Below are 71,609 nucleotides of genomic sequence, written 5' to 3'. Positions count from 1 at the left end.
GCAAATTTACTCGTGGGGTCAGGCTGAGAGGGGGTTGAAGTGCTCTGCAGTCTGTGCTGGGTGCTCCGTCCTGAGTTCCTTGCAGGGGGCTGGTGCAGAGTGGGCTGGAGCTGGAGCTGGTCGGTCCCAAATGAGCCTCTTTATAACCTTTTTCGTAGTTCCTGCAGTCCTGGCAGAGAGCGTACGAGATCAGAAGTGCCTTTTGCACACTATGTTATTCCCCACTCACACATTTTCTTTGGGTGAGTTTCCCACTAACTCAACCTACACTTTTGATTTCAGCCTCCAAAACTATTGTGAGACCATTTCAGTAAATAATTCCCTGAACATTCCCTACATTTCTCGTGTTTGATCCCTAACCTTGGAGCTTTGGTTCAGAGGCATGTCTCCAATTTCACTTGCCTGCTCTGCTTCTAATCAGAAAACAAGTAATAAGCCTGCACGGAGTTTCTGTTGCAATGTGAAGAACACAAGCACCCGGGGTGCTGGAGAGAGATGCAGCCCCAGCTTGCTCCCCCTGCTTGCTCACCTTGGAGGAGAGGTCAGGTGCATGGGCAGGTGTGCAGCAGGACGGAGAGGGCCTGGTCTGGGCACTGCCCTACAGCCTGGACCAGCTGCAGGGCTTGGGGGAGAGGCAGTGCCCAGCACACCCGCAGGGTAAACAGGAGGGGAAAGGAAAGGCAGGACTGAAATTTTTAGTCTGGACTTGGAAAATAAACACAAAATCATACTCTTCTATATCACAACGTTTCACTGCCTCAGCTGAGGGCCTGTACAGAGGCCAGCAGTCCACATCCTGGCTGAGTGAGTGGGATGTTGTTTACCCAAGTGACAGTCGCCTCACTTGCCAGGCTGGGGACACCAGAGAGCCAAAGTCTTGTGGGCCTTGTGACTTCCTCTCAAGGGACCTCATGGAGGGCCTGGCTGAGGGGGCTGCCTCCTCTTACCCTAAAACTGCTGAGGTGGGCTCTGGAAGCTGTTGTTCCTCTCCTTCAGTTCACCTGTGGCTTGCTGCTCTAATCCCACCGGGTCTTTTCTAACCTGGAAGCTCTAGGAGGAGGTGTTAGCACCACAGAAAGTCCTGCCCACCCCCTCATCAGTGTCATCCCTGTCCCATAACAGGGGGGTTCAGCAGGCCTGCAGCCACCTGAGAAGGCAAAGCTTTGCTGGGGGAGAAAAAGCACCACACTCTTTGAAATGTAAGACTGGGTGTTATTGCAAAGCTCAAAGATATTTTAAAACTGTGAAGATATTTCTTGGTAGAGTATCTGTTCTCAGTGTAACTCTGTAGAAATATGCACCTCAGTGAATAAACGGGTATTTCCTGCTGCTTCTAGAAGATACATAAGAAGGGAGCTCTTAATTGCAGTATTAATTTCTTACAAATAAAAGAGAAATAAAATGAGTTGCTGTTTCTTGTGGTAATTGATGTTTGCATGTATCTTTCAATGGTTGAAAGGAAAGAGTGGCTTATTATTATCGCATACAAGCTGTACCATTGAGACAGTTGCTGTCATCACCAGATTTCTTTTTATTTCAAAGTAAATGTTTCATGTTAAAAATCTTGGAAAAGAGGAATGATGCACCAGTTTGCCCAGACACATCTCGGAAGCCTGGTACAATCAACTCCATCCAAACCTAGCACTGGGGAGTCCAAGCCAGTGTGGCAGGAGCACTGCTGGAAGTTGTACATACCCTAACTTGCAGTATATGTGTTGTAGGGTTTTGAAGTCCAGGACTCGACAGTTAGAAATTTAGGCAAATTGACATTACAATGTGTTGTGGTTTTTTTTTTTTCTTTCTTTCTTTTTTTTTTTTTTTCCTTCTTTCTATTCTTTTTTTTTTTTTTCTCCCACAAAGTGCAAAGTGCAGGTTTCCCCCCTGCTCATTCACTCTCCAGACAGGTAGTGTTCAGCTCCCTATTTAATATTCCTCTTGTCATTATTTTTCTAAGTAAATAAGGACTATGCGGTCGCTCTGCTTACTTGTCTGCCACTTACCCTCGATCCCTCCTAACTCTTAAACCTTGTGATCAATAGCACTCAGCGGTCTGACAGGATAGCTCTGCGAGGGTCCCCAAGATGCCAAGCTCCTACGAGGTCTGCAGACTTCAGCAGCGGACTGGGGGGGACAGACCCGGGAGAGACCTCAGCTGCCACCACGCAGTTTGGCAGGAATCGTGTAAACCATAACTGGGGGGCAGTGGGATGTCCTTTGCCCAACAGCCTGCTGGGAGAGGATAACTACAGGGGGAACAAGATGGTAGTGCAGAGGTAGAGGGTACGGTCAGCAACAGGGCTGGGAACAGAAGCTATAGAGGAGGTTGGAGGGCCTGGGGGACACAGGACAGCACCCAGGTAAGAGCTTTTTCCTCTTACCATTCGGTGTGATCCCAAGCCTTATTTGTTGCACGTGCAGTGAACAAGAAACAACTGCTGCCTTCATACTTTTCTTTTGTGCTTGTCACGACGGTGTTTGAGAGCACTGGAAACATGACTGCATTTATCTTTATCGCTCTCCTGGGAGCAATAAATTCGCTTCTCTTTAGAGGTCGAGAACGAAGCCTCGGAAAGTTTCAGACCGCCGCTGCGGCACTGCCCTCACTCACATCGTGAGGCTCCATGCAACTTCCCAGCCTTATTCCCGTTTTTAGCACCGGATATGACCCAGGCACGGTCCCGACATACTCCAGCTGCGGTTACTGCTCTTACTGCGCCTTCTCCACCAGATGTGCCCCGCTCCCGGCAGGCGGGGAAAGAAGAGCATGGGGTGGCTCGCTGCAACCACCGTCGCTGGAGCCGCTTGTCTCGACACAACTCGACGGCAGAGGAGCTGCCTGTTCCCCGGCGCGGCGGTGTGTGTCCCGGGTGGCTTTCAAGGTATGGGACGGCCCCAAAGGCGGGGCCCCGGCCGCTCCCCCCGGGCCGCTGAGCCCCGCTGGGCGGCCGCCGATCTGAGCCCACCCCCGCCGCCGCCCCCGGCCCGCAGGAGCCGCGACGGGAATGTCGCGCAATTAAAGCCCGAGCATTTGCACGGGGGATGCGCGTTATATTTGTGTGAGTGACCCCGCTACCGACCTTCTGTAACCTTTCGGGGCTTGAAGGAGCAAACATAGCATTCCTCCAACGAAGCATCTCCCCTTAGATATTTATTTGCTTCCTTTAATTCGATGTAACTCTTTCCGATTAAAAAACCCGGAGGAGGAAAACATCCGTCTTGAAGAGCCTCCCTGACCTCTGCCGAGATCAGATCCGCGGCACTGACCTCTCCGGTTGTGAATCCCCCGTTTGAACCCGCTGCCACGCTTAGATGGGACCTGTTTGCCCAGGGGCAGCTCTGGCCGCGGGCTGCCGCACTTCGCGGCGCTGAAGGCACCGCTCTCTCCCGGCTGCTCTCTCCAGCCCTGCCCTGGAGTCCCCTCGGGCGCTGCTGAAACCTTTCCCCGCTGTCGGGGCTCTTGCCGCAATGCCCGTCACCGGAGTCTCGCACCTCCATACCGCCCTCGGGGCAGCGCAGCCCTTGGTGGCAGCTCCCTGCTCCCACCCGCGGTGTAGCGGGACGCGTCCTGCGCCCGTGCCTCGGGGACAGGGACCCCCAGACCGAAGGGCTCAGCGGTCACGGCCGGCTGCGGATCCGCCCTGGCGTGGACGGAGCGTGCTCGGCCCCGTCAGCCAGGGCGTGAGAACTCATGGAGAAAGGGGTTCACAGCGCAGGGACCCCCATACCCAGGCTGCGGGACTGCGGGAATTTCTCCTTCCTCAGTAGCTCCCGTTTTGGAGCTGGGAAGGAGAGGGGATGATCTATCTAATCCCTCTGCATTCATCTCTAGTTTGTCCTAATTTGCTGTTCCCGACCTCCCCCCGCTGACCCGACCCCTCTGGGACAGAGGCTCCCCGGTGCCTGGCGCTGCCCCTGCGGGCACGGCCGGCCGCAGCGGTGGCAGCGCTGCCCGGGGCTGGGCTGCTCCGCGGGCAGCGCTCCGCTCCCCTTCCCCTCTTGCACGGTTCAGCCCGACGGTTCAGACGCAGGACGAGGCCACGGCCAGAAGGATCAGGCCCACTCGGGAGTTTCTGTCGCGCCCACAGACGGCCGGGAAAGTGCGAGTCCGGTTGCCGCCGCCCCGGGAACCCCGCGAGCAACCTGCCGCCGGCCCGGAGGACGCAGGCAGGGCGGGGAGCGCTCCTCTCCTGGATTCGGGGCCTGAAGATGACCGCACACAGCCCTTCGGGAAAGAAAACTGGCCAAAACCCCCTCAGGAGTATATATATATATTAAGACCTCGCGGCTACTCGGACAGAATCCGGGATAATCGTGAAGGTTTTAAGTAGGGGCTCGGGAACCGCACCCCGCAGCCTCCGCGCACCTCCGTCGGCTGAACTGTGTTTCGGTCCCGGGGGGGTTTGCAGCCCGGGCCCGGGGGTGTCAGGCGAGATCCCGGCCCTGGGAAGGCGCCCTCGCCCCGCCGGGCCCCCCGCCGGTGGCTGGGCCGCTCCGCGGTGCGGAAAGCCGTGCTCGGGGCAGCTGCCGGGAATCGCGCTTGGCAGCGGCGTGACAAACAGCCCGAATCCGATGTGCCACTCGGGACACCTCGGAGGCCTGTGTCCGCGCTGCAGCGCGCTCGGCCCTCGCCGTGAAAGCCCCGATTTCACGCAGAATCTGCTCCGCGCACCTCTCCGCCCGCCTGCGCGCCTTCCAGCCGGCCCCGCTCCGGGCGATGCGTCGGCCCCCGGCCCCTCCGCGTCTCCCCCCGCTGCCCCGACCCCATCCAGCGTATCCGGGGGGATTTAAGCTGTTGGAAGAGAACCCAAAGAGATCGGAAGCGTGTGCTGTGTGCTCTGGAAAAATAACTAGTTTCAGATTAATGAAGGAGTGACAATTTCAAGGCTAACGTTGGCACTGCCCAAGCCAGAGCGTGGGGAGCTCGCCAGGCTTTGCTTTATATTGTCTACTTTTCTGAAGAGCAGACAAAGATGGATAGAGAGACATTGAAAAGCAGGAGGCGTATTTCAAACAGTTCAAGAAAGAAGGTTGTCACTTAAAGACAAGAACCATAGTGCTTTGATGACTTTGTATTAGCCTCACCGTTTCAAATAAGTGACTCTGCTCTCTTTGAGAAATTCACCGAGTTTTAGTAGATGACACTTCAGTGAAGCCGCTTTAGGCAGGAACAAGGGCTTGTAACTGCGGGGCCAAACTCCTCTTCGGGTGGGGTTTGCAAAGAAGATTGCCGACCCTAGGCTGTTTTTTCTTTCCGTCCTCCAACTAAGGAACCTCGGCAAAATCAAGGTTTACAATTTACGTGAAACCACTGTGCAAAAGGAGAGAAAACGCTCTGGTTCCGTAGGAATGTAAAGAAAGCGGCGGGGAGATCTCGAAATGCCGGGGAGAAACGCTGCCCCCCGGCAGACCCCGGCAACACAGGGGCGGTCCTTTCTCAGTCACTTTCTGCACCCTCGGAGAAGGCACCAACACGGGGCGCGGAAAATAAAGTTGTAGGCGATCCCCCAGGAAGATCACGCGTGTCCTCATCCCCACGGTACCCATGTCCCATAACCCGCCTGTAAGCTCGGCTCTCACAGGTCATGTCTCCCTCTGTCCCCGGCCCCAGGGCGCCTTGCTCCGGGTGGGGGGACCCCTTCTCTCTGCCCGGGGGGCAGCCGGAGTGCCGCAGCCCAGGGTGGGTGCGGCGGGGAGGAAGGGCGCAGCTCTGCCGGATGAGATTTTTGTGCCAAACCCGAGGATTTTATATACTATTTTTCTTTAAAAAAAAAACCCACTTTTTTTTTTTTTTTTTTTCCTAAGATGGGGACCCCCGACCGCTGCAGCCCCCCAGGCTTTGAAGGCACAGCGAAAGGGCTTCACTGTGGATTTGAGCGAACCATTTAGTCACTGTTTCATTAGGCACTATTTGAACCTTGCAACATGTGGTAATTTCTGGGGCAAACTGAAAAGGGGGGATTATGTAAGAGGGACACAAGGAAATTAGCTAACGGTTAATTTAACTCGTTTTCTGGTAGAATTTTCGATACATTCCTAATTGACTGAGGAGGCAGGTGAAGTCTTCAGTTCCAGGCAGACTCATTCACGGTGAGAATAAATGGCTCTTTTTCAACTCACACTGCTCACAATATATCATCAGGGAAAAGACATGCAATGAATATGTTGATTTTTTTTTATTATTATTAATGGAATTACACCCTGCTACGCAGGTGTGAGGGTAAAAACCTATACTGCGATGAAATCAGATTAACAATGAAATGAGAATTTTATTAGCTCTCTATGTCACATAGACCTGGATTTAAACTGTCAAAACAAGGAACAAGAGGGGAGGAAAAAGATACTCTGAAGGCAACAGTGCCAATCAACGGGCAGAAGTAGTAGCTGGGTATCCAAATAATAATTAGCTGTAATTCACCGTGAATATCGACACCCCACACTCTACGCTATTTATATCATATAGAGAATGTATGATTAGCCTGTAATGGCAAATCTCTTTTGAGTCCGGGCTTTGCCAATTAACCCTAATCACCCCGATTTGCTATGAAACGGGAACGCTTGTTCATAAGGTCCGAGTTTTAATAAAACGTCAGATCCTGTCGGAAGTAAACTCCGGCTGAGACTCTTGCCGTGCTCACAAGCGAAATGGGCCCAGCCAGGTCGCAGTGTCCTGGGGGCGTTTGGGAGCAGCCTCAGGAGCAGCGGGAGAGGACCCGGGACCCTGCACTGGGCAGCTCAGGGGAGCGACTGGCTGAAGGTGACCCCGCACCGGGGAGCTTGCGGGGAGAGGCGGGCAGGGGTGACCCCGCACCGGGGGGCCGGGGGGTTGGAGGTGACCCCGCACCGGGCACCGGTAGCGGCGGCGCTACCTGCGCGGCATGCGGAGAGGTGATGGGCGCAGCCGGGCAAGGCCCGCGGCCAGGGGAGGCCGCCACGTCTGCCAAGGGCCCCTTTGTAACCTGCTATAGAAAATGGAGGCATTCTGCATGACAAAGCCCAATTAAGCTCGCTATTCAGGAGCTCTGCAGCTGGTAGCCCATTGGGAGAGTGGGAGGAAACGCGAATATATTAATTATGCGAAGGGGCGGTGAAAGATACCAACAACTGCGGTTCTGGGTTGGGTGTTGGGTATGTTTGTTTGGTTTTTTATGTGTCAGCCCTGTTATTTATGTATGTATTTGGTGGCAGGGGCGGTGGGAGGAGGAGGGGCGGGGTTGGGCGCAGGCCGGGGGAGCTGCGGAGCCCCCCGGGGGGGGGGCAGGTCCCGCTCACAGCCGCGGGAGCATCCCCCGCCGGCCTCGGGGTGTTTGCAAAGAGGAGCAAGGGAGGCTGCCTGCCAGGCTGCAGGAGAGGGCTACAAGCTCTGGCAAAACTGTCGTTTAATATACTAGCAAAGCTGTCGGTTTTCTCTAAGAATTCTCTCTTTATTTTTTAATTGTCACTCAACAGGGGTCAACTGTGAGCCTGCCAAAGGGCTTTCACAGACTGATGGACACGAAACCCCAGGGTAGACTGAAGGCCAGCCAAAGAAGAGAAAATACTGGAGACTAAACATTAAGATTGACCCAGACAATCCATTTGCTTTTCAGTTTTACCTTCCCAAGCCAACAGGCCATAATATATGCATGGCTATAGTTGGTGTGTAAAATGTAATTTCAAACTCCAAAATCCAAAGTGTCTGAGAAACATCTTGCATGACATAGTTATCTTACTCTAACTAATCCAACTCTCCTAATAGCAGATGAGTTTTAGTTCAGAATTATGTAGCACTGCACACAGAACTATGAAATCTTCAACCTTGACCACAAATGAATGGATGCAACCACAGATATTTCCCTTTTCTTCTGTAGAAATACATGATCATAGAGAAAATTTGAGCTGTTTTTATGCTACGAGTGCTCCCAATCTTCTCAAAATGGCATGAAGTTCAGATAAGAACATGGTCAACCATACACGCAGAAGATGCAAATAGCATTGAGCCAAGAAGTATACTTGGCATAAGATATGTGCAATGCATTTGCATAAAACTTTAGTATTCTAATTTTCTTCAGTATGCTTAGATTTTAAGTAGCCTACCACCATTGTCCCATTCTTCTAGGAAAGTTATCACAGTAGTGATGACCTTACATTTTCAGTGTTGCTATGGAAAAACAAATAGACAGCCCCAGTTTAGGTACTATAAAAGGATACACTGCTTTTTGTTTCAGTTCCCCTGAAAGACCAGTCCTAGCTTTGATGCATACTCTGGAGTGAATAGACAGGGATCCTATGCTGACTTTTGTTAAATTAGTAATAGTAAAGACATCACAAAGTCTTTAGACACGTGACTCAGCTGAATACAGGCGAACTCCATTGGTGAGTCAATATTGCTTGTGTAGAAATTGCAATAACTCTGAGGGCGAGCTGGGACAGCAGCAGAAAAAATTGCTACTTGATGCCAACAGCATCCATTTTCATGTTGTCGTCATCATTTTCACCTGCACCCATATTTTTCTTCTAAGATTGCATTTCTTTTTATTCAGTCAAACAAAAGATGGATTTTAATGAGTTAATGAACAGCCATCAGGAGGTTTGTGTTTTGGTGTTTTGTTTTTTTTCCAGCAGGACCTGCCAATTTTTCACAGGCAGAATATACCAGATCTAAAATAATTATATTAAAATGCTGCTACCATCAAGAAAAGATCACAAGACAGAAGTTTTGGGATTTTTGATATTGACTGTGTTCTCTTGATAAAAACATTTTTCAAGATCTGATTTGTCTTTTGTAATTAATGCAAGACTAAGTGAGCTTAGGCAATGTATGGTTTAATAGATTGTGGCAGTTCAGTCTGCGGATTTTCAGCAAACCCCGACAAATTGCAGTAAAGTTTTGCAGGTTTTTTTCTCTTTCCCAGTCGCTATTAAATATGAGTAAGTGATTCCATGCACAGAAAGCAGCTCCCAAGTTTTTTGTTTTCCTTAGGTGAAGGTAAAATTCAGTGGGTCCCAAATGCATGTCCTACACTAGGCTGCCTCAGCAATGAATTGCCACTCAAGGCAATCTTCCACTTTGTGATAAAATGAGCAGATCTTTTTATCTTCAGAACTAACTTTCAGAATGAGTTTAAGCTAGAAATTTGTTCTAGGGAAACAATTCAGACCTTGTGGGATAGCTGCCATTATAGGTGAGCATGAGAAGAAAGGAAACCCCGGTTAGCTGAAGACCTTTTACAAAACATGGACCGAGTCCTTCAAACACATTCATTCCGGACTTCATGCTTTCGGAAATATTTGGGAACAAGACTGAGATCATTGCCTTGATACTTGGAGGGTTGCTTTATTACATATGCTATCAGTATGGGTGATAGGGGCAGCAAATGCACATCTCCATGGGGTGGGAGGGCATGTGTCCCCTGCCATGGTGCTGACCTCAGCAGCCACACTGGTGCTGCTGAGGTTGGAGCAGCAGTGCTGGAGCTCACCATCCTGACAGCACTGGCTGTTGTACCTGTCAGAAAAGCAAAGGAGATGACGCTACTTTTGCATTGAGAGAAACCCTGTGAAAGTAAATGAAAATGAATCCTGAGAAGCACAAGCTTCCATGATGTGTATCAGCCTTGTTTATTCTGGAGTCTCATGAAAGAAGCCAGTGTTGTTGCCGGAAAAGATGGCCTTTGCCTCCTGACAGTCCCTGCCTCTTTCTCTTGGCTGTCCCATCCTTTCCACTTGTTTCTTTCCTATGGAAACTTCTGTCCTTGCCTTCATCCCGTTTCTTGAGAAGTACACAAAACAAGAGGATATGATCGGGTCATTCTGTTTACAGCCCTGCACCTACATGGGAGGAGAGAGCAACAGTATGTCTTTAAGACTTCTACTCCTTTCTGATTGACATTAGCTAATAGATCCCAAAATTATAGGGCGGTTGAGTGGGTGGGATAAGCTTGAGAGACAGTCAGAGGGAGGGAGAGGCAGATTGCTCTCATAAATTTAATCTGTTTAGAAAATGAGGTTTACAGTATCAGCTGCTGGCAGAAACAGCACTCCCGTGGTTGCTAGGTCAAAGTTGAGATAGTTTAAAAAAATCTTCAGAGTAAATGCAGCCTTTGAAAGAGGTTTTTCTGGAGGAAGACTTCTACTGTGCTTGAGGTACAGGAATGTCAGCAGGAACATGTCGTACCTGAAGCCACAAAGCCAATGTACTTCAGGGGTCCTTTGCCCCTAAGGACTAGGGGGTTCTGAACTGCAAAGACAAGACTTTCATGAAACTGTAGGAAGAGGAGAGAATAAACATAGTGCATGTTTAGAGCAAAGGACAGCACAGATCTGTTGTTTTCATAACTGTTTCTTCCCTTGTTAGTCCTGTGTTTAGTTCTTCCCATAACTCCAAAGGGAAGTGAAAGAGATCTACTGTTTTTTTCCGCATATGCTTCTGCTCCCCCCCCCCCCGGCAAGCTCAAGGGCATTTGGAGAAATTTGACATTTGAAATTAAAGATTAATTTATGTGTAAAAAGTAAACAGGAGATATACATATATTTGAAAGCTCTTTCTCTTTTGCCTTAATTTAGAACCGCCAGCTTCAGCTTCCCCAAGCTCTGCAGCAAGCTGCAGGCCACAGCCAGCATGCTCCCCTCTGTATCTTCACCTTGGCCTTTCCATTTTGTCTTATTCAGACTTCATCTTATCTTGAGGGAATTTGGGAATCTCTTAGGTTGTATTTTGCAGAAAGAATTTTTTTTTTTTTTTTGCATAGGAAAGCAGGTTGTATTATACCCTAGTCTTTCCACTGTGTAACACTGTCGCAGTGTTCATTTTGCAGAACTAACAACACAGAAACAACTTGCTTTGCTGGATTTGTGTTATTCCCTTTTTCTGTTCTGGTGGTCATTTAGGAATGAGATAGGGAAACACTTGCTTCCCTTTCACCTTCTAACATCCTCACCCTTTGGAATCAAGCAGAATAACATTGGACACTGGTTTATAGTTAATTTGTTGGTTTTATACACCTATTTTCTATTAAACATATAAGCGCATGTGCAATTCTTCCTACACACTGAAGGAAGCTATAGAAACTCAGAGAAAATTGTGTCTTTTAGAAGATTAATTACACATGAAAGTGGTATATATTTGCAGAAGCTAAGTTTTTGTCAAGGGACTATGGCAAGCCTACAGAATTAACAGATCTGGGGATGGGCGGCATCCAGGCCTGAGACAAGCAGTGAAGGAAAAATGGTCCAGCCAACTCCAGGGGAGGCTTTGCTGGGGAGCACAGTCCTCAGAACAGTTTGCTCCAAGAGGGAATTTAAACGAGTGCCACCTAATGGAGAGTGGGAACCACTGCAGCAGAAGAGAGATTGAAGTTTGGGGTCAGTTCAGGGGAGCTGGGTGGTGGTTCCCCCCTGGGCCCTCTTTGGAAGGTATGATGAAGGAAAAAGGTGAAAGATGAAAAGAGAAAGTGGAGAACAAAAGTTTTCCCTATGAAAAGGAGTATTTTGATTCATTGGCAATTTTACTGTTCAAGCTGTCAGACCGTATAAAAGGGGAACGGGAATGACCATCAAATCAAAGAGGGGACAGGGATTTGAAAACTTCATTCTTATTGTAGGCAGAAGAGAAAATGGCACAACATGAAGCCATTCTAGTGGCAATGATTGTAAATGAGAACGGGAATGACACAAAGGTAACCCATTCCAGTCCTAACAAGGTACACTTGTGTGGTCCTAACACCATTTGGCTCGCTATTTTGTGCAATCTGCTGGTTTCTTTGCTAGAACGACTGCATGCCCGTAGCCCTCGAGCAGTGCATTAGCAAATACTTTTTCATCATTGAAGAACAGAAGTTTACACTTTAATTACATTAATGCTAACCAATAAACGTCTTTGAACTGTTCTATAGCATCGTGAAGGTGATGTTACAGTGACTAAGGCAATACTTGCTGTATCGGCCTATTGCAGCCACTTAGAGCATTCCAAAAGGCAGATTTTTTTTTTTCATCTGAGGTGAGCTGTGCTTATTCTCAGCAGAAAAGGCCAAGCGACAAATATTTCAAATCGTGTGTCTGGCTCAGATATGGGCAAACGCAACTGGACCCAAAGCAAACCTTGAAGTGTCCGTGCAGGCATGCGTTTGCACTTGCAAAGCAGGATGTATATGTAAATGGGAGTTTGCTCACACAGACTAACTAGCTGGAGCAGAAAACAGCATGAAAGTGTTGCTTTAATTGTTTTAGAAAGTGAAGCAGGATGGTAATATTTGCCTGGGCCACTTCATGCTGTTAGCCATTTCCCACTCTCCTGGGAAACCACTGGGAAGGCTTTGCTGGTTTGTAGGTACAGCGTGCTGGGTTTGTATGCTGCTAGAAGAGAAGCAGGACAGGAATATAGGAGTAAATGACAGCGAGAGTCAAACAGGTCCTTACAGAAAAACCTCCTGGGGACAGTTAGAGAGCTGCTAAGCCTTAAAGCCAAAGTTAGGGTAGGGCTGGAGCGGGACTGAGAGTAAGTACAGGCCAGGATGAATATGCAGTCTCTCCAGTTAGGTGACCCTCTAAATATCTTCATGGAATATTTTTTTGTAGAACATTCAACTTTGTTAACAGAATTTGTTAAAACCTGATTAAAAGATGTGTGTTAAAACCTGATTAAAAGGGGTGTGTGTATGTATATATATATATATATATATGTATACACACACACACACACACACACGTGGCACCTTATCAGAACACTCAAGAAATCCCAGCATTATGTGTCATTTAGCAAATAAATAACAACTTTGAGAGGTACTTATGGAGAAAAACATACCCAGGCTAAGTTGATAACATACTTTTACATCGTTTTCAAGAAAAGATTCATGGTACAGAAAAGAAGATGGGATGGGTGATGGCTTTACATTTGGGGCTTAATTAGGTTTTCCATCTAACACAAAAAACCATTTGTAGAATTCTATTTTAATTATCCATGCCAGAGGAATTAGCTGTTTTCCCCCATTTGCATTTTTCAATACTTTCTGATACTTAATAATCTAAAAATGCTGTCTTTTTTAAGACCTTATTGTCCTTCTGCTATTGTGGTATTTGGAAAGCACCCACCATGTATGTACAGTTAGTGATCTCATCTTAAATTTATTATCAGTATTCTGAGTAAAATGAATGGATTTTGAACAAAAGGAATAGACTTGAAGTGTTATGTATTGAAATAAATGCAACTGTTTATTTGAATGGATCATAATGCATTCATGCATCTCAGCAACATAAAGCAAAATAATTTTTGAGATAGGCAGATTATAAAATGGCAAGAGGTGCTAATTTGTTTTCTAAACAAAATGGATTCTCACTGAAGGTTTATATTCAAATGCATATCTGAAGAGACTGATGTTTGTATTGCTTTTAAATACCTGCAGGAAAAGGAGCTAACCCTTTTATAGAGATATTGCAGCCTATCATCACCAATGCTATGGGCAACCCAAAAGTAAAAGCAATGCAGAAGACTTTCCATCAACTTTCTTTTTCTGTTCTTCTAAGGTTTTATTAGCCCAATGTTAAGCCTTAAGGAACCAAACATGCATCTTGCTGCATTCACAGTGCAGAGCAAACCCTCAGGACAGTACTGCACCTTGATTCAAAATAGTTCTCTGCTAGAAACAAATGGAAAGCTATCACTGCCCTTATACTGCTTTAGCTGATTTATTTATTTATATAAGTTTTTCAGTTTCTTACAATAGCAGAAAGTCGTTTGTCAGAGCTTTCCCTGATGTTTCTTAGAGAACAATTATTGACGTTCTTATGCCGAATGAGGAGGATGACAATAACAGACAATTGAGTACAGATTGTTGGACAAAGACCAAATTTTGGGAATGCTGTTGGCTGTATTACTCACTGTTCAAGATCAGCCCAGTATGAAGGAGTGCTGGTGAGTGCTGGTGCATTTGTCTATACACCTGAGCCGTCTCCACTTTTGTATTCAACAGATTGCTGTTCCAGTCTTCCACATCTTCCTACAGGTTACCTAAAAGGTTTGGAAGAAGAAAGTGTCTCACTTTGAGAAATACCTACCCTAGTTTTAGAGTATGGTTTTCTGAAATCAGTGACAAGATATTCTTTGATTTCATTTACTGCAGGATCAGTTCCTAAGGTAATACTGACTGACACAAGAACTTTCAATCTAGAACTTTAAAACCCAGACTGTAGCACAACTCAAGACAGCAATTCCTATGGTACTCTCTGTGTATTTGGTCATACATTCTTCCTCAAACACCTACATTTGCAAACAGCAAAAATGAATTTATTAATTTAATTTATTAAGCATTTATTAAATGCTCAGTGAGATAATTTTTATGTTGGATTACGGTGCACACCAGGTTTTACTGTCATTTTGTGGCCATCACATCACTGCTTTTGAGACCCAGGAACACTATCAAAAAGTTAACTGCAAATTCAGAAAGGTAAACATATTTCTTGTATTCAGTGTGAAAACCTGCAGTCTTGGCTCTGAAGATGGCAAGGCACTATAACAAGGAGATATTTATTCCAAAAAAAAGGAAACACAAATACACTTTTAGATTGTAAGGCACTCTAGGCAGAAATTTCATTATTATATGGTTTTGTTTTGTTTGGGTTTTTTTTTCAAGCTGAAATGTGTACCCAGATTATTTTCTGTTAATAGTGAATGGTAATAATTAAAGCACAAGTTAGAAAACTCTTTTACTGTAAGCACGACGACCCAGGGAAATAAAACTACATGCAAAAAATACAGGCTCAGGCCACTTCAGCACACTTATTTTCCCCAGTGGTCTCTATCCTAGACTGCTTAAATGCAGACTGGATGCCTGAAGTAAGGCAAAATGAACCGTCACTGGCCAGAAGAAAAGGAAAGTACAAGAATTGGCTGCGCTATATATTTCACAGGGTGTCAGAGCTTCCTGTTATTTCACATTTACTCAGACTGCAGAAATGTGAGAACTGTCAAAGACAAGACAACCTCCCACTCTCTGCTCTAAATGATGATTATAAAAGGTTGTAAGTATGCCTTGGCATTTACATACATACATACGTTTGGGTTTTTTTTGGTACTGAAATTAAGCATGTAACATTGTCAAGGGACTATTTTTATTTTTTAAGGTGCTTAGAACACTCAACAGTGTGTTCAAATTCTTTGAGAAACATAATCATTACACTGCGCAAAGGATTTCAGCTTGAAATACTCAAACGAGCATCAGACACATACACACACTTCACTATAAGAAAACGCTTCTCTTACTTGGAGCACAAAGAGCTGTCTTGTTTATAGTGTTTCAAGTGAACCATTTTAGACATACCGTAGCGGATTTACAAGAAGAATTGACAGTGCTATTGTTAATCCCACTCATCAACGCACAGGGATTGCCCCTTGGGACCCAAGTCCAACAAGCCTTTGAATCCAGCAAGCCTTTCTTATTTGATGACTTCTTTACAGACTTGAGCCTGCCTCCTCTTCTGCAGTAGGCCAGATTAGCTAAAGGCATTGCAGGCATGTGCTCTAAAGAGAAATCTTGCAAGTAGTTTATAACAGGAGGGAACAGTAAATTGATGCTCCTAGTGTTTTATGTCTGCTGATTTATCTCTCATCACCATGACTATACCCTGGAAATGTACCCAGGCTTTTAATTAGATAATTCAATGTGGTTTAAGCACACTTCAAAGGTTAAGTATGTGATTGTTTCCTGAAACACTCTCTGGAGACACCTCTCCTTTTCCATGAGTACAGAGGCAAGAAACTCTGCCTGGGTACCTCAGGTAGATGGGTAGAGCTGGGTGCTCTATGTTCCTTCTCAGTGGACATAGCTGTAAAACGAGGTTGGACAGTTTCCCATTTCCAGATCCCATATGTCAAGCTCCATCAGTCAGTGTCTTCCTCTCCAGGTCTGACTTGCAGCATAAAAACCTCATTCAAACTGGCATTAGAGCCTCTTGGGCAAGTTCTGCTGCTCTTTATGTTAAAACTTTGAAGGTTGCAGCAGGCTTCTTCAGCAGATGTCTTCTGCTTAAAAGTTTGTCTCCCCCCCACCATGTGTTCTTACTACTAAACATTAACCCTTAACAGTTGGGAGAAAAGTAATTACGGATTTGTTCCCTGCCAGTTGAGAAAGTTTCCTGTCTTTGAGAGGGACATACAAAGGCACAGACGAAATTTTCCCTCATTTTCCTAGATTTTCCTAGAATTTTCCTGCTTTGCTTGGGCACAGGGTGGTGGTGCAGTAAGAGGTGGGAGGATTTTCAGATTTTTTTTTTATGTGAGTGGGAGGTCTAATTTCTAGTCCTGCCTTCTCCTCACTCTGTATCTTCATATTCACCTCTGCTTGTGGAATTTTTACAGTTCTTCCTGGGGAAGGTTATTCCTTAGAGTGAGTAGTAGCCTTTTAAAGGGGCTTTATTTTGAATCAGAGGATCTAACTGAGGAAATCTGAAATCCCTTTGATTTAGGAATAGCAATTACAGGCAGTTTGGGCCACTAACTCGACATTAGTCCTTTGGTAGGCAAGAAATGAAACCTACTGGCAAGCAAACATGGAATAAGTGGGGTGAAGCTGCTTGTTCCTCCCAGTTGCTCCACCCTCATCCAGCCTGTACCATGGCTGTCAGAGCATGGGGTGTGCTTCAGAGCGATCTCATAGAACAGCTCACATTGGTTGCTGTATGGCAGGTATGTGATGAAAGAATAATGGATAGGATTTTCTGCTCTCTCCATCATGGAGTTGAGAGCTATTGAGGGAACACTGCTCATGTAGCCTTGACAGAGGCAAAGACTGAGCCAAAATCAAAGAAGTCTGATTTATATCTACTATATTATTTTAACAGCTTTATAAGAAAAAAAGAGAGGATAGTACAAGAATGATAGAATATTGGTAACTACACGTTAACTTCTGTGAGGTTTTATCTAGAAACACCTTTGCACGTGATACAGAGTAGTTCCAGATGGAGATAGCACACACAGCATAAAACGTTAAATGCACTTTTATTAATGACATTACTTCTTTATATTAATGTTGACCTCAGTTTCAGGTCATCTTTATAAGTTTCCGTGTTGGGCCCCAGATTTACCATGCTGGTATATTGTCCAAACTGGGAGGATTTCTTGTCATGCTTTGCTTCCTCTTCCTAAACGCTGGTAATTCATGGAGCACTTCTGTGGTACCACAAGGTTGGGAAAATGTACACCAGGAATCAGGACAGGGATGATGAAAGTACCTTTCTTGTGATGGGTGAGAAAGCATTTTTAAATGGAAAAGAAACTATATTTTAAAATGCCAGTCACATACATATGCATATAGATCTTTTTTTTCAACTGTATATAATACAGCTGAATAAAATGAATGCGAACCAGTGTTTAGTTTGAGAAATCTCTCAGGTGAATAGAAATTGCCTGGAGTAGTTTATATTAAATGGAAGGTAACATACACCTGCTCTGCTCTCTTACCTGATTCTCCTTTCATATATCAGATATGCAATGATGTGGTGTTAGTCTAAAGGGACGACTCCTGATTTGGACCAATGTAGGCAAGAATGCTATGCTGAGCTGATGAACATTTTGTTAAACTGCTCAGGAAAATATTTTGACTGATGAGACAAAATGTCTATAATACAGCACTCAATATGTTCAGTTGGCGTTGCTGTCATTTAAAACAGTAGGCTAACTTTTGACAACATAAATTCCTCATATCTTTTCCCAGAAGAGTAAAAATCTTTCTTGATTTCAGTGGCACAGAATCTGGCCTATCAAGAAAGTACTGTCATTCCCAGGGGGCTTAGCCCATTTTCAGATTTATGGGGTTAACTCCCTTACAGTTTGATTTAAAATATTGTTATAATGGGCTGTGTGAAGGTTTCAAATGATTCATTATTAGAGTAATACTGCTTTTTGCAGTAAAACTACCAACTGTTATTTCCATTCCTCCAGAGCTCTTAAGAATTATAGTCTCTTCCTGGTATAATTTGGAAAACAGTTCTGATTCGCTCCACTTTTAAAAGCAGCTTTAAAGCATGACAGGAAAATGGTCCATACCACATCTCCTTTCAGCAAAATTGCCACTGCTGCCTTTTAATATTTAGAAAATGCGACACTAGCGAGAATCCTGCAGTCATAGTCTTTCTTCTTGCACAGAGATATAAGCAACTGTCTCAAGAGGGAATAAGACTCGACAAAACTGAAGTCTGGGAAAAATGTTATCTTACCATGTTGGTGTTTGTGATGATAGGAACATTTTTCTGCTTTGAAACCAATACCAAGTGAAGCAATACCATTCTCTTTCTACATTTGCTTTCTCTCCTGTAAGAACTGAAGTGTGATGAAAGAAATCAGTAAAGAATTTTCCTGTTTTCCTTTGTATTTGTTCTATGCACACTTGACGTCTGTTTATCAATACCACGCTGAATCCCAGGCTCCTGACCACGAGCTGAGCTGCAGCTCTGCTCAAGAACAAAACAGTTGTGTCAGTGCCTGAGAGTCTGGGTTGCAGAAGGCTGCAAGCATTGCCTAGAATAAGATGTTCAGGACTTGGTGCACAGTTTTTAAGAGAGAAAAAGGCACAGACATCTTCAGATGACAAACCATGGTAATATTTCTGTCGTAAACTCTTTGGGGTAAATTCTTTGGTGGCAGCTGGGTGGTGAAAGATGTCCCAGTCACAGTTTGTCCTTACCCTCCCACCAGCTCCCTACTGCTTGCATCTGCCCGTGGAGCAGCTCCCATAAAGCCCTTCCCTTTTTATAGCCCACAGAGATGGACCAGGTTAACTTAATTGGGTTAAAGAGGGGGCTTTTGCTATCCTGTCCCATTTTGTGAGAAACCTATCAGGAAGCAATCCCATGAGCAGCTGAGTGGATAGGAAAGAAACTGGTGGAGTTTCCATGTGGGGATGGCTGCAAGGAGCAGACATGATGAGAAGCTCTAAAAGCTAAGCTGCTATGACGCTAACAAACTCTGTTGCTTAGCAGGTCTTATTAGCCTGGGCATGGTGCCATGCAGCTGAGAAGACAACATGCAGTCAGCAGTGGCTCTGGGATCTCTATAACATGCCCTGCTGCATAGGGCAGACATCTACTTTGTGTTTTCTTCAGACCATTCATACTACAACTGTTTTTAAGAGGCTAAAAATGCCTCAGACTTGACAAGATGCACAGAGTTGAAGTCCAAAAAGAAATTGTTATCTAATGTGCGCTCCCATATATCTCAGGTTATTAAATTTCACCTATTTATTTTCTGCAGGCTGGAACTGATCCAAAGCCTACTGCAGCCTTTGGACTTATTCCAGCAAATTCAATGGGTTCTGATTCAGGCTTTGAATCAAGCCTTAACTTTATACATTTTTGATTATTGAAAGGACTCTAATCCCCTCCTGCCTCCATGTGTCCTGATACAGAGAACTCATTTTCCATTGATTAATTCTGGATTTTGTCACTCTGCAGGAAACATGCAACATTTTAAATTCATGCATTTAACCAGTCTATTTTTCCAATAGGTTTCGTAGGCATATTAGTGGAGCCATGTGGCACAGACACAGGATGCAGTTGACATATAAATTATTTCTAAAACTCAATGAGCTGTGAACATAGAGACAGAGTTATTGTCCTTTAGCTTCAAAATACAGGTCTCTGACCTCGGTCACAAACAATGTCCCCAGAGGTGGAGGGTGGGTTATACACCTACAGAGGGGAATCAGCATCCCTGTCCAGGCACACACTTCCAAAGTTTTGTGAAAAAAAATCCGGCTGATTGCTAGAGTAAAGAAAAGCACCATTTCCCTTACAGCATTCACAAAAATAGCAGTGGAAAGCAGAAAGTTTGGTCCAAGGAAAAATGTGGGGGTTTTTTGTTTTTTTTTTTTGTTTGTTTGTTTTTTCTGGAAGCAACAAAGAGGAAGGGGAGAAGGAGAGATGACAAGGTAAACTCACAAAGCAAGGGTGGCATTTACCCTGTGAGCCTGAGTAAGCAGAAGGAAGTATTTTCTTCCACCTTGGGGAAATCTCTGTTCTTTGTCTCTCAGTAACCAACATGCAACAATTATACACAAGTGAGAGGAGGTTGGCACAGTACCAGCCCCTATATACAATTATTTGGAGAAACTTAGATGTGAGTGCTGAAGAGAGAGAAACCCCCGAGAGCAAGCGATGATGGCAGCTACATACAGAGTTACTTAAGAAATACCCACAAACGTCGTTTCCTGTGTCATTTCAAAAAGAAAATAGAACCAACGTGTTGAAAGAAGAGTGCAAAGGTTAATCGTTTTACAGATATAAATAACATGAGGTCCAGATCTCTCTGCAAATACAGCTTCCAGCTATGCCTGACTCAATAGTGTTTCTTTACTTGTGGTAGTGCAATAAGACAATTCAGCACATTGCCAAGGTATTTTGCGATATGCTGTCATCTCCAGCCAACTTCTGAAGTCTTGTGTGGTGAGAAAGGAGACTTCACAAACTGATGCACTAGCAACACGCGGAGCTGCTCTCAGAGGAGCGTGCCAGGTCTCAGTGAAGTTAACAGGTTGCAGTCTTGGTTCCAGTCCCAGCCTTTTTTCTGTCTGCTCCTCTAGCATTTTAATTCAATACTGGGGAGAAACTGTAGCTACCATCTAATTACTGCAAGCTTCAGAAAAGTGTAATCTTTCTGATGACCTGCCCAGTAACCTAGGAAATCCTGAGCAAACACTGAGCTTCTAACAAGCCAATTAATGAACTATCAGTGCAATTACTGGTTTCCTTTTGTTTAGGACCTTTAAACATCATAATAAACAGATTTATTCCTCTCTGCACTGCAGTGCTCTGTGGAGTGTCATAATTCAGCACTAATTCTCAGCATGGGCAAATCTCTGCTTCTTCTACGTATCTAAAAGCTCTGGAAAATCAGATTGCAGCTACTGCAGCCACCAGAAGGGAAGAACTGGTGCATATACAGTGGTGGTTACTGGTGAGATAGATGACTCCTCCGCATAGTAGGAGCCATTGACTCATAGCCTGGTTCAGCAAGCTGGGGACTGGATACAGCAGTTTCAATGCCCATTTGCCTCTGCTGTCCCAGCCTTCTGGCAAATAAACTCTCTTCAGGATTATACAGAGCCTGGTCCTCTGACACTAGGGACGTGAAAGGTCTTTCACCTCCCAGGTGAAGCTAGCCATAGCTCTGCCTTCACTGCTCTCAGGCTACTGCTTCTGATACATCATGTTATCTGTTTGTTGTTGGGGTTTTTGTTTCTTTATTTTGGCCATCACACATCTAGGAGCTCAAAACTATCCCATCAGTATACAGTCTTTCTTATTCCACAGCAAAACCTGTTCATAGCCCTTTGGTACATGATCTCACACTTTCTCACACTGAATTTCATCTTATTTCTCTCACTTCAATCCTTAACTTCTTTATTGCCTGCTGTCCTGGTCCTCTTGCCTGCCAGTGATACATCCCTGCTTAATGTCAACAGACTTTATTGGCAGACTCTTCCTTGCTGTGCTGCTCTGGAGTGGCTGTTGTAGAGCAGCTGTGGCATTTGCAGTCCTTTGGCCTCCTGGAAGAGCTGCCATGGAGATTGTCGTTGCTGGCTGCTCAGCTCCTCCAGCCTTGAGCTCCATCATAGCCTTTAGATAGACAACATGTGGAATGGGCAACTTACTGCCCTGTAAACTCTGGTTTCTTCTGACTTTTTCATCTCCAAGATGGCCTCGTGTTTCTCAAAGGAAGTGACCAAGTTCAGGGCAGGTATCTTTCCATATTCCTGATGATAAACATAGATGAAGGGAAATCACTTAGCTTCTTAGCAATGTATTTATTTCAAGTTTTTCCTTTTACCCTTAGTGACCCAGTGACCCCCCAGGTTCTCTCCATGAGACCGTGTTTCCAACAGAGATGATGAATCCCTTGCTGTTTGTTTTAAGCTTTTTGTACATTTCTTTATGAAAGTTACAATGACCCTACTTATTAATTTTCTCCCTATTATTTGCGTGTTCTTTATTGGCATCCCTAAAATCTGATTTCCCCATTTTGACTTTGTCTTGGAGTCTCTTGGACCTTGCTGGTGTCCATACTGTTATCAATGGTACTCATCTCTCCTGAGGCTCTCCTGACACTTTTTTCCAAGGAACTCTTTGGTGCTGGATGTGAAGAGGCTAAAAATCTTCTGGGGTACAAAGTGCAACTAGAAAAGTTAATGGACGACGGGAACTACTCAACATGAAGGAACTCCTTCTGAGATGCAAATTGTTGCAGGCTAGATTGGTACTCTGAGAAGGTAACATTATGCATTTGCCTCTATTTCTGTGTTACTCACTACCGGCCACGGTCAGAGACAAGATGGGGCTGTGGTCTGACTCGCTACAGCTGTCCTTACAGCCTTATCTTGGCCACAAATCCCAGATATTTCCTTTTCTGATTTCCTTTCAACTTTAACATTTTGAGAAGCTTCTCATTTAACTGAAATCTCCCCTCATGAAACCCAGCGTGTCTGCTTGGAGCTTTCCTTGGTGCAGAACCAGCACCCTGTTGTGCGCGGGGCCCCTCTGTGCTCATGGTCCAGTGGCACTCGCTGCTCAGTAGCTCCTCCATCTCAGATGAAACCAGGGCCAGAGCAGCTTCACCTCTGCGCAGTGGCCAAGCCAGAGCTGTGCTCTGCTGACTGTCCCTGTGACCAGTCTGAGACAGGAGCTAGGGACAAGGAGTATCACACAGTTGCTGACTTAGTCTGTCACACTCATGTGACTGCAGGCTCTGGGACAGGCTGTGGATATGTTTTTATATATCCAGGTATATGTATATGTGTGTACACAAAGAATTCATCGCAGCCAAGTCCTAATCTTGACTGGTGCTTATTGCAATAAAAAATAAATGACAAAATACTAAGAGCAAACAAACAATTGTTGGAAACAAATCCAAGTGTGAAGGGAAAATATAGAGAAATTCAGAAAGTTGCCAAAAAAAGTATGCTTGCATATATAAATGCATAGAAAAGTACAACAATAAATTGATTCTGCATGTAGCTTATTCATATGGTTCCCTATGTTTTATTTTTCTGTTCATTTATTCTAGACAGTAAATTGAGCTGGTTTTGACAGTTCCTGGATTAGTTAGAGGAGGAAATAAAGGATTATGGTAATCTTTCTCTAGAAGAGGTGTCTTGTAAAGTTATCTACATTGCTCCAGAAATGCTGGAATGCCCTTCTCTTCTGAGAAGAAAGATCTGCGTTAAGGGATGAAAACACAGGAGAGGCATTGCACAACTTCGCGGGTTTATGGGAATCTGTCAGGTCATGTTAACAAAACAGTGTTCTTGAAATCAAAGTTTAAGGTGACACTGCCAACTTGAAATTATGCCCATGCCTGCAAATTAAGTAATTATCAACATGGCAAGTAATATATAATATAATAAACAAACTTGGCATATTCTTTCTCTCTTATGAGGGAGCTGTTTAGATTTTTTTTTTTTTGCTAAAAAGACTCTTGTGAAAACATAAACCACAAAGACTAGGAAAACAAACTAGTAAGAACAAATAATGTGATAAAAATATTTCAAAGGGATTTCAAAAGAAATGCTAGAGATAGCATTTCAAAACTGTGCTATCGGGACTTGATTTTTTTCAAAGTTTTTCTCCAATAGGAATCATAACAGCTTGGTAGTGATCAAAGTTTGTAATTAAGCAAATTCAATGCCGTGATATAACTTTTTGATCTATGTCATCACACCCTTTAGAAAAATGAGTGACCTTTGCACCGCAAAATCCTTTTGATATGAGTATAGGAAATGAAAAATCTTTCTGAAATGCTATTTTCTGTTCAAAGCAGTTGTCAAATAAAGCAGAAATCAGCCTAAAATATTGTGTGTAGCAACATTCTTCTTTTTCTTGTATGAATGCTATCTGCATTACTGAAAATACTGCACATCTCATTTTCTTGAGGCAGCATACCCTACACTTATAAAAATTTTCATAAAATTGTGGATTTTTTCAAACTCTCCTGTCTTTTGATGCACCATAGGAACACTTAGGATTACAGTCACTCTGCCTGTTGAACCCGTACCCAGCCACATCAGCTCTAACCAGATGATACTGGTGGCAGAAGGAGGAGGGGCTGGAAAGAACCTGTTTGCATTTCTTCTGTCCCATCCCTGTTTTTCACCACTCTTGGTTCACAACGTTGTTTCAAGAAGTCTTGGATCCCTAGGCTGACCAAACCTATCACAATCTCCTCTCTTGGGCATGTATTTCCTGACTCAGTCCAGAACTGCAGCAAGCATCTGCTCTGCCTGTGACAGCAGCACGGCTCAAGGCCTCAGCGCTGGTTTTGCCACAAAGGAGCAAGCATCAACCTGTCTTTCTCTTGACCCAATTTTTCTCTGTCCCTGGTCCAGTAAATGGGAACGTGCTTCAGCCTGAAGACAGACAGATGGAGGAAGAGTCTCAGGATGTGGCTGTCTGTTGCAAGAGCTTGAAAGCGAGCCAGCACAACTACATCGTTGCACAAAGTAGTAAACAAGCCCAACTGGAGTATTGAGTTGAGATAACTCAGGTGTTCAGTGTCAGCTCTCGAGCTGGGGAGAGTTATCATGCAGCAGGGCTGTTTGTTATTCCTCTTTCTTTGGTTTTTTTTTTTTTTTTTTTCCTATATGCTTTGGGAAAAAGAGGAAAAAGGAAATTCATAAAGAGATGTGGAATATAAGAACCTGACAGCATTTTAAATTGATTTTTCTAGTTTACAGCTTGGGTCTTCTTAATTTTTTCAAATGAAGAAGAGATTTCTTGGAGAAAATTAAAAAAAAAAACTCCCACAGGAAATTTAAAAATTTTCAGCAAAAAGCAGTGACCTGTTTCAGCAGTTGAAGCTTTTTTCTTTATGCTAGCAGCTGTCAGAAGCCCATTGGGGCAGTGGCTTTGCACTGTTAGCCATAGAGGGATTTTGGATGGAAGATGTCCTACTGAGCTACACTCACTGTTCTGAGTTTCTTCCAGAGTGATGCTGAAAGAGAACCTTTGACATGAGGTGATGTACTTACGGCTACAGCACATTGAATTTTTTTAACCACCTTATCATGAGTTTTGGGAACACTGATCTTAACCCAGACCCCAGGTAGCATGGTCAAGCAGAAACTGTTTTTATATACGATATCCAGAGGTATGGGTCTTGACCACGTGCTTACGGAGTCCCTGATTAACTCTTATGCAGCTTGGGAAAGAGCAATGCTTGCCAAAATATTCTGTTTTGTCTAATTAATTACTTTTCAAGATCAAAAGCTGGTATACTACCTCTGAGTAATGTTGCTCACTACTTAAATCTGTCAGTAACTTCAGAAAATATTTATTAAAATATTTATAGTGTCACAGCTTTTTTTGTGAGGTTTTTTTTCTGTAATTATCTTACACCAGTATAAACCAGGAGAAAACCCACACACTTCACAGTGTTTGACTATCTGTTCTGCTGCACCAGTCCTGTGCTTCTGGGATGTCACCATCAGCAGAATTTGGTGAGAGAAGGGGGAAGTAGGCAGGGTGGTAGTTTACCAGCCCACAGCAGGCATAGGCACCCTGATAAAGTTAAGATTTTTGTTGACCCAATTGTCCTCAGCATCAGGACGCCTGAGTTTTAATAGCTGTCTGGTGATTGCAGAAGCCTCTTTATCCACATCCTTCCTCTACATGATAGCAGTAAATCCAGTGTCTCCACCAGATGCAGTGTACTACCTCTTTGAAGAATGTCAGATGTTGCTAGTGTGATGCACTTCACACTCGGAGAGCATCAGCCCCGTTGCTCTGCAGGGAGCGAGGGACTGGCTTGGTAATATCCAGAAGTTTGGGAGCCAGGGCCAGAGAACTTCTGCACATTTTTTGGAGCATGTGCACTAGACAGGTAGAATGCCCGCTGCCTGTGCACAGAAAGTAGAATAATGGAAGACATTACAGAGAGGAATGAAAGAAGCAACAAATGAAAGCAACCCTTGCAGGGCTATGGAAGGACGTCACAAAGCTCTTAATCTACTTTATGAAATTGATTCCCTTGCAGGGTCGCGAGCTGGCCCAGCGAGCTGGCCCCTGTGTTAGTCCACCTTCAGATAGCAAAGAATCTCCTGGCCCCATCACTCTGCACTTTGCCACCAAGGGGTCTCTGGGCAGCCTGTGTGTCACATCAGCCCTGTCCCACCAGCTCTGTCCCATCAGTTCTGCGCACAGTAAAATCCCACTGTGTATCTTCCAGAGGTGCCTCTAAATCCCTAGGGGCAAGAGCTGATTTTGGACAGCATGCAAGAGTGCTTGAAATGCCTGGGTAGAGTCTGCTGCTCTGTTGCAAGAGGCTGAGGAATCTAAGTGAACGGTCAACTTCTTGATATTTAGGAAACAGTCTGGTATTTAGGCTAGAGTAAAAACAAATGTTCCCTGCAAGAGCAGATGAGGATGCTGTGTTTCACTTCCTGGAATTTAGGGCTGGCAAAGACAATCTTTTTAATTTGCATCATATCAAGGTCTTCTGCACATTCCTTCTGAATGGGAGATGCTGGAAGCGGAAAGTTGGCTCTGTTTTTTATGTGTTTCCAAAACAAAGTCCTTTCAGTGGTATTCTTAAATTGAATAAGTGAAACAAAAACATTAGAAACTTTTGTTAGCACCGCACCTTTAGGACACATTTTCCTGGGAGACATCTAACAAACACCTGTAGATACAGCTCGTTACATATAATGTTTCCTCACAGATTTTCTGTTTTACCATTTCAGTTTTCCAAAAGTGAAAAACATGTGGTTCAGGTTTGAGGTCTCAGCTTAATCCCTGGTTTCAGGAGACCACAGACTGCACCCAGATCTTTCCCAACAGAGCTCAGCTTTTGGTGATGTGTGTCAGTCCACAGGACACCTCTGGCATCAGGGGCACTCCAGCAGGTTTTGGGAGTGGGCAAAGCTTCAGGTGCTAATGAACACAGGAGCAAGGGAGGGTGGATTTTTACCATTTTACCATTAGTGTTCCCATTTCACTTAACCATGCAGAGAAAACACAGTCCCTCTTCCTGCAGAAGGTGTGAAGCTGGCATTGCAACCTGCTGTGGAGGCATCATACATGTGTAACACCACCCAAACTTACCCTGTCTCAGCTCTACGTTCGCTGTTAACCTAAAGAATGAAATAAAGCATAAATATGAAGTTGCTTCTTGGCTATTTTAATGCTTCTGGACAATACCTTTTCCTTCCTCCCTCCTTCCTGTGGTCCCTGAGCCCTCCTGATGCTCCAGGACTAGAGCCACAGGGATGGTCTTTTCCAGGCTCCAAAGCCACAAAGGCATGACAAGGAAAGACTGGCCTTGCAAGCAGCCCATGGCCTGTGTGGTTGGTGGCTGCATGCCTTTCGTCTGCGGTCTGCCTCAAAGACTGCCAGGTCGCTGCCAGGGCATGCTAGCAAGCATGTCCTTGAGCGTGTTACTGCCCTGCCCCTCTGGCCACACACACAGGCTCATTGGGTGGTGGGACTGGTCCTCAGGTCTCCCCAGCGAATGGTAGAGACCCAGGTCCATACAGGTTAGTCATTACATTGCCTTATCAATGTGTTACTTTCAAGCTCTGACATCAGATTTCTTAGTCCTGACTCCTTACCAAAAAAAAGCCACAGTGCTGGGATATTTTGGATTCACCACCTGCTCTCAGAATCCAAAAAGGGTCAAAACATTCATCCCCGATGTTTTAAACTCTGTAGAGGTATGAAAGTTCATCTCCCCAAAGAACTCCTCACTACAGTCTACTTTGGGTTTGACTTTTGTGGTGTCTCCTTTCTGCTGCGGCTCCTGGAGATGCTGCAGGAGCTGCAGAGCTGGCAAAACAGTGGAGCTGGGTGGAGAGAGCCTGTGGTGTCTGTGCTTACAGCCACCACTCATTTTATTTTTGCTTCTGGGTGGGAAGCCAGCAGTTGGTTTTAATCCCATTTTGAATGCATCTCTCTCAGACTCTGGCTCTCTTCTTGTGTAACTGTGACACTGAGATATTCTGGGACACTTTTACTAACCACGGCAGAGATGTATTCCTGGAGACTGGAGGGAGGGTGTTTTTCAGTGCAGGGACACATGTTTGAGTGATTCCATCTGAGAAACCCACTCTCTCTGGTGGCCTGAGGGAGGCCAAGTTTACTACAGTAAGACCCCACTCCATGCCACACACATCCCCTTTCGCGTTGTGTACCTCAGTGACCTGGGACTTCACACTTGCTTCTCCTGGGTTTGGGCAGGCAGAGCGGTTTAGAGGCAAGGATGGCAGCGAGGAGAAGGGAGGAAGCGAAGCTACTCATGAATGACTGCAGTCTTCACTCAGGCTCCAGTGGACCCTTTGAGAGTTCCAACATGTTTTTTTGAAAGCAAATTTGTTACATCCTTAATTCCAAATAATCCCCGCTGCTGAATGGCATGCAAATATCCTCTGCTGTGATCCTGTTTCTCTTCTACTCTTCAGAATAATTGAGGGGTGATACTTACACAAGGTGACTGCCTACCCTAGCTCCTCTTGTCCCCCTTACCTCCATTCAAATGGTAATCATGGTTTAAACCAATGTTTGTGATTCACAGACCTAAAGCAAAGCTAGGCAGAAGGTCTGTAAGACAGTACAGGAGCTGGCTATTTTTAGCTCTCCTTCCTTCCTAAATCAATATTGGGATAGGCAGCAATGAAAAAAGCCAACATACGGAGAAGGAATTTGAAGTCGGGAGAGCTTCAGAAGCCATCAGAGCAAGCAGCTCCACAGGGCAAAGGGCAACACAGAGGCACTGTCAGGTGCTAAGTGGGCTGGGAGACCATTTGTCTCCCAGAAAAAAAAAGACACTCGACTCTTCAGATGTTTACAATGGCTTCTGTCCACTCAAACTGTCTACCTACCTACATATTTTAACCTCTTGTAAGCAGAACTGTGTGCCTCCGACTTCCCTGTTAACAGCAGAGGCTACAGTTATACTTCCGAGCACTGTTTTGACCAGCCCCCAGCTGTACAGCTGCTGATGTTTCTGGAGTAAAGCATTTCCTCAAACCCTTCATCTTGTCAAGTTGACTAAATCCTACTATGTTTTGGAAAAGGATAATTGGAGCAGGCTTCATAGATTCATTCAGACCACCAGAGACTCTGCTTGTGGCTTTCTTAATGAGGGGTTCCCAACAAAGTTTCATAGAGGCATGGATTTAAATAATACCTTTTTCTTGTAATAGTATAAAGCACACTGGGAGAAAAATAACTGAGAAGAGAAAATACAAGTTCAGTGACAGATAGGAATTGCAAGAATTTATTTGGATTTGCTTTGGCTCTCCAAATGTTTTCTCCCATCACAAAGAGAGAGAGAGAAGGGAAATTCTGTACTCTCTTCACAATGAAGAGAGCACGTTTTGATTCCCTTTGACTATGAAAGTAGAAAATAGGGACAAAGTGGCCTGTTCCTACTCAGTTCCTTATTTGCAGTGTCCTTGGCCGGACAAAGAGAGCCAGCAAAGAGCGCTGTTCTGATTTGGGCATTTTTTGTATCCTTACTGCTATTCCTTCAGCACTTAGCCTTTTAACGTGGGACAAAGGAAGCAAAACATGGATGGGAATAGGGGCCAGGAAGGTGAGGGATTATCCCACGATTCCCTTTCTCTGAAAGAAACCTCAAATGGATAAAATCAGAATGGGCCCCATCTTGCAGAACAGGTCCTTTCAGAGCTGCAGCCTGGGCTCTCCCACGTTTGCTTCCTACATCACTCTGAGGCACCCGCGCAGGGCGGAGGAAGGATGGTGGATAAGCTCATTGCAGCAGGAGGCTGGGGCTGCTCCTTAAATCCACAAACCTGCTCAACAAACAGCTTAAAAGATTGCTTTGTGAAAGAGTCATCTTCACCATGACGTCTTTGTTCACTGATTTAGCAAGGAGTCCTCTAGCAAAAAGAAGGCAGACAAGGCTTGATATTCCTGTACTTTTGAAATAGCAAACAAGATTTGACTCCTCCTACATTCCAACCCCACTTAAAAAGAGCAAAACACATTTTCCAAGTCTGTGTTCTTCATACACCACAAGAAATCAAAGACAGCTGATTCTTTCTTTCCCCCTCTTTTCCTACAAATCCTAAAGAAAGTTCTGATTAACCTGTGGTGAAAGTCTGGGACCACTCAAGAGAATGACAAACATCCTTGTGATTTCACTGGGGCTGAATGCCAGACCTGGAAAAAATTGGCCAGCATCTTCTCACCAATTGCAATCAAGCTATGGTAAAATAATTTCTATTAGGGACACGTGCCTAACCAATGAAGTGATATTGGACACAGAAACTATTAAAGGACATCTTGTCATCTGATTCATGGGAGCTAGAAAAATGTCTAGTAATCTATGGGTCTTCAGTATTTCAACATTCCTTTAGGGACACCTTTCAGAGTTTGGATCCCAGGGAGACTAAGCAACTGCCTTCTGAAAATTGCTCCTTCTCAGTGTGTTGAGTTTAGCAGTCAGATAACAAGGTTTGCACCATGAAAAAACTGTTGACAAGTAAGGTATAAATTCAGATTCATTGCAACACCTGTGTTGTGGCTAGAACAGTGAAATCCATTACTTCACCAGCAAGAGGAAGCTTTCTACTGCCACAGCAGCAACAGTGTCATTTTAAAGGAATTTTGCTGGTTTGTTTCTTGTTTGGACAATGTCCTGCAAAATTATAAGTTTCTGTACATAGCGTATTTTAAACACAGTTGGTTATCAAGGGTTAACTTGTTTAGTGAAACCAAAGTGAAAGTTTTAAAATACTGCTGCCATGGAGAACAAATGCCTTCAAAGCGCCTATAGCATGTGTTATTTAAAAGAGCACTGAAACAATGTTCTGGTTTGAATTATTTTTCTTCACAGTACTTGTCTAACTTTACGGCTAAAGAAAAGACTTCCAGAGCCAATTTTTAATCTTAATTATACTAGATACAATCTGGAATATTTCCCTTGAAGTCAGAGTTACACCAGATTTACACAAAGCAGAATCTGGCCCAGTTTCCGCATTAGACTCTATCTCAAAAGATAATTTAAGTTAAAACACAGAGTATCTGACTAAACTAGCCAGCAGTCCAAGGATCAAAACCGACCTACGTGCTGCTGTATCCCCAGTTCTTGAGCCACTCCAGAGCTTCCCTGCCTGAGCTAAGCCTGAGCTGTAGCTTCTCAGCCATTAACCCTGGCTGCAGTGAAGGGACCTATACCTGAGGTTTCCTCTCATCTCACTTTCTTCACTTCACTGTTTTCATTTTCCCCTCTGCAACCACGTTGATGAAGTCAAGTGCATATAACTGAGTACTCTAAAGGATTGTCAACAACAGACAGGCAAATAAACATGTAACTGAAGCAGAAAGTGCTCCCTGCAGACTTAGATGAGGTAAAGACAAACCTGGTGACCTCAGACAAAAGGAAAAGCCCAGATAGTCTTTTGTAGATGTGACATAAAAAAGAGGAACAGTTTCCCCTGGCTTTTCAGTGTGTCAGTCCCTCCTGTCTCCCAACTAAAGAAAGAAAACTGCACTTGTGGGCTTCAGTTACTGGCACTCTTGGAATGTCTCTAGGTGCGATTGGCGCCTGCTTGATTTCTTCCATCACAGATTAGGGTTATAGAACTAACCTCCGTCTTGTGTTTGAGCACAGGAAACACACAGTGCTGCAAGAAGGACTGTGATTTACACCTCCTGCCAATGCACCTCCAGCACAATCTAAATGAAAGTAAAATGAACGACTGAATTCAATAACTAAGACAAATGACTAAATTCATTTCCAGGTCTGGAGCTTTTTGCTGACTGTAAGCATGGTTGGTGATTCTTGCAATTCCTAATGGTGGATTAGGGGTTGACCTGTTTTGGAAAGTATTGGGTGAGACTCGTAACCTCCACTGTCTCCGCACAAACCCTAATTCTGCAAGCTCTCAGGAGACATTGGTGGCTTTCACTCCTCTTTATCCTTGGCATGAGGGAGACCCATGCTCAGAATCTCTCCATGCCACAGAAACAGAGGGATGATGTTCTGTCTGTGAAGGTATTTTGGAGCATGAAACATCCAGGGAGGAGAGGGATCCTTCTAGAAAGACAGTTGCTATTCAGAAACCTTGGCCATAACTTCAGTTATTCTACAGCAAATCATCCCAAAGGGATGTGTTGTTAATTGCTAAGCATCAGAAGAAAACCTGTTGTGGGATGAAGCAGAAAAACTACATCCAGCGTCTGGAGCGTGGGCAATTCAGAGTAGTCTACACAAACATGTTGGGTCTCTCCTGAGACTGGCACTTTGTGTGCCTATCTTGGCTCTTCTGTGCCCATGGGAGGGGTGAATCGTGGACATGGTCAGCCCAGGCACATATGGGGACTGACACAGACCAGAGCTGGCCCATGTCCATCGTGTCAAGGGTGACTGTGACCACGACGTTGAGGGTGGCCATGACTGCTATGGCCAGGGTGGCCTCCACACCAGCCAGCTCTCCAGTGCAGAACTCCGGGCTGGGTTCTCAAGCACAGCAGCCCAAGGGGGCAAAGCTGGTACTGACAGTAAATAAACACAGAACCAAAGCAGCCTGGTCTGGCTGTAGTTTTTTCCCTCTGTAATCCACCAGTTGCTGCAGCTTGAAAGAACAAAGGTAATGGTCTCCGGAGTTACGAACTGAAATCAAACCTGGGCTGAATCAGCAAAGGAGGTCCTTTGATTTCGGAGGGAAAACTTCTCATTTGTGGCACGGGAAGAGCTGCTCTCTCGGCTTCACTTGCAGCACGCCACGTCCCCCGAGCTGCTGAGCCCTGCCCACGGCAGCCCGGGGCTGGGCACGGCTAGACCTGCAGGGATGAAGCCCTCAGGCTCCCAGGGATGGGAGGCCGGCCCCGCTCCACTGTGCTCTCCAAACCCGGCCGATCCCTCGGTCAGCAGCACTGGCACCGGAGGGAGGCTGACGGGAAGTGCGGTGCCCAGCGCGGCTGGGCTGGCGGCTCCCGCGGGCTCCGGTGCCCTCTAGTGTCGCGGGCGGCCGTGCCCGGGCACCCTCGGCCGGCGGCGGAGGGCACCTCTGCGGGCGGCCGCAGCCAGGGCGGCTCTGCATCCCCCCGCCCCGTCCGGGCGGCGGCGGGGCCCGGGGATCCCTGCCCTGGGGGGTGGATGGCCGGGGCACAGCGAAGCTCGGAGTAAGGCGGCGGTGATGGGCAGGCTGGAGGAACAACCCGGTTTCCACTTGCCTTCTGGGCTGCCTTACCTCACCTCTAAACTGGGTTCGGGCTGCTTCTGGACCAGAGCGGCCTGTTTATCCTGCCCCATTCAAAAAGACAGGGCGCGAGCAGAAAGAAAAAGCCTGTTTGTCAAGGAATAAGGCTTCCACGGCTGTTTTGGCATCTTTCAGTGTCAAGAGCCAAATGCAACAACGAAAGCAAAACAGCTCGACGTTGTGGCAGCAGCGGCCTCAGTGGGAAAACGACAGGCACTGGGAACTACCTTAACCAGCCATGTGGGGAATCAAAATAAAGGCCGGGGAGGGCAGGCTGTGCAACGTTCATTTCTTTTGTCTGGCTCCCTGTTCACCCGGTGACACGGGATCCCTGCTATTCACAGCCAAATTCTGTTGAACAAACAAAATGCGGGAATCCGGTGTTGTGGAAAGGGGGAAAGGAAAAAAAAAAACAAACCCAAAACCATACCCAACTGGCAGGACCGTAAAGGCACACAGGGCCCTCCTGAGGGCAGAGCAAGTCTCCCTGGGGGGGTGGGGGCTTGATGGTCCCCTGACTTGCTCCCCTGTCTCAGGAAGTCTTTACTGCTGTGTTCTCCTCCCTCTGCGATAGATGCGAGCGCAGATTTATAGCGACAAGCGATGAGAGGCCGCTCTGCTTTCTCCCTCTCGCAGAGGTTTGAGGGGTCTCTGCTCCAGGCTGGAGCTGCTCTTCACCACGCAGGGGTGGGTTCCTGCTCCAAAACTCAAAAAGGGTGAGCAGGCTGCAGCTGATCCCTGCACCGTCCATCGCTGCAACGTGGGTAACGATAATCAAACCCAGACCTGACTTCCCACCGAGACAAAAGGCTGCGCCCCCACAGCGGAGCTTCCCGCGGGCCCCGAGCCGGGGCACCCCCTCCTGCCCGCCCCCGGCCTGCAGGAGGCCGCTCGGACCCCACATGAGCCACCGATTAGGCTGCCTAATAGCTTCAGCCAGCTAAACGCTACCCGGCTCACCCTTGGGAGAGAGCCGCAGGAAAGGGCTCATTACTCGCAGCAAATTGGGACTCCTCCAGGGGAGGGGGATGCTTAGCGGGGAGGCTCGCAGGCTCCCAGCCCCCGGGGAAGCGTCCGAGAGCGGAGCGAAGCGCTGTGCGAAAACCCGCCCCGTCGGTGCCCGCTGCCTGGAACCTGCCGGCGCTGCGGGCCCGGGGAGGGACATCCCCCCCACCCCCCACCCCCGCCCCGGGGGGCAGGTTGGGAGCATAAACAGCCGAGAGCAGCTCTAGCCCCGGCTCCGCGGTGTTGTTTAAGATGTGCAGCTTCCATCTGTTGCCTCATAAACACTGGCTAGCGGGATGCCTTATGCTCCAGCCCTTCGGGGGAGGGGAAGGCGGGAGGAGAGGGGAGAGGAGAGGGGGCCGCAGTGGTAAAAATCCCGCCACCCCCACCCTGTCCTCTCGCTAACCCCAAGTCCCCCACTGCCTCCCTGGACGGGACCCCCCTGCGCCACACGGGGCGGGGAGTAGAGCCCAGCAGGCGTGCTGGAAGGTTTATTTTAACTATCACCTCCTCTGCCCGGGACCAATCCATAGGCACCGGCGGCATTTCGGAGGGGGATCGGCCCAGCTGCTGCCCGGCCCCGGCCGTGCGGGCAGAGCCCGGCGCGGATCCCGGCGGCCGGGTCCTTCCCGGGGCGGCCCGGCCTTTAGCGGGGGGAAGGGGGAAGCCACGTCGGGGAAAGTGTCACCGCTCCCCTGGAGGGGCCCCGGGCGACGAAACACCGCCGTCCCGGTCCCTTCAGAGGCCGTCGGGCTCCCCGCCCGCAGCACCAGCCTGGCCTGGCAGGCAGCTTTGCCAGTCCCCCGATTTGCAATTTTTATTTTTCGCTGAATCTTGTGAGATCCCACGTGGAAGCCGTTAACGACCGCTCGATAATGATCATGACAAAGGCATTATTCAAATGAGGCAGGTAATTGCAACCAGAAGGCGCCTCCTCCCCTTTCCTTTTGCTCCTTTCTTTCTGCAAGAGTAACTCTCGCATTACATTCCATCCTGACGGTACTTCGCCAGGAATCACCTCCACCGTCCCGCAGGTTAAACCAGATACGTTCACGCCGGTAAATCACGGCCCGACCCCGGCAGGGCCGGGCAGGATCGCCTCGGAGCTCCCAGGCAGTTGCTGCCGCCGCTCTGAACCGCACATCTTGGTGGGGTTTAAATTTGCGAGAGCCCGCACCTTCGACCCAGGTCATGATAGGACTTTCCCCTCCACAAAGTGAGGGCTCCGGGCTGCTGGGTGCTCTCGCCACCCAGGTAGAGAGTTCCAGGGTGCGGTGGGCTTTTTTTTTTTTTTTTTTTTTTTTTTTTTTTGCCGCGCTTTTGACTCACTGGGAGCCTGTTGTTTATTCACAAGCATTACGGTATCCTGTTAGCATTCCGACCAGGGGCTGCTCGCAGATCTGACTCCGATGATTTCCTGGAGGAACATGTGGAAGCAATAGCGGGGTTGTGCACTCACCCGAGCCGAAGATGCACTAGCGGAGGGCGTGCAAAGGGCCGGGAGCTCAGCCGGGGACCCTGCGAGCCCAGCCAGGGGCACCTTAGCCTGAGAGCGCTTTTCACGGAAGTTGGGTCTCGTTTCTGCTCCCCATTCCCTTTGGGGCATCTTCGCTTCAGAGGCTTAATTCTCCTTCGCTTAGGAAAGAGAAAAAAACCACCGGATCCCGGCGCTTGACTTGGAGAACAAACTTTTCTTTTGTTTAATGCTAAAAGGAAAAAGAGTTGCGGGGCGGGGGGGGGGGGGGGGGGGAGGACACCAGCCTGGGGAGGGGAGGAAGCGGGAGAAGCCCCGGGTGCAGCTCTCCGCCGGTGCCCTCCCCAGGCGTGGGGCGGGCGGGCGGGCGGGCAGGGGCCTCCCGCACCGCTCCTTTCCTGGGGCTGCACTGCCCCCTCTCCCGCGGCCGCCGCATCGCCCTGCCGGTCCCGCTCGCCTCTTCCCGCACGGAGCCTGCGGCAGAAGGTCTGCGAGGGCAGCTCCCCCGGCCACTCCTTATCGCCAGCAGATAGCGACGGCCAACAAAGCAGAGATACCCGGTGCTGGCTCCCCGGCGGGGATCAAAGCTCCGTCTGGAGCGTGTTCAAACACGGACGGGCTCGGACGTGAGCTGCTCTCGCCTCCGCAGGCACCTCCGGCCCTCGCCGTGCCCACTGGCTTGGTTATTACTGGGGTTTGTTTGCGCTGGGCCAAGCAAAGGCAGAGAGGAAGAAAAGAGCTTTCCCGGTCCCGTCGGAGCAGCGGGGTTTGGGGGGGCTTGCTCCTGGCGAACGTTACCTTTCGTTGTGTCTTTCATTCATAAATGTTAGTGATTCGTCTCTGCCCCTTTCTCTCAGTGCCTCCTGCTCCTGGCTGGCTCACGGCCGTCCATCCAGCTCTCTAGCCCAAGCCCAAGCTCAGTGGTGTATAAAGAACAGGAGGAAGCTGCAAATTCGTTTCCAGATCAAACGCCCCATCCATAAACTCACACTGTGACCGCGAACACTCAGCCCGGCTCCCAACACACCGTCCTGGAAGGTCTGAGGAGGGAAGCCTCATTCATGAAATTGGGAGCACTCGGAGTTTTCATGAAAGTTTTTTGGGTTGGTTGCTTGGTGGTTGTGGTGTGGGTTTTTTTTTTTTTTGTTTGTTTGGTTTTTTTTTTTTATTTTCTCCTCCTGCAGTGCAAAATTCTCCTCTTCCCCCTTTCCTCCCCCTCGCCCCTGCCATATGGCTAACCTCCCCCCTCCCCTGCAAGGCTGGTGAAATCTGGAGGCAGAGACTGGCCCCCCTGCCTGCGTAAGAGCCTCCCGCCGGCGCGCCCGCCTCCGGCCGCGGGGCTGGGGGCGCCGGGCGAGCCAGAGCGGCTCTTATTCTGAAGGGGCCGGAGGTGGGCTTCATTTCCTGACAGCTATTTACTTAAAGCAAATGATTAGTTTTGGAAGGATGGACTATAACATTGAATCAATTACGGGACGCGGTTTGTGAGACCATTACAGTCGGATCGCGAGGGAGGGCGAGCGGGAGGGAAAGAGCGCGACTGAGCGGGGAAAGTCACAAAAGACGTGGACATATTTTGGATATTTTACAGTCTGCAGGATTGGGGCTGCGAATTATAAAGGAGAAGGTAAGAGGTGAGGGGCAGTTTCCCCACCTTTTTCTTTTTTTCACCTTTTCTCCCTCTTCTTCTTCTACTTTTAATTTTTTTTTTTTCCCCTGGTTTCTTATTTTCCCGTTTATTTATTTGTTGTTGGTTTGAGGATTTTTTTCCCCTCTTTCCCCGATGCTCTGAACTGGGCGGGGGGCTCCTTCCCGCGGGGGGCTCCTTCCCGCGGGGAGCAGGCGGCGGGGGGCGGCGGGCGCTGGCGGCCGCCGGGAGGGGAGCGGGGAGCCGGCGCTCGGCGGGCCGTCGGGGCGCGGCGGCGAGCAGCGCGGGCAGCGCTAATGACAAACACATTGGGACGGCGGGGGTCACCGCGCCGCATTCCTGCCGCGGGGGCGGCAGCGACCCGCTGGGGCTCCGCGGGCAGCGGCGGTGCCCGCCCGGGGGGAATGGGAGGACGCGAACCGACAAAGCGGCTCCCCCTCTTTTCGCATCTCTGGCTTCCTTCACCCCACTGATCTCCCGTCCCTTCCCCCACTCTTTGTTTTTCACCACCTTCCCCCCTTCAGATCCCCTTCCCACCTCACTGCCCCTGAGCGGGTAGCCTAAAATGCTCCGAGATCTCAGGCGAGGGCATGAACATCCCCCCCCCCCCCCCCCCAAAGCAACCCGATCTCCATCCCTGCGCGCCCCGTCTTTTTTTTTTTTTTTTTTTTTTTTTTTTTTTTTTTTTTTTTTTTTTACACGTCTCAGAGGAATGGAAGATGCTGAATTTAGGCAGGACTGGTACCTGGAGCTTTTCCAGCTTACAGCCCCCTCTCGCAACGGGAACGCCAGCCGTGCCGCATGCCCCGCCGGACTGCTGGAGCCCACCGCCTCCTAGCCCGGGGGAGCACAAAGTCTTCCCGGCCACCGTTTGGATTTTGTCAAGCGCGGAGGTTGCAAACTTGCCAGCCTCTGCCAGGCTGGAGTCCCCTGGAAAAGTCCTAGGAGCAAGTAGGAAATGGCTTTTTGGCTGTCCGCGGCATTGCTCAACATTTTTGGACGCGGACCCCACAGCCCAGGAGCCGTTCCAGAGAACAGGACTTGGACAGCTTTTTCTGGAGCCAGCAGCGACAGATCTAGCGAGGCAGAAGCAGCTCCGGGGCGCAGCCGCCAGCCCCCGGGACTTGCCCGCATCCCGGCGAGAAGGCGGCTGCGGAGCAGAGACGGGGGAGATGCCCTGGCCCCCGCCCGCGCCCGGGGCACGTTTCCAGCGCCCTTCGACGGCATTTTCGGCGCGTCTCTCGCAATTGTTCCAGCTCCCTGGAGACCCTCCGGTCCTCAAGGCTATACGCCCGAGGGCATCGCCTCGGCCCCGGTGGGGACCGACGGACACGTCGTCAGGGCTGCGGACACATCGCTATCCCTTGGTCCCACAGCTCCGAGCCGAGGCACCACATTGGTCCCTCACCGAGACTCCCGCCCCCTCTCCGGACCCCGCGTCCTCGGGGTCCGTGCCTCGCCCGACGGAGAGGGCTGGAGAAGAAACTCCGGGTAGCACCGCCAGCAGAATTAGCCAGCCCCGGAGGGAAATACGGCTTCTCTCTGCCCCTATCTTCTCCCCTACCCCGTTTTTCTTTTTCCTGGCTACCTCGCGTTAAAAAAAAAAAAAAAAAAAAAAAAAAAAAAAAAAAAAAAAAAGAAAAAAAAAAGAAAAAAGAAAAAAGAAATTGCTCCAGCTTGGCAAAGGCTTTCCTATTGTTTCCTAGACAAACAGCGAAGTGGCTGGGAGTTGCCATCTAGGTTTGCTCGGTGTTCCGGGCAGCCTTTGATCCGCAGCGGCTCTAGCCGTCGGGCTCCGCCGAGGGGCCGCGGACCGAGGGGGAGCGGCGGCAGCGTCGAGTCTCCGCTCCCTGGGGGCTGCCGCTCGGGCTCCCCACGGGCAGGCAAGGTCTGGCAAGCGCCTGCAGCCTAATGGGGGCTGGAGAGTGTGAACGTAACACACTCCCCCCCGCTCTGCATCCCCACCCCAGTTCCCGCTGACTGTAGGCGGCTCGCTGTCTCCCCGACGGGGCGCACCAGGGGAAGGGGGGCGGCTTGTTATGCCCTCGGCATCTCCCAGGGCCGATGCAGAGCCCAGCTGGGGTCCTAGCTCGGCTGTCTTAACTCCGCGTCCCTGGATGGGGCAAGAGGCGGGATCAAAGCAAGGAGACAGGCAATCAAAGGTTCCTCTGTCATCGGCTGATCAAAATCTGAACTGTGGAGATCCGACTTTTAACTCCGGGTCTAGAAACGCTAGGGAAAGGTCTCCCAGTAAGGGACTTCAGTTTTAGCTTCTAGTTAACAAAGAGCATTTTAGAAAGGCCCTCAGCTAAACAGTGGTTTAGCCAACCTCAAAGCTTGGGAAAAAAAAAAAAAAAAAAAAAAGTTTGGAGAAAAATGAGACCGCACAAAGCACTGGGGTTTAGGAGTCCACAAGCAAAGCAGCTCTCCCAGCCTGCAGGCGCTCTCCTACTGCCTTAAAATGAGACCCCTTGTTCTGGTACTCCTCTCCAGGCACCAAGGGACAGGAGGTGTGCCAGTCCGGCTGCCATCGGGCACTGGGGCCATCTTCACTGTTATTTGCTCGTTGATGTACGGGAAATCTTCATGCGGCTGTGAGAGTCATATATAGGTATTAGGTTTCAAGAAAGCAGGAAGTAATAAATATTTTAATAAAATACCTCTCTGCAGTACTACAGTATCGAGCTAGGATTCAAGGACAATGTATATAGACAGAAAAAGTTATTTCCAGCTCTATCAGTTGGTCTAAAAATGAGGGTGAAATGTATAATCTTATACAATCCTCACCTCGCTTGCATCCTTTGGTCACCGTGGCCACAATAACACTACTTCTGCATGTGAACTCTGAAAATTTTAATAGATGTGTGCTTTGCTTGTTTTAAAGACAAGGGAATGATTTCTGAGAGGTTGTTTTTCCTGGTGGTGGCAAGAATTGCTGATAATTTTTGAAAAAGGAAGCAAGTAAGCAAACAATCCTTTCTCTCCCTCTTGCCTTGCTCTCCTGCTTGACTCATCTCTTTCAAGCCAATAAAGCTTTGCATGGACACCCAAGGGAAAAGTCTGCAACAGCTAGGCTTCCTAGCTCCTGTGGTAAGCAAAGATGGACTGGATTTTACCATGCAATGCTTCTGAGCACTTGAGTTGGGATCTGAGGTGTTCTTTGATTTGATCCTGAGAACCCAAGTGAGATGTAGTCCTTGGAAGTGCCAGTCTTTTTGTCCGTTTGCTGAGACAGTCTGGAAAATCCTCTTTGGACCGAGTGGGGAAATCTAGACTTTGCAAATTTTTCTCCTAAACTGGTGGAGTCTGTCCTTGAGGGTTAGGCTGAAGAGTTGAGGCTGATTAGAAGGCTCATGGTGCAGCACCCATCACTGTGTGTCCTGCAGAGCCTGAAGCACTGGGCTAGTCTTTGTGTGTTAGTTATTCCTGCATACAGGCTATGCTGGATGTGAATACTTCTAATCGGATGTGGAACACTTCTAATCGGATGTGGAACAAGCTTCATTTTAGGAGAATATTTATGACAGTCTTTTTTGTTGAAGAAATTTTCTCTTGTTGTTTGTGTCTTTCCCCAATGAAACCTTCAGACCCACCAGGTAGCGCTGCAGGGCAGCTCTGCTCTTGCAGAGAACTGAGTTTGCAATTTGGGAGCTGAGAACCAAGAGATGTTTCAGGGGTTCCTGTCTGAACATTTACATTCAGCTAGTGACATACACCACAAGGAGGAAATGTTTCCCTGTTTTCTTGGGCTGGCCTTAGCCATTCCTGGAAAAGATCAGTCTTCCCAGAAGGACAGAATGCCAGTCTGACAAAATCACCACTGAAATTATCCAGCCCTCTTACGACAAGGATAATCACATCATTCCATGCCAAGATTTGCAGTCCAACTACTGTCCTCTCTCTTACGTAAATGCAGATCAATAGGGTCCAGTTCGGTTTTACTGTTTTATTTCAAATTCGTGAATTCGCGTGGAAATAAAATATAAGAAGTTTGAATTTTAAGTTGATCCAGGAGACCCAGATTCCATCCGCTGCGTTGGAGACTAGCGTTACCGTCTGCGCGGCAACTTTGGCTCATTAGTATGGATCAACATTGCCATCCTGTGGCCAAGAGGGTGAACTGTAGCGACTAGATAGCTGGCAGAAAGTCAGTCTGGGAGTCTCCGGTAGATGGGCCAGGTTTCTGTCTTGAAAGAAGACTTTGTTTTATTTACAGCAGTATGAAAAAATATATACGGTTGGATCTTCTTGGTCCACCACCGTGCTTTCTCTCTAGGTCGAGCAAAGCAGTCACCTGGAAATAGCAAACACGTATTTCCATTGGCTTTCTGGATATTGATTTTACTTTGTCCTCTGTGGTGCAGTCGATGAAACTTGCTTGGCAGGAAGCCAGCACTTGCCAGTGAGTGTTTGGAAGATTGACTCCTTGATGATAACAGTTCTTCAGATCTTATTTTCCTGATTTTTTTATCATTAAAGCACACTAAGAGAGATACCAGGGTTTCAGTCAAAGCCTTTCAAAACCCAGTGGTTCAAGTAGATGCAATGACTGTTTTATCCTGGTCAATCAGCCTCCCCTGCAAAGAGTTTGGCAAACCCCTCAGCATCATCTAGCTTTCACTATACACATACACGTTTCTATTTTAGTTAGCAAAGTTCAAGGTATGCAAGGAATTAAGTTTGGCTCAAACTTATGTTGTATGTGCACTGTCAATACTAGGTGGGCTTCAGCTTGCATAAATCTGCTGGCTTCAGTGAAGTTACACCAATTTATGGTTTGAGGAACTGAACCTGATGTACTTATTCAGGGCTGAGATTTGTGTGGTTTAAGACAAAGAGAGCTGCTCTGCCATAAGAAAGGTAAAAAAGCCAAGTAAGTGCATACAAAAAATTGGGTGGTCATAAATAAACAAAAACATGATAAGTGTACCTGTTCGGTGTTGTGGGAATGAGTAAACTCTCTCTTGCCCAGAAACGTGAAATTGTACCAGTGTTAAAGCCTGGACTCCAGCACTGATATGCAAGGATATGCTCGTGATGGGACTCCAGCACGTTTAAGTCACATGTGTGATGTAACTAAATCCAGTTCAATTAGATTTTGGATACAGATGATGGTGAATCCTTAGTACATTATTTTGTCTTTCACAATAAGGATGTGTTGCTCTGGGTCTTGATGAGATTAATGGGTCATTGAGGAAAGATCAAAGCTCTGGGTTGTGAAAGAATAGCTAGATGGAAAATGCAAATTTGGTTAAGTCCTTGTGTTTTTAAACTGCAATGGTAGATTGAGGCACTCAGCTCTTATTGATTTCTACGGCAGCCCGACCAAGACAGCAAATTCAAAGTAGTACTTTGGAAATGCCATCACCTGTACTTAACACCAGTACAATCGTGGGGCTTCAGTCCTCACACACCCAGCTCTGAAACAGTGCAAGTCCACTTCAGCAGAGCTTCTGCAGACTGGTGTACAAAAGATCTAGCTTTGTTTTTATTCCTTCTGTGCTGCATCACTTGCACTGAGTAGTCTGGAAAAACAACAGAAAAGTGGGAGAGATCTGCCTTTTCAGAGAGAAAAGGCAGAAGGAAATTTGGCAGACAGTGGCGTAACATTGTCTTGTAGATCCTGGGAGGCTAGGAGTCAGATCAATAAAGCAGACCGTGGTAAGCCTTTAAAGATCTACAGTGGGCTACTTTATCAGAAAAAAATTACAGGACATAAATGTGATAAAAATGAGTAAGGAGGCTGAAACTGAGGGACTCGCTGATATCCTAGAGTCTGTTATCAATGGGAGACATACATAAACACATGGCAATTATTGTTAGTTGAAGAATCAGGCAAAATGCCTTATGTCTGCTGGAATGTTGTCAGCTGAATTTCTGAAGTTGTTTGTACATGTTTTTGAGACTGGTAATTTGTAAGTCTTCTGATCCTGCTTCTGAGACCTTTATGTTTGATTCGAGTATCAAGTACTTTTTGCTTTGCAAAGGTGCGCTGTCTGCTCCACACATTGCCGGAGGAAAGCGGGACTAGTTCAGAAACACTCAGTGGCACGTTGTAAGCATTCAACTCCCCTATGGCACCAGCACAGTCATAATAACTAGATGCACCTACGTGCTTTCTAGCTCAGTGTCAGGAACCGAATACCAGAGGGTGAATAGAAACTCTGCAGAACCTTTGAAATGTAGTCCCTGTCTTGGCACGTCTTCCTTTATTTTATTCCTTAGTCTGTGTTTCAGATTAGGGGTTCTTCTGTGCAGTCTTTTTTTAATCTATATTGGCTTTGGGCCAAATCCAGTTTACTATTAAAGTCACCAACAAAATGTTCATTGATTTCAATGGGAACAGAGGTTGTAGGAGCTTCTCCTTTGGAAATTGTCTAGCAGGTTGCTTGATGATTTTAAGTAGAAATGTCATTAGATGCCACTAAAATTACATAGATGCTTATTGCCATTGTTGCCTCTTCAAGACTGATGCTTTAGGATTATGTGTTTGAAAGCCAAAATTATCGCATGTGATCTATGACTCTCCACACTGTTGGGGAGGAGAGATGCTCTGTGAATGGCAGTGCTGGCCTACAGTCTGTCATGGATTTATTCCATTAGAAAATTTCAGCATATGTTTTAAATAGTGTGTCTCTCAACCAAGGGAATTCTTGCTAAACAAGCAATAAACACTATTGTATTGCATTGTATTTGGTAAGCTATATATATATATATACACATATGTACAATGGCAAAAAAAAAATCATTCAGGATTGTACAATTTGTAATAAAAGTAGATCTTTAATATGCTTTTTCTCCCATAAAAGCTGCTTGCAGCTAAAAGACCAGAACTTACTGCATAAAGCCATCGCACCCTCACAGTTGCCAGTGAGGGTACCGCCTCTGCGGGGGTGTTTCTGTGGGCTCGGTCCTGGAGGATGCAATGGACATCAGAGCCTCTTGCTGGCTGTTTGAAAGGGGGATGTGCCAGGATTTGGCTTCTTACACTGCCAGTGGAGAGAAAGGGTTATGGTGCATTAGCTGCATTCCCCATGCTGGTGAAGTGTCTGTAGCCCCATGTATCTCATGGGAGGTGGTGGCACGCATCTCAGTGGGCTGAGGGTGTGAGCCAGGGTCCCCAGGCTGTTTCTCTCCATGGCACCATGCAGAGTGCTGGGAAGCTGTGCTAGGGCCCTTCAGGAGAGGGGTCTTGAAAACCCTTGTATGATTGTCAGTCCATTAACTGGTTTTCTCTTGCCTTCCCTTTTCTATTTCAGTTGTTGGTAGCTATGGGTACTTCCCCACGGATGTTCCTGATCCTGGGATGTTTTCTCACAGGTAATTTTCCTCAGTCGTCTAAGCCTCTCCACCCCTATTCCTTCGTAAATTCATATTTAAGCTTGCTTTCATTGTGCCCACGATAACAAGCGTCAAGTGGTTGCCGGCTGGCTACAGACTTGATTTTTCTGCCCTCCCCTTCGGTAGGCTAAGACAAAATCTATCGAGAAGGCAGTACTTTTGCTAGACTGCGCCGGCCACTTTGGCAGCCCTACAGCTGCTATAACCCCCCGTCTCGTTTGTCTGCTGGTGCAGGGAAAGTGAGCCTGCCTACCTCCAGCTGTCCCAGCCTTGCCCCGCTGGGGTTTCTCCAGCAGCATGGTGCAGGCAAGGCTGTCTGTGTGGGCTCCCCGCATCCTCCCACTCCGCACCACCTAACCGCGCTCGATGGGGACTGCCTGCCGAGCCTCCCAACATCTGCCGAGCGAATGGTGCTGGGAGGGGAGGGCAGGGTTTGCCACAGGGTGCCAAATATAGAAAGGGCTTGTAGACCGAGATAACACATGCGGGAGTGAGAAACTGGTTTCAAAGACATTCTCGATTCCTGCTGCTGGTTTATTGCACAGAGCCCACTTTCACACTGTGGGCCTAAGTGCTTATTTATTGTGGACTACCCTGTTTTGTACAGGTCATTTGACAGACTGAAACAGCAAATCTCTTTCCCTGGTGAATTCCCCACTTTTTAATGGTGTGGAGCCTTTAATTTTCCTTCTGGGAGTTGGATCTGCACCAGCCCACCTACAAATTACCTAGGCTTGCAAATCTGAGCCTGTAACTGGATATTGCATCTGGAAACCAGTGCCATCTACAACATCTAGTTCAGTGAATTACCGTTTTATTTGGCTATAAACCTGTACATTTTGGCTAGAGGTAGACCTGATGCACAAATTTTTGGTCTAAGCCCCTGCTCCGGCCCATTGCAGAAATAGAAGCCAGATGTAAAATGCAGGTGTTGGTCTTGGGAAGCGGTTTCTAACTTTCAGTTGTGAGTTTGCTTGAAGGCTGACCGAACTCCTGGTTTCCTGACCATTGCTGTAAGGAGCTGTAAGAAGCCCGTGACCCAGCAGCCAGAGTGTGGGATTCACTGGTCTGCACAGAGCTGTGCCCACATTTGTGGCTGGGAAGCTGAGGTGTGGATTGGGAGCCATCTCTAACTTCACCTCAGTCTTTCACTTCTTGATTTGACAAACAGAAGTCAGCAAGCAAACACTTAGCATTTCAAAGGGAAGCCCTTTGCCATCCATTGGGCTAATCTCTGGCTTTTAACAAGGGCAAATTTCCTGGGATGTCAGCACATCTGAAATGGGCAGAAAAACAGCTGCTCTGGATCCACTTTGATTTCTTTCGCATCCCCATGCTGAGGCTGTTCTGTGTGTTCATATGCTATTTATTTGTGTCTTTTTGCAGGACCGTTCCTAACATTTTGCCAGCTTCCTCTGCCGACTATTGTTCCCAATAGGAATGAAATGGTGGTACAGCTGAATTCCAATTTCACGCTCAAATGCTCTGGAGACAGCGAAGTGAGCTGGCAGTACCCAGTGACTGAGGGAAGCCACAGGATAGACATTAGACATGAAGAAAACAACAGTGGCCTCTTCGTGACAGTGCTCGAAGTAGGAAATGCCTCAGCTGCTCATACGGGCTTGTATGTTTGCTATTATAACCACACTCAAGTGGAGGATGGCGAAGTGGAAGGGAAGGACATCTACATCTATGTGCCTGGTAAGTGGGGGATGCCACAGCCATACCTGGAGGTTTGGGTGGTAGAGTTGAACCGTGGATGTTCAGAAGGGGCGTGTTGCTGGTGGCAATTTGCTGTCAGAGCAAGATAAATGACTCCAGAGCCATTTCCTAACATGTAAATCAAGACCAGCCCCTGCAAGTCTATGGATACATTCCTCTTTATTTCTATTGGTTTTAATTTTTTTAGTGAGCGTTTAAGTTCTCAAAAAGAGGGATGAATCAGCAACTTAAGAGCTAAAGTCTTCTGACCACAAGGGGCTGGGTACTAGACCTTGGTGGCCAGGTCAGCTCAGCTGTGGGAACATGTCCAGCCCACAGGTTTCCTGGTCCCCAGGTGGGGATTAACAACGCCACTCCTTTCAGGAGTCACTTTGGTAGATGTTTTGGAACATGTACTGACCAAACCAGTGCCATGTCTGACACTAAAGCTGCCAGATAAGGAAGGCTATATATATATCTCATTCTTAACCTGAGTTAAGCTTGAACAGAGAACTGGAAAAAGCTCATGTGTGTACAGGGCCTGGGAAGCATAAAGCAACAGAGATGTCTTGGGGGTGGCTGTCACAAGGGAGAGTGAAATAAGAAGTGTTATTGCTGGCCAGTTTGATGCAAGATTTAAAATACGGTGTTACCATGCAGTGCCCTGTAATTTTCAAAGCAAACACAGCCTTCCCAGGCCCTGTGTTGCCTTTCTCTTTAGTGGTGGAAAAGCTGTTGGACTCAGAAGAAATGGCATCCCTTCTTTTCGGAAATACCTATCCCCAGCTTTGCCCTCCCACCTTCTTGTTCTGACTGGAAAGCTGGTTAAAGGCTTTCAATCCTATCCATAGGATGAAGATCTTTATTGTCATAGCTGAGATAGGCACCAGCGGCTGACCCACAACCGACTGCCTTTGTAAAGCCCTGTCTGGATGCTTCCTCGGCGTTGGCTGGGGTTCAGGGAATGAGTGGCACAACTGCAGGGCCAGGAAAGATCAAGCCAGTAGAGCTGCAGTACATATTTTGTACAGGAAACAAAAGAGAGAAGAAGAGATTGCAAATCATCCTGCAAAAACTGCAGTATGTTGTGGAGGAGATGATGTCTGCAGCTGCAAGGAAGACTGTGGAAGGGGAAAAAGTCAGGAAGCAACAACATGACTTGTTTTAAAGGCTATTTTGCAGTGGCATTAAGTTTTTGCAATTCACAACGTGTGATTCAAGGACAGTGATTCTTCCATGACTTTTTCTCCATTTCCCACAACAAATGTAAAATATTCGCGTTCATTCTTGAAGAAAGATGTTTCAGCAGAGGCTGCAGGCTTTGGCACATGTATCTCAATTTCCAAACAGCTCTGACAAAATCACCAGAAGATGTTGTTGGTGTTAAGCAGTCTTGTAACTCGCTCAGTGAAGGAGTATATATAAAGGCAAGAGATGGAAGATTTCTTCAAGAAGGCTTTTTGGTTTGTTTTTTAAAAGCCTCTAGACATCAGCCTACCAGATTTGTGGGGCAGAAACACCCTGTAATTTTTTCCACTCACTAACCATCAAGATGTCATAAATGCAGAAACATGTCCTTTTCTCCAAATTATAGAGAATGTTTCTGTTTCCACTATAAACTTTGTCTTTACAATTGTTTTTCCTGCAGTGAATTAGGAGGGCAATGGGTGGCAGCAACCCACTTTAGCCAAAGAAGATTATGTTGAGACTTCACACAATATCCTATTTTCACTAACAGCACACAGAAAACCAAACTAGGTGAATCCTGTTTCTGTTTTAAATTACAGTGGGAAAATGAATACATGGAGTTGGCAGCGTCTTTGGGATGGAGCGCTGTGTTTGGAATATTGTTACAAAGAGTCTGCCAGTGCAGCAGAAAGTCTATTGTCGGAGGGATTTGGATTGCTATTTATTAAATTTTATTATAAAGCTTTGCACAGAAGCTTCAGGCTAGCAGGGATTATTTGTTTGTTCCGAGTGGTCAAATGGAGATAATTTGAGGGCTAGGCTTTTTAAGTTGGCTAAATTATGCAATTATGTTTTAAACTCAGACTTTGCATTGGCTGTGCAGGAAAGTTGGCATGTATTTTGTTGACTTTAAAAGAAATAAAACTACCAGGTGTTTGTTTGCTTTTTTTCTGGTTGAATACTATATTTTGAAAACCACATGCTGTGACCATAATTAACTATGTCTCATAACTGTAATGTTGGACATGTTAGAAATGCATGAAGATAAGTACCTTGAACTATTTTTGATGAAATGTGGCTTTAATGCTGTTCAACATAAACAACATGAAACTGATTTCTACTTTTTGACATGGAAAGTGTTTGGATTTTTTTTCTTTTTATATTTTTCCTCCTGCTTATATATTGGTTAGGAGACAGCTACTATTGCCAAAGGGAAAAAAAATCTCACTGAAGAAGATGAGTGATTTATGCCAGTAAAAGGCAGGATATTTAATAATCTTTTTTTTTTTTTTGTATGTGCAGTTAATGTTGCACCTAAGTGCAAAATCCTGTGCCATAAAAATAAGATGTTAAAGTCCAAATTCTTCCCTGAAATCTTTGCTGTACGTATATCTTAATAGAGTTGTCTGCGATAAATTGAATTAATCTTTACTTTAGTCCCCAGCAATTGCATGAAAGTTTTCAAACCCAGCAGTGATTTTCTTGCTTTTTGTCTCTTAATATCCTTTTGTCCTCAGTGTAGGAATATGTCAGAACCACATCTAAAGGGATTAATAATAGCTAGCATTTGGAGGTGTGTGTTCTTTTGTATTTTTTGTTCTACATCCTGAATCGTCACAAAGGAGCCTGAGTCCTTTCCTGTTTCGTGCTTAGATCAAATGTCACACTATATGTCACATCAAATAGCAAAACCAAGATACTGCACGCAATTACCATGCCCTACCTGCAGTCTCTGAAAAAGTCGGGGAATGAACTGTACTAGTTTCAGTTACTATCTGTAAGTGGTCATTAATATCCAGTTCTTGTACATGGACTTACTACAAACAAGACAATGTAAAATTACCTCTCTTTTTTTACAGACCCAGACATGCCTTTTGTTCCTTCTATACCAGAAGACCAGTTCATCCTAGTAGAAGAAGGTGATCCCACCATTATCCCTTGTCGGACAAGTGACCCAAATGCTCAAGTGACTTTAATTAACAGTTTAGACAAGGCTGTCTATGCTTTCTATGACAGCAAACAAGGCTTCATAGGGAATTTTCCTGCAGGCTCATATACATGCAAAACAATGGTCAAAGGCATGGAGTTCAAGTCCGATGAGTTCCTCATCTACATTTTAAGAGGTATTTGGTTTTGTTTATTTAAAAAAAAAAAAAAAAAAAAAAGAGAAGTAATAATGTTCAGCCCAGTTCTTTCCTAACACTGTAAGAGCCATCTTAGCACCAGCATCACAGGGTTGTGTCAGATATTTCCCCAATGATGAGCTCCTTGCTTCTCTAGCAGTTTTGCCATTTACTCAGTTGCTGGTTTACTTAGTGGTTACATACAATTTTGATGAGAATAAAGGGTCCTTAACTTTATCTTCTCTCCCAAATGGTTGCAAGAAAAGTCTTCCATAATGCATGTATTTTCATCCTGTTTGTTTGGTGAAACGTAATTTAAAAGACTGGTGTTTCCCAGTGGCTTCACATTGTAGGACTTTGGGTAGTCTGAAAATCAGAATGATTCAAATATTATGAAAACAGGGTTTTTATTGGCCAGCAAAGGATTTTCAGACAGTAACTGGTTAGCAAAATGGGAAATTGCTTTTATACCAAGTGCCTTTTCATAGGGGTGTTTGAGACAGGAACTTCTAATTGAAATTTTATGCATGGATCATGTCTTTGTGAGATTGAACTCAATGCCTGTACACTTCACGTTTTAAATACAAACTGTTTGTATCAGCACAAATCATGAGCACTTTCACAGAATTTTCCAGGTGATTCCTCAGTAGAAGTGGTGGAATGGAAATCTTCCCCTCAAATTGCAACATGTGAACATTACATACTTTTAAAAACTAAAACTGCTCTCTCTTTCTCTCTCTTCTCTTAGCTACTTCACAGCTGCCAGTTGAAATTGAAGCTCTTAAAACTGTCTACAAAACAGGCGAGACCATCGTAGTAACTTGTGTGGTCTTTGACAATGAGGTGGTTAATTTACAGTGGAATTACCCCGGGAAAGTGGTAAATATCTCTCTCTCTCCTTTTTTTTTTTTTTTTTTTTTTTTTGAATGGTTGTAGTTACTTACTGGGGAAGAAGGTAGGGTTGTAAAATATTCTCTCTTCTCTCAATGAGGATAACTGAGGAGAGAAAACAAAGGAATTTCTTTCACTTTTAGAACTTTCTTTCGCAAAAGAAAGTCATTCCCAAAAGTTAGAATTTGCTCTTAGTAAGTATGCAAAGCATGAGAGGAAGGGGAGGTAGGACTAGGAGTCCATCCTCCAGGGAAGAAATACTGTCTCTCAGGTCTTGTGCCTGTTCAAAAAAAGAAATGTTGTGGAAGTAGAAAGAATGTGTTGGACACCTGCATAGAGCTCTGCTTCTGAAGGTCTGAGCGTCTAAAATGGCTCTCTTAAACTCTGTTTTCTTGGGCATAACAAATGAAGATGAAGAATCAAGTCCATAGTCTTAATTGTTCCTCATTTTGCAGGTGTAAATTAAAATGACTCTTAGAGCCAGTGTAATTACTCACTAATGAGAACCATCTAGTAAGAAAACCTTACAACTTTTGGAGAACCTCAGAAGTATTCAAACTGGCATAACATCCTTCTGCAGCAAACATTTTTATTCAATGAAACTTGTTCAGAGCCAGTCCAGGTCAATGGAGAATTTGAGAGCATCCCATGTAAAAAGTCTGGTCACTGAAGGAATGGAGCAGTTGAGGTGCACCTATTTGTGATCTCAAATCACACCTGTTATTTAAGTAAGTTAAAAGCCCAAGAGGAAAGATGATTTGAGAATGTTTTTTTGTATTTTCCATGTTACACATCAAAATCTCTGCTATATACCATCTTTCAAAACTAGCCCCAGCATATTTTTTGTTCCAGCCTGTCATGATATCATGGTCTGCCATTCTCACCTTCCTTTTACTCGCAGGAGTCTTCTCCTTGCCAATAAGTTATTCTTGTTTTGCAAGCAGGCAGAACATATTATCTAGCAACTGGTTACTTTTTGTCTGATGGAGGGAGTAAAAATTCATCCTAGTTCAAGGGAAGCGAACAAAGAAAAGTCAAGTGGCCTTTATGTCTCAGGAGAAGGTAGCGTGTAAGCAGTAAAACACTCTTTCAGGCTGCTCACCTAAATTTTGAATGGTATTTGTTTCGAGTGAACAAAATAAGAGCTCTCAACCTCCTCACCCTTCTGTACCTGCCCCCAAAAGGATGTATTTTTATAGACACGCCTTTTGTGCCTGTGGCTGAAAAATACACCCCTGACTGAGTAAACAAGTCTTCTGCCAATAGGGTTTAGATGGTTGCTCTCACTCCAGCAGCATCATAGATCCTCAATGGTGTGCTTTCAGCTCAGTTACTTAAGTAAGGTTTTTTTTCCTTCTCCAAACTGCAGAAAGAAAAAGGTCTGATAAAACTTGATGATATCAAAGTCCCATCGCAGAAGCTGGTTTACACCTTGACCATTCCTGAGGCATCAGTGAAAGACACAGGGGATTATGAATGTACTGCTCGGCATGCAACCAAGGAGGTTAAGGAAAATAAGAAAGTAGTCATTACAGTTCATGGTATAGTCTGATTTTAGTGTCCAAAAATTATTAATGCATTGGAAAACAGCGTTCTTGAAAAGTGCAGTGTTGTTTACACAAGGCTTTTTTATTTACAGACAAAGGCTTTGTTCACCTGGAGCCTCAGTTTAGCCCTCTGGAAGCTGTCAATCTACATGAAGTCAAAAATTTTGTCGTCGATGTGCAGGCTTACCCAGCACCAAAAATGTACTGGTTGAAGGATAATGTGACTCTGATTGAAAATCTTACTGAGATTGTTACTAGTTCAAACAGAGTCCAGGAAACAAGGTAAAAACATTCTTCTGACCTGTACTTTGCCATGTTGACTTGAGTTTCTCCCCCAGAAACTTGGGCACTGCTCCTGCTCTCTCTTTCCACTTCAGTTTGTTGCTTCTTGCTCGGTGGCATTTAAAAACAATTTTTTTTGTTTCCTACTCTAAAGGGTGATGCCTCCTCTGCCTCTCCTTATGCCCTTCGTAATGTCAACCTCTCCAAGCCATAGAAAGCTTGGTTTCTGAGTGCTAAGCCTTTTCAGTTCCTCCAACATGTATCCACATCAGTAATTTCTAGCTATTTCCCGTGATGTCAGGGCTTTGTCAGATCCCTGCAGAATATAACTATGCCCACTTGTTTCTCAGTTTTATGTTGGTAGTCATTTACTGCTTGAGTAATGACTTTAGTTAAAGGCATGCTAGAAATGCTAAATGTCACTACAATATAATCTGTACATACCCAGATTACGTGTTGCACCAAAGTGATTTTTTTCTTGTGCCTGCTTTAAAAATACAAACAAAACCTCTCATTTCTGCAGGTTTCAGAGTATATTAAAATTGATCCGGGCCAAGGAAGAAGACAGCGGTTACTATACTTTGGTTGCTGAAAATGAAGATGAGATTAAAAGATACACCTTTTCCTTGTTAATACAAGGTAAGGAGCCCCAAAGCCTTGCTCACCAGAACTGATGGCACACAGCAAAGACTTGATCTGTTTGCACATCGAATTACCTGGTGTATAGAGATAAGAAAAGCGTGAACTGGCGTGCCTGGAGGAGTGCATGCGTGCCGAGTCCTTGGAACTCTCTTGCCCTGATCCTGGCTTTCACTTCTGCACTGGCCTTGAGCCAGAAAGAAACTTTATCCTCCTGCCTAAGCTATTCCAGCTGACACTGGGGATGATAGCTCTTCTAGTATGACATGAGGACGTGGCATAACCGCAGCACTTCCTTCCCATGGCTCTAGCCTAGGATCGGCTCTGTCCTACAGGACACAAGGACCTCCTGGATAAGTCTGGGTCTCTAGCTGTTGCTAAGCTGTCCACCAAACAACACCTGTCCTGCTTTATTTGAAATTTTAGGCTGTTTTTTTGTAGACGCTGATGAATATTTTAATAAATTCCCAACTCCTTCCCAGTTCCAGCCCTGATCTTAGACCTTGTGGATGATCACCATGGCTCTGTGGGTGGGCAGACGGTGAGGTGCTTGGCAGAAGGGACCCCACTTCCTGATGTGGAATGGCTGGTTTGCAGGGACATTAAAAAGTAAGAGGAATGGGTGTTTTCTTATCTAAAATATGACTTGTTGTGTCCTTGATTAGCTTAACATTATTAGTTACCGTACCATGTTTTCCTCATTAAGGACTAGTAAGCTTTAGATCATTTTTTTCTGTTTAGAGGCATGTTGCTTATATTTCAAGAGAGGTTGTCAGTGCCCTTCCTGTTGCATCCTGTAGGAGAAGACAAATGCAGAAATTCAAGAGGCTTCCCTTGTAAAAGCTTTGTGTTCAATAAGTGAAATCAGCAGATTTCACAGTCCCAGTCTGAGAGAGGATCTAGAGAATTAGCTGTCCTTCCATTCAGGCAGTTCTTATCGTTTCACAGATAGCTCAGTCCGCCACATGAATACTCTTCCGTGCATCTGAATTCTCACTTGCAATTATTTCCTCCCCCAGATATAATTTTCACCTTCAAAGTATTTTAGGCATGTGAAGTAATTGCTAGTTTTAGACTGACTCTTTCTGTGCCTAACGGGGGGGGGGGGGGGGGGGCACTATTTTTTTCCTGGGAGCTTATCCACCAGAGAGAGGAAGAAGATGCATGGAAGAGGGCTAGGAGCCCTGGGCACTTCCCAGCTGTGTTCTGCTCTCTCATTGTGCTAAAACCTCTTACTGCCTGGTGGGGTGATTGTCCTCCTAGCTTTGCCCCAGGGAGCCTTGTACAGCACTAAAGATTCAGGGAGAAACAGAGATCCATCCAGTATAATAACTCTGTGGGATGCATAGTGACACCAGGGTCTCTATACCAGACCTGCTGTGCTGCATTGTCAGGCCCTCAAAGTAGCAGCAGTAATGAGGATCAGAAGGCAAATTATTCTGAGGGAAGAAAGATGTAGGCTTTTCACAGAGGCGGTCTTAAGCATTTCTGATCTTTAAAAGGATCATTGTTAGAAGTTATAGAGAAAGGTGATTCTTGTTCTGATCGCTCTTCTTTGTCCATACCTACACCCAACACCCACTTCCCCCATTATTCTCCCTGCAGGTGCAGCAATGACACCTCATGGACTCTTTTGACTAACAATATCTCTGATATACACATGGAAGCCCATCTGGATGAGAAAAACATGGTGGAAAGCCAGGTGACCTTCCAGAAGGTAGAAGAAACCCTGGCTGTGCGATGTGTAGCGAGGAATGACCTTGGTGCTGTTACTCGGGAACTGAAGCTTGTGGCTCCCAGTGAGTTTGTTTTGTCCTTCTGTGAAATTACAGCATCCAGTTTGACCCCTCTCTAACACAGACCAGTTCAGTCTTAATGGATAAAAATATGAATTGTCACAGATAAAAATAAATGAAAATGGATTTTTTTCCTCCCTGGGACATCTGAGGATTCAGCATTCTACAGGTCTTCATGGTGCATCTGTTTTTCACTTATGTGGTTCCATGATTCATTTTATCATTTTATGGCTCCTGACTACGGGATGTTCTTCTAGATAATCTCTGCATTTGGTTTTGAAACAGGAAGGCAGAGCAGCTCTGGGCTTGGAAAGACTTTACAGTCACCAGCCTCAGGAACTGCTCCTGCCACATCTGCAGGACACGGGAACTCTGATGGTAGGGGAGGTGGGTGTCTTATGCGTGTGTCATGTTCCTCGTGGCTCAGGAGGAAAATATGGTGTGTCTTTTTACTCCACAGCCTTGCGATCAGAACTAACCGTGGCTGCTGCAGTCTTAGTGCTGTTAGTGATTGTGATAATTTCACTGATTGTTCTGGTCATCATATGGAAACAGGTAATGTACAAAAGTATTTCAGTTTGGATGCTGAGTCTTGCTGGGTTTTGATCTGCTCTGAAGTCAGGAACAGGACTGATGGTTGGTTTTTCATTCAATGTGCTTTACAGAAGCCAAGGTATGAGATCAGATGGAGAGTCATTGAGTCTATCAGCCCTGATGGCCATGAATACATTTATGTGGACCCAATGCAACTGCCTTATGACTCCAGATGGGAGTTTCCTCGAGATGGGTTAGTGCTTGGTAAGTTTCCTCTAAGGGACTAATCTTATTCTTCTCTGGGGAGAAGGAAGATTAGGGACAACTCTGAGATCTCTGCTGCTGGGGTTTGCTATGTAAGGTATGGCCATGAAGTCCAGAGCCTCTCTGTACCTGTCTGTTCTCCTCAGCTCTCCTTCTGCATCCTGCTTTTCTCCTACAGTGGTGTCAGTCTTGAGCTCCTCCTGATAGTGTCTCCCATGCCTCCATTCCAACTGTCCTCCGCACATGCTGCATGCAGTGCCCATCTCCACATGGCTTAGGGGGCCTCTCTCAGCATTAAATGCCCTCTTCAACACACATTTCTGCTAAGGCACCCACAAGGACTGCATCAGCATTTTTTTATTTGCAAGACATTTATATACTTAAGTGCAGAGGCCAAGGGAAATCTGCAAGTAGTTATGTAGTGTTATTAAAAATATTTTTTAGATTATTAATCCACGCGGTGCAAATACCAGTGCTGAGTAACTGCATAGCTTACTTTTGTGGCTACTGTCCTTCTTCCTTCCCCTTCTGCTTTCTTGCGTTGTTATTCCTGCATTGGAGTTCATACAGAATTTAGTTGTAATTATTTCTTCAAGGCTGGCCCAATCAGTTATTTATATCAATTGAAAGTGTAATGATTATAGACATTTTTAATGTTCCATTCAGATAGTGCTTTAAATATACATTCCCTCTCTTGAATGTATCTGTGCACCAAGTTTTATCACAAAATACAGGAGAAGATGAAATATGTTTTTTGTTTGATGTATTTCAAGAAACATACACCTCTGGTGTAGCTCTCTCTCCCCATCACAGAGAAAGAATTGATGTTAATTCTTGAAAGAAGCAGCACAAAAATTTCTGGGTTTGGAACGATATCCTTTAATTAAATTCACGTTGCTAATTGAAAACTAGAGGAGGGTGGATATTTAATGGAATTATTTTATTACAGCCCAGACTTTAATTATATGCCTAAATAGGATTTGTCAGATCTGAGTTGTTAACAGACCACCACTGTGACTGTCTCCCTCTGACTCACGAGCACCAGCCTACTTCAATGCCTTCCTGTTTACAAGTATATTCAGGATAGTCAGTGCTTTAAAAGCTAATGCTACATGTCCTTTTAGTGATCTGGATTGCCCAAGTGGTGTTCTTGACACGGTTAACGTTTACCCGCTGGCAGTTTTGCCATATGAAATGCTTGCTGATGGGGACCTCTTTTGTTTCCGAGGCTGATAATTCTGGGTTGTGTGGGTTTTCTCTTATCAAAGTGGGAGATGACAGCAAAGCAATTACACCTTTAACTCAGGGAGGCTCTGAAGCAGGATATAAACCCATTGTGGCTCAGCTAGACGAGCATTTCCCATCCTAGCTGTGTAAGCCAGCTGGCATTTTTTTTTCTAGCTAGTAGTGCCTGGAGTGCAGTGTTGCGTTAAATGCCAACTCTGAACGTTGGCTGGATGGAGCTTCAATTGATAAATTTTAGTCACACTGCAAAATTCCCTTTGCTGACAGCCCTCCACGATGTATGTAGCTGCTGTTTAAAGCACTCAGCAGCCAGCGCAAGACTGGGAGAAGTGTAAGAGAATGAGAAATGTAGTGACACAGTGAGCTGTTTGAATGCCACTGCCTTCTCCTGGCTCTGCTGAGAAGTGGCAAGGTCTCAGCAGGACCTGGACCTCCTACTTTGTCTGGGATGTCAGAGGGCAGGGCCTTTTGAGGAATGGGGTCTGAGTGCTGCTGTTTCTCAGGATCTTGGGGTGGCTGTAGAGAGGTGGCAAAAATGCTCCCTTCGCTTCCCAGCAAGCCACCTGTTTGTCCTGGTGGCCTTAATAAAATGAAATGCTGGTCTGGCACAGAATCAGTCCCTTCCCCATTTGCAAAAGGCAAGCTAAGATTCAAGTTACACAGCATTCAGGGATGTGGTATCTACTTTCTCATGAGTCTAAAAACTGGATGTAGATTGTAAAGGTTACCACTTGTTTGGCTTTTAATAGACACCAAGGGAGTTATGGTTTAATTTGGGGTGGGCTGATCATCCCAGTTCAATTTTAGCCAAAGAAGCATCCAGTTGAGAAGGTTGTACCTGGAACAAATTCACAGACTTCACCTTTGTATTTGTGTCCCCCTGAGGAGAAAAACAGCACCTCTCCGACAGGCTCAGCAGATAAGCTCTATGGATGGGCTGAGATTGAAACAGCTCTCACCCCCAGGTGCTGTTCCTCTACTAGTTTGAGGAGCTGCTGCTGTGTCTGTGCAGTCCCTCTGTGGTGGAGAAGCAACACTGCTCCTCCAGCGAGCAGATCACAGTGGGGCCTTTGTACTAAGAAGAGTAAACACACGTTATAATTTTGGGCTCTGTTGAAGGCCTCAACATCAAGAATGTGATGGCATCACAGACGCCTCTAGCTCTTGAGCAGTTAGCCTCTACCCAGCTCCAAATTTCAAGTGTGAAACACATGGGGCTTGAGCTATGTCTGCAGAGAGGGGTGAAAAGGGGAAATAGCAATGATCGCTCCCCGCCACTCCGGAAGCGCTCTCACTGTCTCCACGTGCACCACGGCCCAGCAGAGGTGATAGAGAGGGAGATGTGCACCTCGTGCTCAGCCGGCAATATGATTTGGGGAGGAACTGGCTTGTGAAGACAAGAAGATCAAGGAGCATCAGCAAATGCCATCGCATTATGAAGGGCTGCATCCTGCCATATGGCTCCCAGACCTTCGGTCTGAAAAGTTTCAGGGGCCAAATTTCAGACTCAGGTTGTTTGAATTAGTCTGAAATTTAGTGGGAGGCTTTCTCACATCCTGATTGGGAAGAATAACTTTTGGAGCACAGGAATCTTGCAAAGAAATCACATAGTTTTTGTGTACATGACAAACTATGTTGTCATAGTCTTGGAGAGGTTCTTCAGTGCATTCCTTAGGCATTTCTTGTGCTTGTTATTGATGTAGATATCATTTGGCTGGAAATTTTCTTTTAAAATCATGCGTACAGTAAATGTGGGGGCTGTAGCTAGAGGATAACAGAAACATATGGCATTGCATGCCAGGTAACACCTTCAGAAGCGTAAAAGGAGGCAAGTTCAAACTGCAAACAAATGTCAAAATGCCGTGTATCTCCATAGTAAAAGTCACTGCTTATTCTTTCTGTGCTGGAAGTTAAAAAGTAACATAAAATAAAATAGAGATCTTGTCAGGAATATGAGAATATCCTGGCATCTGGAGCTTATATATTGGTTTGTTCACTGAGTAAGCGTTGCCTTGATGAGCTTGCTCTTCAATACGGAAACTACGAAATATAATATTCTGGAGTATGTTTGTGCAGTTCATACTTTTGCAAAATCTCACTCAGTCTGTACACAATTCTTCTGCATGCTGTATCCATATCAGGAAACAGGATATGATAATCCAAAATTTCTGTCTAAATTGATTTGTGGGAAGAGTAAAATGTGTATAAACATTAACTGTTTCATTACAGCACTTGGAAATTTGCAATAAAATTTATTCCAGCATATGAAACACATTTGTATATTAAACTTCAATGAAGTTTCCCCTCATATGTGACCAACATGTATTTTAGCTTCTTGCAGATCACTGATGGTCCTGCCTGACTATTACTAAATGTGCTGTTGATGTGCTTCAGTCTATTTTACTGCTAGATATATCCAGCATTGATATAACAGCCTGAAACTACAGCTAAGGAGTCCAATTCAGATTTTTAAGTACAATTGTACTGTAGTCAGGTGCTGACTGAGGCAGAGAGGTCAACTTACATGTAGGAGAATCAGCAGTTAGAAAGGGTAAATAAGGTTGGCAGGGTACAGTAGGAGACAAATTTGAATGAGTTGAGGTCCCACGTGCAGATATGCTCCTGATGTTTTCTTGTTTGTTTTTATTTAAGAATTGTACTTAATGACAGGATATCCTATTTGTCTTTTCTGCTTAACAACAACAGTAATAAATAATACCAGGGGTCTGGCTAAGTTAGTGTGCTCTTTTCACACAAGAATCACAACCCATAGAGGAATGGCAGTAGGAAATGTGGTAAATTGCTGTTACTATCTGAAACAAACAATGCTCTCCCTCGTGTTCAGGTCGGATCCTTGGTTCTGGTGCATTTGGAAAAGTAGTCGAAGGGACTGCATATGGATTAAGTCGCTCTCAACCGGTGATGAAAGTAGCTGTGAAAATGCTGAAACGTAAGTTGTCCCGGTTCTGTTTCCCAAGTTAGGTAGGGCACGTTCCCACAGGGTTATTTAAGCATTGCTTGTGTATAAATAGATTCTCTGTAACTGAAGTTGAAAACGAAGTGTGGAATGACTGAAATATAAAATTATACTTTAGATTGCTTCATGGCATTTCAAGACTGAAAGTATCCAGTCTTCTGAAAACATCCGAAGTTTGATTTTAGCTGTATGGACCGTAGCAGCCACAATAACTCAGCAAGTTGAGAAAAAGACAAAATAATCATGAAAGTTTGTGAAAAAAATGAATGCTACACATCAAAGGAGAAACAGGCAGGTCTCGTGTGAGAATCTTGAGTTCAGTGGAGATTTCCCAGTTCCTGAGAGCTGAGAATCTGATGCAGTGATTCTGGAGGAACCATGAGGAGCTTGCTTGTGTGGAAATGAGAAGCTTGTAAAGTGCCTCTGTGCCACCTAGGCAATCCTAGGCAAGAGGGACCAACAGACTAGGTCAGCTATTGAGCTGCATCAAGTGAGTCCTTTATTAGTGATTTGTGACTTCTCTCCAAGTATTAAGAAAGCCTCTTGTCAAGTAAAGGACACCATCTTCTTCAAGAAACCATGGTAGCAATGCTGTAATGAGGCAAGCAAGGAGAGATCACTTGTTATTGTGAAAAAAAGTGATTGCTCTCACTGAGTGGCGGTGTGTTTTTTCAACAGCTACAGCTAGATCCAGTGAAAAACAGGCGCTCATGTCTGAACTGAAGATAATGACACACCTTGGCCCCCACCTGAATATTGTGAATCTGCTTGGAGCTTGTACAAAATCAGGTGGGTTTGGCTGACACAATGGAGGTTTACTGTGGAACCATCATTAGCTGTTTAACAAGCACACAAATTTCAAGTACAGGATTTAACGATAAATATAAACAAATAAAAGATTTCACAAACCTACTTTATATTTTGTAGTAGTTGCAGTCATAATAAATAAAAATATATTAACCCATGAAACTTTTCATGTTTTAAATTTTATTTTCTACTATTTTTGGAGTTTTTTTTTTTTTTTTTTAAAGACCCAACAGATCAATGCATTATTTTGTTTCATTTTATCAGGTCCTATTTACATCATCACTGAATACTGCTTTTACGGTGATTTGGTGAACTATCTGCATAAGAACAGGGACAATTTCCTGAACCGTCACCCAGAGAAGCCAAAGAAAGACTTGGATATCTTTGGGATGAACCCAGCTGATGAAAGCACAAGAAGGTGGGAAAAAAAGGAAAAACAAAATTTTGACTTGCAAATTAAGGAAAAGGCATTATTAACCCTTACTCCATTTCTCTCATTCATTGGTTTAGAACCCTCCCTAATTCTTCTCATTAGACTTCTATTTATCAAGTTTCATAGATCTGGGAAGGTTTCGGCACTTTTTGTTCAGTCTCCCTGACATGTGACCTAGATCCATGTTTCCCCAGAGATGCCTGCAGACCCAGGACCACCATGAGTTCTCCACAGACATCCTGAGGTCGTAGGGAACATTTCTATTAATAAAAGATGGCCCAGTGCTCCTCTTTTTTGTAAAAATGTCCTTTTGCTTCTGCCCACCCAAGTTTTACACGTAAAGCACAACTACCTGGTTTCCTTGTTTCCCTGCTTGGGGAATTTCCACTGCCTAAAACACCTTCCCTTCAAACAACCTGGTGGAGTTTGTTCTCCAAGCTCAAGCACTCTCCTTTATCTATCAACGACTTCTCCAGTCTCAATAGTTTCTTTATGGTTACTGTTCATCCCATAGCTTTTTATAGATGATGGTGGAGGAAGCTTGTTATCATACATTCAGCAATAAAGCAATGTCATAAAATTAGCCAGGATTTAGAAGGTGAACAGAGATTCCTTCAAAAAAATCACTCAAGCAAATAGATCAACTGACTTGGTAGCTGAGTACAGCCAGGGCTATTCATCTGAGCATGAGTTTGTTCAGTAGGATTTGATGCAAACTGTCTAGGTGATTAAATTACATCTATCATTTGGAATACCTTGAACTAAAAGCCTTAGACAGTAATACTTGAATTCAGTGGGATTTTGGGAAGTTAGACAATATATGGTTATGTACCCGACTATTGACAAAAGGGTAAGTTTGAAGCACTTGTGTTTGACTACAGTGATAGATGGTAACTTGTACTAATATGTGATAGTGCATGGTTATGTTATAATCTATGATCATTACATATTTCCTGTCAAGAAGTCAGCTCATATTTCACATCAATATAATTGTACACCATAAGAGAACCGTTAGATCTACAGAATGCCGTGGCAGGGAAGTCAGCTGGGCAATACTAGCTGATACACCTGTATTTTTTTCCAATTTCAGTTATGTGATATTATCATTTGAAAACACTGGAGAGTACATGGACATGAAACAAGCTGATACTACTCAGTATGTGCCAATGCTGGAAAGGAAGGAGGGATCTAAATACTCTGATATTCAGAGATCTGTGTACGATCGGCCTGCTTCATATAAGAAGAAATCTATGTCAGGTAATGTGGAATTGTCCTTTCTGCATATCATTAATGCAAACAGCTCTTGCATAAATGCATATCGTATTTTTTACCCTCTATATGGATGTAAGCTACTCAGCTGTGTTCTGCAAGTGTGCGAGAACAAGCTAAAAGCTTATGCTTGTGTTCTCCATCATGCTCTGGGGATAGGAGTGCACGCTCCTGGAGCAGAAGGGGTCCAGTGGTGTATTTTCTCCTATGCTGAAGCACTGAGTGGCTGTGCTCTGCAACAGGGCTGTAGGCACTCTTTGGGGGCAGTCTTGTAGTTTGTGAGATTTGGAGCAACAGCAATGAACAATAATAACAGTAATTTATATTGCTCTGTTTCCACTTACATTTCACATTAACTGACACTTACCAAATGCAGAACACTCCCAAATACTTTCCTGGATTATGTAATGAAGATAATGAATGCATCCCATTCCCCAGCCTTGTTCTCAGAAACCAAATATGCTTTGCTTTAAAAATAGCCACCGTCACTTCTGCCTCTAGGCCTCAGAAACTGAACCGTATCCAGTTCCAGATTTACATGGCAGACTAACGCACTCATATTGTGCTCTAGGACAGTCGGGGTAAATGAATCACTGAATTTTGACTGTTTTTTTTGCTGACATCTTTCATAAAAAAATAAGAATGTTGCCATAGAATTCCTGAACCTTTTTGCTGGTATTGGATTAGTCCCAGTGAATACTTGCTGGGAAGCATAACAATGTTCAGCAAAAGTAAACGGATAAGAATGTACATGCATGCACAAAAAACTAATGAAGGCACCACCTCTAAATAAATGTTTTTGTACCACACACTGAGTATTGTAAACAACCTGTATAATATATTCATGAGCCTTTTAAACTTCACCTTTTCCTGCAATTCTCTGGGGAAAAAATCAGACAGGAGAAAAACCGAAACCTATATTTAATACTGGATGCATTTAAGAATGCAGTATGTGTCAGTGACTGATGCAGACATTAAAAGCGGTTAGTTATTATGAAAAGACTGGTATGGTCATGGTACTCTGTTAAAATCATCAGCTCACAGTCATGGTAAGTAGGGGAAAATGGATAATGCTTTCACACTCCACAGCACAAATATATTTTTCTCTCTTTTTCAGTAGAATCGGACGTCAAAAACCTTCTTTCAGATGACAGTTCAGAGGGCCTCAGCCTGCTGGATTTGCTGAGCTTCACCTACCAGGTTGCACGGGGAATGGAATTCTTGGCTTCTAAAAATGTGAGTAAATTAAGAAGTAAATAAAATGGAAGAAAGTATAAAAGTGTCTTAATAGCCAACTGTGGGCTTCAAATTAGATTCTGAAAACATGACACAATATAATGTTCTTTTGGGGGTTGTAGGCACTTACCTGGCCACTGAGATCACCATGGTTGGAAAAATCAAAGCAGCAGTGAGTTGTCTTCTCCTATTGCAGCCTGCAACATTCACAGAGTCATAGTGCCAGAGATGCTGGTGGATCTAGGCAAGGTCTGGGTGGAGGGTCTGTACAGCCACAGACCAGTGGTCAGAAGCATAGACATATCATTAGTACATGATAGGTAGAAGGGGAAAGGGTGGCATCACTTTTGTCTCCTCCCCACTGCAATGTATCCTTGCTGGTCCTGAGGACTGATGCCTCCCTGCCCCTGTTAGCAAGGCAATACAGGTGCTTGTTCAGTAGAAGGTCTTGTTAAGACTGTGCCCAGAAAGACAACAGATATTTTCCAGCGATCTTTGAAAGGGAAACAGCCCTTCTGGAATTAGCACGTCCTTGAACATCTTAATTTCTCTCCATACAGTGTGTGCACCGTGACTTGGCAGCTCGTAATGTCCTCCTGGCTCAAGGAAAAATAGTGAAAATCTGTGACTTTGGGCTGGCTAGAGACATCATGCATGATTCCAATTATGTCTCCAAGGGCAGCGTATGTACTTCTTAATCTCCTGAGCTCTGCTTTAACTGAAACGAGAAGTGTCAGTTTTAAACGCTGTTTAATGTTCTTGCCATTCAGTGTTGGTTACACTAATTGACCGCTGGGATGAACGCTCCTGAGAACAATTTTTCTTCAGTTCATTAATTCCTGTAACTTTCCTAATTCTACTTTAAAGCCAAAAAGTACTTGGCCACACTTAGTACTTCACAGGCTTAAATTTTAACTGGCAAGTTTTGTGACTGGATGAATTATTAAGGAACTGTCACTATGATATGGAGAGTAGTGACACATCAATTAGTGACATATCAGATCTAGATCAGCAGTGCCAGCTTTTGTATCATACCTTCAATCAGTCTGGTCATTTGCTAGTGATAAAATGAATACAGCTATGGTTTAATTATTCTGTGTGGGGAGCAAGCAGTAGCATTGCTTATAATCCTGGTACCTCTGTGTTATCTGGAATTAAAAATAAACACTAGCCAGGTTAATGCAGCTTTTCGTATTAAAGAGAAGTTAATCCTGGCTATCAAACAACAATTGTGATGGGAAGCATTTCTTTAATGACTAATCTGTGTGGTTTGGGGTTTATTTCTTTTTCTACAGACTTTTCTCCCAGTAAAATGGATGGCACCTGAAAGCATTTTTGACAATCTGTACACAACATTAAGTGATGTCTGGTCTTATGGCATTCTACTGTGGGAAATATTTTCTCTTGGTATGTACTGTGAGCACTTTCTTATGTGTAGTGATTAAGCTTTTTCGGTTTAAGCTGTTCTACGTAAAGTATTTCAAATTCTGCAGTAAAAATGTATACGTGAAATCAATTGTTATTCTTCTATATGGGATTTCAGATCCCAACATTAGGTGTGAAGTGAAATGGCCAAACTCTCCCAAAGTTCTCTTTAGATTTTTCTTGGTAAGATACTTTATTTTTTGCTAGAAAACCGAAAGCACTGAGTGAAAATCTTTTGTGGAAAAGTATTGGTGTGCTGGGCCAGGATGGATTTTTCTGGCTAATACGAGAAGGAACATGCACACCCCTTGCAATGGGGTGCCTGGGGCAGCAGCCCAGCCCAGTGGCTGGTTTGGAACAGTCTCTTCATATATGTTTCAAAACAGCCCATCTTAGTCCCATTACAGAATGAAAACAAATGTCAATCTTCTGGGACACTGATTTCTCATTTCCAGATCAGCACTGTTCACCCAGTTGGTTTATGGCAGCATAAAGTGGTTATGACAATGTATAGCAGTTACAGACAACGTACAGTTCCCAGCTGGGAACAGCCTGGCTCTTTACTCAGCCTCATTAATTAGCCTCCTGGGCGGGTGGCTGGCCTGCTTCAGTAATTGTACATTGCCTAGATTTACTCTCAGCAGTATTAATCACGCTTGTATGGTATCTACTACTGCCCCATGGCAATCCCAAACCTAACGTTATTTTCTAGAATAAATTGTCATATAGCTGCTTCTCAGAAAACAGCAGTTGCACCACTATTTATGGTATTGATTACTGTAATCTCTGGGTATCGTAGGATCCTCTAAATATCCATTCCCCAGCACCCCTGTGAGGTATGGGAGTGCCATTAGATAGCTTGGGAACTAAGGCACAGCTAAGACTGCCTACCTGTAAGGAAGGTTGTGAGCTCAGTTTTAGGTGAAAACCCTGCTTTTGAAAGGGCTGAAGTTTCTGGACTAGTGTTACGATATGCCTCCTCCACCTGAGAAAGATGATCTTTCTCCGAAAACAAAACGTATCCTCAATTGTTTGTTAAGAAGGTCAACTTCAGCACCTTGCTGCAACACGGACTTCGTCTTGAATGGTCCTTTTACACATCAGTGACAACTAAGCACGAGTGCAATGATGCCTGTATGTTGAGCCTCAAATGATCGCTTAACTGTGTCAGCTCAGGGGCAAAGTCCAAACTTTTTGGCAACCTGTGCACCCGACATGTTAGCTGTTGTCTAAAGCTAGCTGCCCCGGTGGGAGGACTTGGGTGTGGCTCACACTAAGTCTTTGTCCTTACAGCCTGAATGAGGCGAGTAATTCAGGCCACATTACACTCTGCTGTCATGCAGGTGCCAAAGGCAATAAAACCAGACAGAGCAAGTAACTTGCCTAAGGTTGCACAGAAAGTCAGTGGCAGAGTAAAGCCATGACTCAGTTCTTCCAAATGCAGGCTGATGACCAGGTATCATTCAAACTCTGTGCCCAACCAATATATTTTATAAACACTGTAAAGGTTTTTTTTTCCTAAGGAGTAACTACTTCAATCTTTCATACCCAACGTTTCACATCAGGGCTTAATGTGGTCAAGACAATAGCTCTGATGTGAGACATTGGCTAGGAAAGACTAATTTTGGTGGCATGTCAAATTATAACATTAACAATTTTTTATATGAACAGCAAGACAGTATGTGGGAACATCCAATGGATAATCACATACAGAGTAGTATATTTTCTTCTGTTTTTTTCTGCAGGTGGCACACCATATCCTGGCATGATGGTTGATTCTACTTTCTACAATAAGATCAAGAGCGGATACCGAATGGCCAAACCCGATCATGCTACCAATGAAGTGTATGTGTGCATTTGAGTTTTCCACACCTGGCCAGTCTCCAGACAATTTTGGCTTTAGTTTCTGTTTGCTTACTCATTTTCCTTTACAAGCTGGTTAAGTTGGTTTCCATCTTATCTGCAGATATGAGATCATGGTGAAGTGCTGGAACAGTGAACCAGAGAAAAGACCTTCTTTTTACCGTCTGAGTGAAATTGTGGAAAGCTTGTTGCCTGGAGAGTACAAAAAGGTTTGTCTTTGGAATTCTCCCTATGCTTTCTATATACTGTTTCAGGGGGAATTATAAGTGCAGTTCCAGCCACCAGAGCCATGAGCACTGAACTGGCACATCCAAACCTACGTGAATTACATGATTTGGACAGGGACATTGCATGTTTGGTTTCTGCATGCAAGCACACTGAGAGAAGCAGTTCTGCAATATTAGCTGGGAAGCAGAACTCTCCATTTCTAATGAAATCCTACCAACTTGATTTTTCTACTGGAGAGTGGGGTTTATATATTTTCATGGGATTTTCTAGGCAGTGAAAGATTTCCAGAAAAGGGACTACTTGGCCCATGTGTATAATCTCCCTATGTCCCTCTTTGGACCGTGACACTGACAAGTTTTCCCCTCATACTTCTGATACCTCTGGACAAGCTCTGCCTGCCCTGTCATTCAGTGTTCCATTTTCCACTGCACTTATCATCACTCCCTTCCTCTTCTCCCTAACCCTCCTTCACATCTATTTATCTTCTCTGTGCTGCCACACTCGCTTCTGCATCATCTAAAACTTACATGTCATTTCTTCCTTCAAATCATTTGAAGATGCTGGGCTTCTCTAGCGGGTGTTGCTGGCTTGTAGAGCAGAATATTTGCTGGGCTAATGAATCACAACTACCCATCTTAAGAAAGGTAGCCTTAGCGAATAGCATCTCATGAGGTGTTTGAAATGAATATTTTCAGAGCTACGAGAAGATCCACCTGGACTTCCTGAAAAGTGATCACCCAGCTGTCACACGCATGAGAGGGGACTGTGACAATGCTTACATTGGCATCACCTACAAGAATGAAGACAAGCTAAAGGACAGGGAAAGTGGATTTGATGAGCAGAGGCTGAGTGCTGACAGCGGGTACATCATCCCTCTGCCTGACATTGACCCTGTTTCTGAAGATGAGCTTGGCAAAAGGAACAGGCACAGGTAGGTGTGGTTTACAGATCATGTAGCCCATAGTCACCATTTGGGGTCGTGTTGGGCAATGCGCATTAATACTTTCTAGCTTCCTACTTTGCAAATAGTTTTCTTAGCTCTGTTGAAACTACTGATTGGTAAGATCCCATGTAAATATGGTGGTATGACTGTCCACTGTGTTTAAAATGGGAAAAAAATAATTTTGATTCTTTTGTGACTGCCAGGGGAAGGGGACTGCTGTAGGGTACTCCTGTGTGTCATTGGAACTCCCTTGCTAGCTTGGCCAAGTCACAGTGGCTGTCTGGTGGCTCTCCGGGCATGTTTTGCAACACATCTTGCCCTACAGCTCCATGCCTTGGAACTGCATATGAGATCTCAAGGGAACGATTTGCTCTGTGCAAGACCAGCTCCAAAATTTCAAAGAAGTTGGATTTAATATCTTCCATGGCATTCTTTTCATTGACAACAGGCTATCCAGGACTTTTTACTGCTCCCTTGCCAGTTTGCATGACTGATACCATGACAACGCAAGACTATGTAACCCTTACTGTGAATGGCAGGAGTTTAATTCAGCATTTATAGTATAGAGAATAAGCAGCTTAGAAACTTTTTTTTTTAATATATTTTTTCACAATTTTCAAGAGGGGAATGAATGAATTCTCTAAGAAGCACTATCCAGATTAAGATTTATTACCTCTCTCTGTTTTTCTTATCTTATTGTCTGTTATTGTTTTTTTTTTCACTTGACCTCCCTAGATTTATCTATGTGACTTACTGTCACAGCAGCATCATAAAGCTATTTCTCTAACCAGTCTCTGGCAGAAAGTGCTTGGAGCAACATAAGAACAACCTGCTCCTTTGAATTCCGAGGTGGTTCATTACTCTTGAGATACAAGATGTGTCGTGTCCTAAGAAACGGGCAGTCAGAGTCACTGAATATCGTGCTGTGGGTCAGAAAGCATGTGGGGAGGTAGTGTTCAGTTCTGCTAGAGACTAGAGTACTTACCCAGCCACGTTCGCCACATATTTTATCTCTGAGTTGTTTGTCTCTTCCAGTTCCCAGACATCTGAAGAAAGTGCCATTGAAACTGGTTCCAGTAGCTCTACTTTCATCAAGAGAGAGGATGAGACCATTGAGGACATTGACATGATGGACGACATTGGAATCGACTCCTCGGACCTGGTGGAGGACAGCTTCCTGTAACCCCATGGACCCCTTCCAGCTTTACACACAGGGAAGCTTGCTGTGTCGTCTACAGACTTCTGCTCCACAGAGAAAACCACTTTATTGCAATGTCAAGGATGTGAAGAGGATATGGATTTGTACAGAGAAACTCCCAGTGATGGGCAGAGGAATCAGCCTGAGTATGAATGAAAGGGACATGTCGAAGACGGATTTTTTTAGTGTTGCTTCTTGCAGTACTTCAGTAGCATCTCAGTGTCATTTGCCATTCGAACTGGTAGGAGGACAAAGGAAAAGACCACAAACAGACCAGTTTTGTGTTTCAAGGGCATTCATATTACTTTGATGAATTGAATTTCCACTGCAGCAATACTTCACCGTTGTAATTATGTAAATAACTGTCTACTCAAGGATCTTTTGAGGTGCACATTGGACATATGCCATGGATTTTAGAAGAGATCATTCATGAATTTTGTGTACTTCCTCCCTCAATCTCAATGTCAGCTGCTGTTGAACTATCATGTGAATTGAAGAACATGCAAAAACCACTTTTGGGCCAAAAAGGTCTAAAACCACAAGGGACTGACCGGTACTACAAAACATGTTACTTTTTACCATTAATGCAAGTAAAGGGGAATAATAATAATAATAATAATAATAATAATAATAATAAAAACCCAATCTATAATAGGTATTAGAAACCTAGTAAGTCTTTATTAACTATAGGAGATAGCTGTTGTCAAGATAATACTACTACTGTTTTCAGTAACACTAAATGTATATTTTACAATTCATTGTCCTTCAGCAAAAGCACAGTCTCAAGAAACTTTTTTAAGTACAAGGAAAAAATTTATAACCTGAAAATTTTTATGAAACAATTATTTTTTTTTAACTCTACACAGTATGGCAACTGCTCTGGTTAGCTAAAAGTACTTTAACATGGAGAAAAATTTGTTTTCTATCATGAGCTGAGTAGCTTTTCTAATCAGATGTACCAGAAACAATTATTGTCCCCTGATTAAGTGAGGTTCTAAAAATTTAAATTAAAAAAAAAATAATTTATGTCAGTTTTCTGAGATGCTGGAGAATGGAAGATGATAAATCACCAGTGCCACCCCATTATTAGCGTTCATGGGTATTCAAAAAAAATCGTATCCTGGGGTTAGCTGTGAAGAATTGATTTGATATTTGAACTGCTCAAGGAACAGACATCACTCCCAGCCCTGAACTCCAGCTCAAACAAGTAGAAATAATACTGCAGCAAATACTCTTGTCTTAGTATTCAGGTTTAAACAGGAACAGAAAACTCTGACTATTATCTTTGCAGACTGTAAATACAAATGGTAATTGCTTCCAAGAGTGTTTTTGGAAGAAGATGCGTGAAAATGAACCTGCTCTCAGCCTGCAATAGCTGTTTTTTGACGCCATTTGTATGAACAAAGTATTACAATTACTGCTATCACTGTACAATGTGTTATTGAGACACGATGCTTTGGAAGACTTACATGTGAAAAAAGGTACATCACTGCGAAGGGCCCCATCCTTTCTGGTGCTCAACCTTCAAACTTAACCTTAATTCAGTGTGATAAGCGCCTCGCAGGACGTGCTCAGCCTCTGACACGACACAAGCAATGCAAATGCCGTGCAAACTCATCCCTGTTTTGCAGTATTTTTCCTAGAAAGTGTGAAAGGCGGACCAGCAGTGACGAACAGAACATGCTGCCATGTTAAACTACAGTTTAACTTGAAATGGCCCTAAGAAAAACTACACAAGTCCCCTTGACTTCACTTGCTGTGGACAGTTGCGGATCCAGTGAAAGCAAATGTATTACAGTCAGTGTTAGGCAAACAATTCTGGGTCTGGGTTTCAAAATGTCCCCTGGCTGAGGCCACGTAGAAGCGTACTGCAGATGTAAAATCAGGACCTGAAGTGAGGCACCCACATTTTCAACCCCGGTGGAGGCTGACAATCAGAAGGAGCTGTGAGTGATGGCACATCCTCCATTTCTTGCAGTCAACAGATCAAGACCGACTGTCTTCCTGGGAGCCATGCTTTAGTCACTGAGCTCTGTACAGGGACAACTGTGAAACATAAAGACTCTCGATATAACCAGGACAGATGAGACAATGTAAAGTCTCTCTCCAGCTATGATCTATGAATTGAGGAAACACAAATTGTCAATTGGATATCTCAGATATCTGAATGGCCACTTGAGACCACAAGTGCCTTAATTTGTATGCGTAGTCATTACAACTACACATTCAAATTAGGCGAGCAATTTCACCTGCATTTTTGCACATGGCCTAGTGTTCTTCAGGGTTTTAAAATCAGCCCCAGTACATTTTATTATACCAATTGTGAGAATCTAAGGACATTTTCATGCGGTCGCCCCTTACCGGTTTCATTCTGTG

The 71,609-nt window shown here is 45.0% G+C and overlaps 1 protein-coding gene across 1 annotated transcript; it reads left to right on the top strand.

Annotated features, from left to right (window-relative positions):
- Nucleotides 1-44,574: 44,574 nt before the first annotated feature.
- Nucleotides 44,575-69,218, top strand: PDGFRA (platelet derived growth factor receptor alpha). Its single transcript, XM_009959376.2, has 22 exons — nt 44,575-44,623; nt 46,031-46,345; nt 49,393-49,656; nt 50,405-50,535; nt 51,917-52,088; nt 52,187-52,376; nt 52,900-53,015; nt 53,498-53,624; nt 54,621-54,814; nt 55,272-55,366; nt 55,477-55,609; nt 59,700-59,804; nt 60,510-60,620; nt 60,903-61,056; nt 62,162-62,328; nt 63,461-63,576; nt 64,137-64,259; nt 64,872-64,983; nt 66,747-66,846; nt 66,968-67,073; nt 67,788-68,023; nt 69,071-69,218. The coding sequence occupies exons 1-22, from the start codon at nt 44,575-44,577 to the stop codon at nt 69,216-69,218; spliced, it is 3,264 nt and encodes a 1,087-aa protein (XP_009957678.2).
- Nucleotides 69,219-71,609: the final 2,391 nt, after the last annotated feature.

The sequence above is a fragment of the Leptosomus discolor genome, chromosome 4 (assembly GCF_034619465.1).
Source record: "Leptosomus discolor isolate bLepDis1 chromosome 4, bLepDis1.hap2, whole genome shotgun sequence".
In the NCBI taxonomy this organism is placed as follows: domain Eukaryota; kingdom Metazoa; phylum Chordata; class Aves; order Leptosomiformes; family Leptosomidae; genus Leptosomus; species Leptosomus discolor.
This window is presented reverse-complemented; position numbering and strand designations above follow the sequence as displayed.

What these genes read in the sequence shown, in the direction of transcription:
- PDGFRA (XM_009959376.2), top strand. Translation starts at nt 44,575, where the DNA reads ATGGGTACTTCCCCACGGATGTTCCTGATCCTGGGATGTTTTCTCACA. An exon ending in TGGTCATCATATGGAAACAG is followed by an intron (nt 55,367 to 55,476) that starts GTAATGTACAAA and finishes TGTGCTTTACAG; the next exon opens with AAGCCAAGGTATGAGATCAG. An exon ending in TGCCTGGAGAGTACAAAAAG is followed by an intron (nt 67,074 to 67,787) that starts GTTTGTCTTTGG and finishes GAATATTTTCAG; the next exon opens with AGCTACGAGAAGATCCACCT.